This window comes from Camellia sinensis, chromosome 14 (assembly GCF_055761805.1).
Source record: "Camellia sinensis isolate YWXY chromosome 14, ASM5576180v1, whole genome shotgun sequence".
NCBI classification, from domain to species: domain Eukaryota; kingdom Viridiplantae; phylum Streptophyta; class Magnoliopsida; order Ericales; family Theaceae; genus Camellia; species Camellia sinensis.
In genome coordinates this window covers 34,143,651-34,215,739 of record NC_138974.1, presented here as the reverse complement: position 1 = coordinate 34,215,739, position 72,089 = coordinate 34,143,651, and the positions used below count along the sequence as shown (strand labels likewise).

Below are 72,089 nucleotides of genomic sequence, written 5' to 3'. Positions count from 1 at the left end.
CTCTCTCTTTCTTTTGCCATCAAATCTACGAGGAAGACCTACTTGTTCAAATAAGAACAAATTTAATATTACTGTTCACAAATGAATAGTGATAATAAGTGTAAATAGTATGCCATGTGAATAATGAGATTGTGATGGTGAAATAGTATGTGAATAGCTAGTGCAAATATTCAGATGAAGAGGTGATACCACATGACAAACCAAAATTCACATGAATAGGTGACAACAGTCACACATTACAACTATTAAACTAACACGATGTATACACGATATTAATCTTCACATCATTACACTTATATATTTGAATGTAAATGTTCACAGCCAAATATATGGTGTGAATATTCAATATGAATGTGACAAGTGAATATTAACATTATATTCACAATGTGAATATTAAAATTATATTTAGAATGTTGCAATGTGAATATTAACATTATGTTCAGAATATAAATATTAAAATTATGTTTAGAATGTTACAATGTGAATATTAACATTATGTTCATAATGCAATGTGAACAACAACATAATATGACTGATTGAGAAATTAACAGTAATGTGAACATTCACATTACTATACACTGATGTGAATACTAATGTCAATTTATCCAGTAATGAACAGTAATGTGAATGTTTACATCATTGATGTTTACAAAATCAATTCTAAAAATAACAATAGTTATAGGGCAATGTAAATATATACATTGGTGATCACATTATGTTATAAGTGGCTAAAAAATAGAAGGTGGAACCAACAATACCCAACAACACCAACAAGTCTGACATTGATGTCACAATGTGAATATTTATATCATATTCTATCACATTTTTGGGTGAAGATTGGGAGTTCTATGGATATCAACAATATCAACAATGACAGTAATGTGAACATTCACATTATTATACACTGATGTGAATGTTCACACCAGTGTCTACTAATGTGACTTTATCCATTAATGAACAGTATTGTGAATGTTCACATCATCGATGTTTACAAAATCAATTCTAAAAACAACAACAGTAATACGGCAATGTAAATATATACATTGGTGATCACATTATGTTATAATTGGCTGACAAACAGAGGGTGAAACCAACAACACTAACAAGTCTAACATTGATGTCACAATGTGAATATTTACATCATATTCCATCATATTTTTCGGTAAAGATTAGGGGTTCTATGGACATCAACAATCAACAATATCAACAATGACAGTAATGTGAACATTCATATTATTATACACTGATGTAAATGTTCACACTAGTGTCTACTACTGTGAGTTTATCCATTAATGAACATTAATGTGAATGTTCACATCACTAATATTTGCAAAATCAAATCCCAAAACAATAGCAGTAACATAGCAATGTAAATATATACATCGGTGATCACATTATGATTGAAAAACAGAAGGTGAAATGATATTGCTTACTTTTATTCCTCATGGTGGGTGGGTACGAAAATCTATGGACCACACTCAGTCGACCGACGGGAATTTTGGAACAATGAGCCACCCTCCTTCTGATGTAAACCTTCGCAGCGGTGAGATATAGTGGAATAGCAGTGGCCAACGACAGTGGACGGTGGATGACGACGATGGTGAGGCAATGTGAATCTAGGATTACGGTGAGGCGATGTGAATCTGGGGTCGACGATGAGATTTTGTTTGGGAAATTAGTGTTTTGTGGATTGAATAGATGAAATTGAAATGGGTTTGTTTTCAGAATCGATTAAACACAGGAGAAGTGGATGGAGGGTTATTTCGTCCTTTTACAATTAATGGACCTAATGAAATATTCAAAAATAGTTTGGGTTTTATGGAATAAAACAGTTACAAATAGGATTTATGAAAAAAGAGCCCTTTTTTTTTTGGTCACATTATCACTCTAAGTTTTTCACCATTTTTTTAAAAAAAGTTAAAAAGTCAAATTGTAACCTACTTCTCAAAATAGACTGTAATCGATGTTATATAAGTTACAGTTAAAGGTGACAATGGTTTGAGTTTTTGGGTTTTGCCTGCAAAAATTCTTAATTTTAAATTCAATTATTTTTATAATACAATTTTATACTTCATTCTAATTTTTACAATTTTGACCTGACTATCCTATAATTAATTGTACCCTATCAATGCTCTCTCAAATATTTTTTTTATTAAAATCAGATTAAGACAAATACAATTGAGTCTAGTAATTTTGCCATTCTTAATCATAGTTTGTCGACCCACCGTAATTCATGTTTTTTGGTTTGGACTAAATCTTTTTAGATTTTTTCAATTGGGATTATACATGAGAATTAATTATCAATTATCAATTTATAAAGGATTTTCAATAAAAAAAAAATGATCTGAACGTAATATTTTTTAAAATACAAATAATGGGTCATTTATTTTTGGGAAGTGATTGAGACCCCCTTCAATCACCACCCCCACCACCCCCCACACACGTGGCGGGTGGTGATTGAAGGAGAAGGAAAAAAAGAAAAAGAAAAAAGAAAAATGAAAAATGAAAAATAGGCCAATCAAAAAGAGAGAGGGTCAAAGGGGGTGCTTCCTTGAGGGGGTCCAACTCATTTTCCTTTATTTTTAAATGATAAACTCATGACTTATCACATCTGTATCAATCTTGAATATATAGGTAATCCCAAAGTATTCGACTACGCCTCCGTTTGGGAAGTGGGTTGGCTTTTTAGTTTTTTGGCTATTTTAGCCTGGGCAATTTTAGCCTGATTTGGGAAGGGCTTTTTGAATTTTTGACTTTTTTGACTTTTTTTGTGAGAGAAGATTGTAATGATTATTGGTTGGATTTGATATTTTGTTTTTTGTGGCTAAAATAGCCTATTTTGTTTTTTGTAATTATTTTAGCCAAAAAAGCCTGACTTTTTTCTTCCCAAACGGAGCCGTAGTGCTATCGTGAAAAAAAATAAAAATACATTAGATGGGTCAATTTCTCGATAGAAGTGGATTAATATTATCTCACTTAATTTTATTTTTTATTTTTATTATATCCTAGAGTGAGAACACCACATAAATAATATTGTATAATAATTTGGCATTATTTAAAATTAATAGAATGAACAGAAGTTGTACGTTTTCTTGGTTCTTTTTTTCTTTTTCTTTTTTCCTTCCAATTTTTAAATGAGAACTTACATCATGGAGTCAGAGTGGACCAAAGTTTGATACAAGGAAAGTGTAAAGTTCATGCAAGGTTTGGGTTCTAAGTTCATACAAGGCTTGTGATAATAGCAGTGGTGCTGTTTTTTTTTTTTTTTAATAATTAAATACCGAATTGTCGTAAGGTGAAGTGATCTCAAATGTATTAGTTGTCTTCTTGCATTGTTCCCAAGATTAACAAATATGTTTTTTATATATTTATATATATATTAAGTCTGAATTCCTTTATTCATCTGATCGTTTGTCTCTATACATTTCATTAGTCATCGTTGGAGCCAGATTTCGCAATGCATGACCTCACTTTTCCTACATAAAATATTTAATATTAGTTGGTAATATCTGAGCGAAACATCATTGATTACTTTATTTTGTTTTGAAGAAAAAAAAAATGTAAAATGTAAATAAAATATATTAATATTTTTTAATTTTATACACTTTTTTTTTTTTTCTTTTCAAATCCCTCAACTAAACAGAGACTTAAGGTTTCATTTGTTTTTGACTAAAAAAATCATTTTATTAAATTTAATTAGCAAACATAAAAAAAATCACTTTATTAACTCTAAAAAATCATTAAAAAGTCAAAAAAAAAATTTAATGTACCAAATAAATTCATTTTTTTAGTATTAACTTATTTTAAGCTTATTTTTAGCTAATAAATTAATTTTTTTAACTAACAAAGTAAGCCCAACTCTTATTGAATAAGATAAGAAAGAAATATAATTATTTTTTCTCTCATGTTTATTTGAGAAAGTGAGAAATGAGGTCCAGAGGGAGCGAGAGCAAAGCCCACTACAGTGCCACAAACTATGAGTCCGGATCCTCAGCCGCACAATCCTGCAACCATCCCTGCGGCACCCCCAAAACAACATCGTTTTGGGGGAAATTTCAATTTAAAAAAAAAAAAAAAAACAGAAACCAGAGGGGAGAAGAAGAGAGAGAGGACGGCCGGCGAAGGGAGGGACTCCACCCCATCAGATTCACTCTCGTCATCTCATCTAAATTTCTCATCAAAGTTCGTTCCAAACACTCCCCATTCTCTCTCCCTCTCTAGCCGTTCTTCCACTTTTCTCTTTTTTAACCCTCTTTCTCTCTTCAAAAACAGACCCATCAATGGAAAACTCATCAAAATTCTAAGAAAATCCAAACCCATCTTCAAATTACCATCTCATCTAATCTCTCATCAAGGTTTGTTCCAAACACCCCCGTTCTCTCTCTCTCTCTCTTACCCTTTCTTCGTCTTTAACCCTTTTTTCTTCAGACCGTCAATGGAAAACCCATCAAAATTCCAAGAAAATCAAAACCCATTAGAGAAGAAAATCAATTCCAAGAAAATCAATTCCAAGGGTTTTTCTTTCACAGGTTGATAATATAAACTTTGGTCAGAATGATTAGAGAAGAAGAGTGAGGACAATGGCGGTGGGTGAAGGCTAGCTGCCTTCCTTCTGCTCCTCCCCCTCTGGTTTGCTCGGATCTGCCTTCCCCCTTCTCCCTTCTTCTCCCATCTTCTCCTCCCCTCCTTCCCCCCTTTAGCTTCTGTTTTTTTTTTTTTTTAAATTGAAATTTCCCCCAAAACAACGTTGTTTTGGGGGTGCCGCAAGATGGCCGCAGGATTGTGCGGCCGAGGATCCGAACGCCAAAACTATGGCCTTGTTTGGTTTGGCTTTGGAAAAAAGATTTTGGAAAAAAAATTTGAAAATTTTGTTTAGTTTGTAATTTTTCTCAAAAAATTTTTAAAATTACTTTCACTTTCATACACATCAATCAATCACTTTTTCTCTTTCCTCTCTTATTTTCAATCACTTTTTCTCTCACATACATCTACTCAATTACAATAAAATATCAAATCATCTCAAATTCTCAAACTCCAAAACTATTTTCAAAATATACAACCAAACAAATTACAAAAATTCTAAACTATCTTCCCAAAATATTTTTTGAAAACTTATCTCTCAAAATCAAACCAAACAAGGCATATTTTTAATGATATTTTTTAGTCTTGTGGTATTTTAAACAAGTGTCATTTATACCCGTGTTACGGTAAATACTAGTGGTATCTCAGTGACACTTGCAAGTGTCACTATACCATCATGGCTAAAGACTTTCAATGATGCTTTGATATCATGATAAACACTATTTGTGACACTATTAAGCGTCATTAAAAAAAGATTTAATGGCACTTTAGTGAAACTTGTAAGTGTCATTATACCATCAAGACTAAAGACTTTCAGTGACACTTTAATGTCATGGTAGACACTATTCATGACGTTATCAAGTACCATTAAAAAAGACTTACAATCTAAAAAATGTCACTATATATATGAATTTTTAATGGCGCTTGTTATGTCACAATTGATATTTTTAACAAATTTCATAAATGCCACTAAATCCAATTCAGTTGTGCCATTAAATGGATATTTTTTAAGTTGTTGAAATTTGTAAATTTATATTTGAAATTTTTCTTTATAAATGGTTGAAGTTAATATAAATTTTTCTTTATATTTAAAAGTGTATATTTATATTTAAAATTTTTATTGAAATTGTTGAAACTCATAAATTCACTAAATATAACAAATATTACAAAATGCAAAAATTTAGTACATTTTCATACTATATAATTTTTTAAAGATTTTTATATTACTTTTCAAAATTTTACATTTATGAAGATCAAGTGAATCTAATGAGTAAAATAAAAAATAAAAAAATAAAAATTTAAAATGATTATGAAAATTACATTAGCACGTTTTGAAAGATTATTTTAAAAAATTATGAAAATTACATAAGCACAGAAAATTGAAAAAAATATTTTAAAAAATCATCAAAATTACATAAGCACATAAAAAAATATTTTAAAGAGACCAATACGCAGAGTCTATTAAGAATAAAGTAGTAGATTGTACTGGTGTGTTCCATCTATTCACGTCACCTGCAGAATAAAATCCAAAAAAAGAGATTAACAATGATTCATCTCATTAAAAATATCACCATTAATAGCACTAATGCATTAAAAAAATAAAAAAAAAATACAATTTCAAGACCAAAACATCACATCATTAATGGCGGGATCCACTGCCACCTAATTAGTGGGAGCACTAATTAGTGCTCCCAAGCATTTTTCAAAAGAGATTTTAAACTTTTTTTCAGATTTTCTGAACAAAAATGCTTTAGACCACTAATTAGTGATGACTCTAATGATGTGACCCACTGCCACATGTGTTTTGTGCCTTATTTTTTTTTTCTTTTTTTTTAATTGCCACCTCACTAGTGGTGGGATTAGTGATGACAAATTAGTGGTCTATAGCATTGCTCTTTTCTGAATAACCAAACAATAATTCAACAATTTTCAAAAAATTATGTCCTGAAAGGAGCCAAACGAAGTGAATACAATCTCAAACATATAAAAATTGAGAAAATACTCAGAATTTAAATTTACTTTAGGTACAGGCTTAGAGCATCCTCATCAAACTCGATAAAATCATTTTTTAGCTAATAAATTTCAAAAAATCAAGTTCATCAAACTCGCTTACAGCTCGTCAAAATTTATGATTGTTACAGTACCCCCGCTACAACAAGCGAGGTACTGTTCATCACTAGATTAGTGTTACTGGATGTCCGCCCAGAAGTCCGACTGGTCAACCGGTCGACGACATTTTTTTTTTTTGTGTATGCATTTTTTAAGAATTGTTTAGTTTGTAACTTATCAATTTAATAATAATAAAAAAAAACTAACCAACATAATAAAAAAATAATATTTTAATAAAATTAAATTAGAATAGAGAGTTTGATACAGTAGGTAAGCAACTCCAACCACACTCTCTACTTTTCACTAGCTAAAGTACAAAAAAAGTACACTCTTTATTTTACCTAATTATTTTAGCTATTGTGTTCTCCAACCACGCTCTTTTTTTTAGCTAATCATTTAAACTAACTTAATTAATTTTTAAAATAAAAAAATACTAATTGTTGATATTTTACTAATATAAATTTGCAATAATAATAAATTTGCCCATACAAACATACAAAACATGTAGAATGACGAGAAAAAAAAATACAAAATAAGTTATTCTGTAATTCATCAAACAGAATTGAAAGAACATATAAAATTGCTACATACACACACACACACACATATATATATATATAATATAAAATCTCAAATCCAAGACATAAATATACAAAAATCTAAAATATATACATACATAATTGTTTGGAGAGCATATAGGGCTCTTCAATTGTAGCCACAAAAAAAATAGGATGGAAAAGTAGCTAGCTCAATAGTTAACTCATTGGAGCTCAAAATTAGACTTACATTGGTTAAAATGCCTAACAAGCCTTGTTTAATTATCCCCTTAGAATAAACTAGCTAAAATAACAAAATAATTTTAATTTAATTAAAAATTTAAAGAAATTGGTGTGGATGCTTTTGTAATACCAAATTTAAATAATCACAAAATTTGTATTCTGAATTTCTAAAAAAGAAAGTAAATGCTTGTAGGCTTATTTTGGAAACAAGGTTGAAAACCAACTTATTGAATTTTTTATTTTATTTTTTAGTCACGTTATCACTTTAAGTTTTTTCTATTTTTTTTAAAAAAAATCAAAAAATTAAATTTTAACTTACTTATCAAAATAGGCCGTAATTGGTGTTATATGAGTTACAGTTAGAGATGACAATGATTTGAGTTTTCGGGTTTTGCGTGCAAAAATTCTTAATTTTGAATTCAATTATTTTATAATACAATTTTATACTTCATTTTAATTTTTACAATTTTGACCTGGCTATCCTATAATTAATTGTACCCTATCAATGCTCTCTCAAATATTTTTTTATTAAAATCAGATTGAGACCAATACAATTGAGTCTAGTAATTTTGCCATTCTTAATCATAGTTTGTCGACCCACCGATTAATTCATGTTTTTTGGTTTGGACTAAATCTTTTTAGATTTTTTCAATTGGGATTGTACATGAGAATTAATTATCAATTATCAACTTATAAAGGATTTTCAATCAAAAAAAATGATCCGAACGTAATATTTTTTAAAATACAAATAATGGGTCATTTATTTTTAAACGGTAAACTCAGAACTTATCACAGTATCAATCTTAAATATATAGGTAATTTCAAAAGGGAATGGATCATCGGTCGCCCTTCCCCGTCGCCCTTTCCTGTCGCCCCCAAAACGACGTCGTTTTGGGGGCGAATTTTCAAAAAAGAAAAACGCAGAAGAGGGAGGAAGGAGAGGAAGAGGGAGGGAGGAGGAGGAGGAGGAGGAGGAGGGGAAGGGCCGGACTGGAGGGGGCCATAAATACAGGGGAGGAGGACGAGGAGGTGGAGACGGGTCGGAGGCGGAGGCGACGGCAGTCACAGGTGCTTCGACGAGGTGGAGCTGCTGCGACCTGCGACGGCGGCTGCGACGGCGGCGAGGGACGAGGACAGCGAGCTCGCAGCCTCCTCCTCCTCCTCCCTCCTTCCTCCCTCTCCCTCTCCTTCCTCCCTCTTCTCTGCGTTTTTTTTTTTTTGAAAATTTGCCCCCAAAACGACGTCGTTTTGGGGGCGACAGGGGAAGGCGACGGGTGATCCGGATTCAATTTCAAAGTACTCGATTACTTATGTAATGTTCTCGTGAAAAAAAATAAAAATACATTAAGTGGGTCAATTTCTTAATAGTAGTGGATTAATATTATCTCACTTAATTTTATTTTTATTATATCATAGAGTGAGAACACCACATAAATAATATTGTATAATAATTTGGCATTATTTAAAATTAATAGAAAGAATGAAGTTGTACATTTTGTCGTTTCTTTTTTTTTTTTCTTTTTTTCTTCCAATTTTTAAATGAGAACTTGTTGAAACAATCTTCTGTGTAAATAAAATAAATTGAAAATCAAACAAAAGACCAAGTCGAGTGTATGACACTCTGTCCTTAAGAAAAATTCGCCCCGCTATGGTGCTTACGGTTATGTGGTGTCTATCTTCCAAGATACAATGATCTTCACAAATTTGTAGTAGCACTCCAAACAAATTTGTCCGATGAACTAGAACCTATATTCTATACTCTCTTTATTTTTTCCTTAAAATTATATAAAGAATAATGCAACTAAGGAGCACACTTAGACAACAAAAATAAATTTTGCAGACTGTTTTCCGGATGTGGAAAATGCTGGAACAGCCCAAGTATAAATAGGACCAAACAGGTGTAATTTTGAATCCCACAGGTGCTGTGAGGAACCGAACAGGTATGAACCTGTTTGAATATGTGACAACCCTCACTACTATTTACTGATAACACCACTAATTACTGCTAAACTGAGACGGATTATGATAAGTAATTGAATTGATTGAAATTCTGAGCTAATTGATTGAGTGTGTTAGTTTAAATGCATGTCTATCTGTCTGACTGTTAAATTATTTGTTCGTGTTTTATGTTTTAAACAGCAAATTGAAGGCCTTATCGGCGTCCGAATCTGAAAATGATTAGTGTTATGTGTTGACTAGAATTTATGTGATTTTATGGTATATTTAATTGAAAATTGATTTGGTATGATTAATTTGGATTAAATAAGCTAAATTATCAAAGTTGAACTTATTTACAAGAATGCCATTGAGTGGACTATTCCATGAGCCATTTGTTTGATTTCCTTATGTTAGCTCTATCACATTTCCTCAACCATTTGAGTCCAAACCGACTAGAGAGAGAGGGACTTAAGAGAGAATTGTTTTCATCTTGTTTTTGCTTGGAGTCTTGAAGAATTGAAGAGAGAATTGGCAAATTGAACTTCTAGACTTGGAATTGGAGACCGAAGGTAGGACATTTACCTTCTTGTTTGTGAATTCAAGTTAGTTCTTGCATGGCTCATGGTAGATAGGAGCCTAAGGTCATAAATTGGTCTTAAATTGTTGATTTGAAGCTTGAATCATGCATGCATGTGCATCTCTTAAAGTATAGAGTTGTTTTCATGGAAATTATTGCATGCATGTCCATATTTGGGTTATAGTCCATGAATTCATCATGTTTGGGAGTGAATTAACTCATTTGATCGTGCTTTGGAAGCTTTGAAGTTGATTAAATTCATGCATGTTGCATGTTCATCATGTTCTTGATGTTTTATTTGAAAATGGTGTTTAATTGACTCACCCTTGGGCTTTGATTTTACAATTTGATCTTCAAAACATGTTATATTATGGATTTAAAGTGTTTTTCTACAAAATGGGCCCAAGAGGTTGAGTTTTGATGCTTTAAAGTTGAGTTTTGAGCTTGAGGTTCAAATCTGGGAATTCCAGATTTTGGACCCACGCTCGAGCGAGGGACTCCACGCTCGAGCGTACACTCTGAATACATGAAGTCCGCTCGAGCGTGAAATGCGTGTATCCAGTACTTTGCACGTGTTTACAGTCCGCTCGAGCGAAAGAGTTCACGCTCGAGCGAGGACTTGTGTCTCACGCTCGAGCGTGGATCGAGCGCCTGTCGAGCGTGATTTTTGTGCATCCAGTATTTTTACTGTAGCTTACAGTCTGCTCGAGCGACGGAAGTCACGCTCGAGCGGAGCTCCTTTGTTTGCATGTCCGCTCGAGCGTAGAAAGCCACGCTCGAGCGAGACCCCTATTTTCTGAAAATTTTGAAAAGTGTTTTAAAGTGCATCTTTGCATCCTCATTCCATCCTAGGCACTCCTGGGCCTAATTTAAGGCATCTTAATGAGGATATTGATGTAGAACTACACCGAGGCAAATTAGGGATTAAGTTATTATTTCCCAACTGTGTAACTTAGTGTGTGTTCGTTCTGTAACTGTGTAGGGTTGGCATCCGAGGACGCGTACTAGCTTATCTGTAGCCCAGAACTCTGTGAGTAACAATGTTGTAAAGATATGTGCAATTGAGATTATTTTCTGAACAAATGACTGTACTGCTTTATGAAATAACACTGTTTATTTTCTGAACTGTTACTGCTACTGTTACAGAGATCTCTGTCGGTTCCCATGTTTGGAACCACTATTGTTTATTGATTTGATGGCCATCATTGACTGCTCGGTCTGTTAAACCTACTGTACTGTTTTGCTATTGGATGTACCACATAAGACTATTATAGTTTCTGAATGACGGTTATGGCATGAATTATGAGCCACAAACTGAATGACTGATATACTGATAAATGATTGTTTTCAATACTGAAAGGACATTCATTCTTAACCTCTTTATGCATATGTTATTCACTGGGCTTTAGCTCACTACTTATATATATATGTAGGTGTTCAAGCACCGGACCGGAGTTAGGAGCGTTGGATTAGCTCTTGTTTTGTCAAGCCAACCATCGTGCCTCACCTTGAGGTTCCAAGTGCTGCCAAGCTAAGGCTGCTTTTCGGGTGTCTCAGATTCACCTTATCTGTCTCTGTTATGTATAGACTGTTACTGTACTGTACTGTTAATTAGGGATTTGGTCCCTATCCTGAATACCTGTAATTGATGTATGTACATACTGCTATGGTTTGAATGTATATATGTATGAAAAGTCTTTTTGCATACAGACTGTCACAGCTCATTGGACATCTTTTAATTACTGTTTTGGCTTCCCCCAACCCTTGTACTCTGTATTACTATTTTACTGTTAAGCAGACCTTCGGTAATCTCGGATTACTGGCTGGCTACGGTACTAAACCCATAGGGGCGGGTTTGGGTCGTGACAGAATAGGTGTACTTCAAAATTCAAACATATCTACAACCTATTTGAATAGATTTAACTACTGGACAGTTAAACCCGGAATTGTTGGGTAGTTTCTGGAAGTTAAATAACTGAAAAACAGTTTTAATCTGTTGAGAAATTTCGAACTGAAGGAGATAAATTTAGACAGAAAATTAATTCAATTTTTGGTACAAAATTTGAATTTCATTTCATTTAAAATTCAAATAAATTTTGTTCAAAAAATTAATATTAGAACCGACCCGATCTACAACCGCGCCCGGCACGGCTAGGCTCGGCCGGACAAACGGCGGCGGTGCGCGCGCGTATGGTGGTTTGAGCTAATGTTCACTTTGTCCATAACTCCTCCCTTTTACAAACTTGGGATACCCCTTGGGACCCAACCCAAGTATTGTAGTCTAGAGCTTATATACACAAAAAAACTCTCTTAAAATTTCAATGTGGGACAACCCTATTTTAAGGAAACCTACATTTAAATCTTTAAATGTCCATTCCACGAACCTGAAAATGACGTCAAGTTCTCATTCACTCATAAATGGTTTTGACAAACCGTCTTCGCCGTGTGACTTACCACGCAGCAAGGAACACGTCACCTTTTCAGACCCACCCCAAAAGACGTTTGGATCCCACTCCATTTTGGGCTCAAAGATGGCCCAAAATAAACCTATAGTACACCATTTTTCTAACAATCCCCCACATGAATGGAATTTGACGGAGAGAAAATGCAACAATATGATCTAATTACAGAGAGTATAGAAATTGGAAATATTCTGTAAAGGATAGGTAACTTTTGGCTTTGAACCTTCCCTTGTGAGATACTATCGGATTTACTAGCTAACCAGTGAACATGATGTCTTGAACTGTTCAGCCGTTTGTGTAAACCAACACAATAGAACTCACATAGTATATACCCAGACACAGTTTAGTTTTCACTATTGTATTCATTTTGGCCCTAAACAACCTGATCTTTTATGAGTGCTCTAGAGAATTGTAGCCCTTCACAAATCTCATAGAACCGGCCCAATTCACACTCACATAGGTGATTCTTATAAAGAGTATCCTGCCATACTCCACTAGGTTTACCTAGATATAAAAATCATTAAAATTTTACTTAACCTAAAACGCTGCAAACATCACTATTTCATCATAAAAATGGGTAGGAGTTAGACTCCCCAGTAATCCTTCTGAGTCTTATACAACTCGATTGTCCCTTTGAACCTAGATCTTGGGACCTCCAGTCAGCTAGGTTGGGTTGCCGTTGTAGTAACTCTTATTTAATAGGCTTTAGTCCCATTCCCGCTATGTTGTCTTTAGACTTCACATATTCAATGGAAATAATTCCATTAGAGAGTAGTTGTCTCATATGTTATGTCGATGATGTATGTATCGTGACTTACCGTTATACATATAACTCTATGCTCTACCTATTGCTGATTGACTATCGCAATGTATGCATATAGCAGGCACCGGTTTTGGCCATATTGGAATATCTTCAAGAAAGTGGCAAAGCCATTCTGCTTCTTCCCCAGCTTTATCTAAAACTATGAATTCAAATTCCATAGTAGACCTAGCTATGCAAGTCTGTTTGGAAGATTTCCAAGATACGGCCGCCCCACCCCACCAAGAGTAAAGACATACCCACTAGTGGACTTTGAGTCTCTAGTATCCGATATCCAGTTTGTATCACAGTAACCTTCAAGTACTGCTGGATATCTAGTATAATTCAGCCCAATGTTACGAGTAAATCGGAGATATCTTAGAACCTTTATAATAGTTTTCCAGTGTTCTATTCCTGGATTACTCGTATATATACTTAATTTACTTACTGTATAAACTATATTTGGGAGTGTGCAGTTTATCAAGTACATTAAGATTCCAATAATTTGGGTATACTCTAATTGAGAAATACTTTCATGTACATTCTTAGATAAAAACAAATTAACATCTACAGGTATTCTAGCAAGATGATCATCATCTTTGTTGAATTTGTCAAATATTTTCTCAATGTAATGAGATTGTGACAAAGCATAACCTTCTAATGTTTTGGTAATTTTCATACCAAGAATTACATCAGCAATGCCCATGTCCTTCATGTCAAAATGTTTATTCAACATTTTCTTGGTAATTTTAATCATGTCATTATTACTACCTATGATGAGCATATCATCCACATAAAGACATATAATGACATAACCTTTGTCTGTGTTTTTAACATAAACACATTTGTCACACTCATTAATTTTAAATTCATTTGACATCATTGCCTTGTCAAATTTCTCATGCCATTGCTTTGGCGCCTGTTTTAAATCATATAATGAGTTAACCAATTTACGCACTTTCTTTTCTTTTCCTGAAACAAAAAAACCTTCTGGTTATTCCATGTAAATTTCTTCATCTAACTCATCATTTAAGAAAGTGGTTTCCATATCTATTTGATGAATTTCTAGATTGTATAAAGATGCAATGACAATTAGCATTCTAATGGATGTTATTCTAGTAACCGGTGAGTATGTGTCAAAGTAATCAAGACTTTCTTTTTGTCTAAAACCTTTGACCACAAGTCTAGCCTTGAATTTGTCAATTGATCCATTCGCTTCCATTTTTCTTTTGAAAATCCACTTGTACCCAAGAGGTTTACAACCTGGTGGCAAATCCACCAATTCCTAAGTGTGATTTTGCAAGATGGATTCAATTTCACCATTGATAGCTTTTTTTCATAAAGAAGCCTCAGGACTGGACATAGCCTCTTTGAAAGTTAAAGGCTCATTTTCTAACAAAAATGTTAGAAAATCTGGACCAAAAGATTTTGAGGTTCTAGTACGTTTATTGCGCCTAGGTTCCTCTTCCTCATTTTGATCTAACTCTTGCTCTTGTTCTTGATGATGTTCTTGATCCTGACTAGTAATAGTATCATGAGATCTTTTATTGTTACTAGTCTCTTGTCCAGTCTTATTTGGAAATACATGTTTAAAGAAAGATGCATTCCGGAATTCAATAATAGTATTTACATGCATTTCAGAATATTCTGATTTATGAATCAAAAACCGATATACACTACTATTCTTGGCATAACCAATGAAAATGCAATTAATGGTTTTAGGACCTATCTTAGTTTTTTTAGGACTAGGAATAGCCACTTTAGCCAAACACCTCCATACTTTTAAGTATTTATAGATGGTACTCTTTCATGCCACAATTCACAAGGTGTTTGATACAATTTCTTTCGGAATATTTTATTAAGTATATAATTAGCAGATAGTGTTGCTTTCCCCCACAAGTTCTGATGTAATCCATAACTTATTAACGTGGCATTCATCATTTCTTTTAAAGTCCTATTTTTCCTTTCAGCAATTCCATTTTGCTGAGGTGAGTAAGGAGCGGTGGTTTGATGAATTATTCCATGTTCTTTACAAAACTCACCAAAAGGTAATTCATATTCACCACCTCTATCACTTCTTAGCTTTTTGATTTTCTTACCAAGTTGATTTTCAACTTCATTCTTATATTGAATGAAAGTTTCCAAAGCTTCATCCTTGGTTCGAATAAAATAAACATAACTATATCTAGTATAGTCATCTATAAAAATGATAAAATATTTTTTCTCACCTCTAGTTTGAATTGATTTAAAATCACAAATGTCACTATGAATTAATTCAAGTGGTTTCGTACTTCTTTCAATTGAATGAAAATGAGTTTTGGATAATTTTACTTCAACGCAAATTTCACATTTATGATTTAAATCAATGTCAAATTTAGGTAAACATTCCATATTAATTAATCTACGCAAAGATCCATAATTAACATGTCCTAGTCTACCATGTCATAAATTTGAAGACTCAAGCAAGTAATAAGAAGATGTACTTTTATTAATAACTAAGGGTACAACGGTCAGTACATTCATCTTGAAAAGGCCATCAGATATGTAACATTTTCCTACATACATCTCATTTTCAGTAAGTACAAATTTATACTTTCAAACACTAGCCTAAACCTATTCTTACTCAACAAAGATCTGGAAACAAGATTCTTGCGAATGTCCAGTACATGCAGCACATTATTGAGAGTAAGTTCCTTTTCAGATGTCATCTTGAGTACAATCTTTCCTTGTCCTTCAACTTTGGAAGTTGAGGAGTTGCCCATAAAAAGTTGTTCACCATTATCCACTGTAGAATAAGATGTGAACATCTTTTTGTCGGCACAGATGTGGCGAGTAGTACCAGTGTTCAACCACCATTCTTTAGAATTTTCGACAAGATTTGCTTCGGAAACAACTGCAGAAAAATTAATGTCATCTACACCATTGGAAATTTTGTCCACTTCAGTTATGTGGGCTTGAGCAGGCTTCTTGCTTGTTCTTCCTTTACTTTTGCCTTTGCTACGACAATCTTTGGGCCGATGTCCCTCTTTGTCACAGATGTAGCATTTGCCATTAAACTTGTACTTTTTATTTTCCCCCCTTTAGAGCCTTGTGATGAACTTTCTACAAAAGACTTCCGTTTCTTGGTTTTTAAAGCATGTTCCACCACATTTGCCTTAGACTTCATAAGATGCCTACCAGCCCGCTTTTCAGAATTGCGGTTGTCCTCCTTAATCCTCAAACGCACAATTAATTCTTCCAAAGACATTTCTTTGCGCTTGTGTTTGAGGTAGTTCTTGAATTCCTTCCAGCCTTGTGGTAATTTCTCAATTAAGGCTACAACTTGGAAGGATTCACTGAGAGACATGCCCTCTGCGTGAATGTCATGCAGAATGAGTCGGAGATCTTGAACTTGGCTGAGCACAGTCTTAGAATCAACCATCACAAAATTCAGGAATTTTCCAACGACAAATTTCTTTGAGCCGGCATCTTCCATTTTGTATTTTTTCTCCAAAGACTCCCAAAGTTCCTTTGTTGTCTTGATAGGACTGTAGATATTGTATAATGTGTTGTCAAGTCTGTTCAAGATGTAGTTCCGGCAAAGGAAATCAGCATGTTTCCACACATCGACTGCAGCAACCACTTGGCGGTCGATTTTATCCTCTTTCAAAATAGGAGCATCCCCACGAAGAAAACGAGCCAGGTTCAGAGTTGTAAGATAGAACAACATCTTCTATTGACATCTTTTAAAATCAGTTCCAGAGAACTTTTCTAGCTTCTCACTGTGATTTACCGGTACTGTCATCACAGGAGAGGGGGTTGGCGCAATTGCAGCCACTACACTAGTACTTGTTTGGGCAATAGTTTCAGTGGCCATGAATTCTAAATTATAAAACAAAATTATAATTAGAATTTATACTACACAGAAAATTAAACCAAATTCACAGAATTAAATTCTGCAAAAATAAAAGAAACAAGAAATGTAACTTTTATTTTTCAATTAATTTAGAAATAAAATAAAATTGTATTTAACTAAATTAATTCCACACAAAAAATTAAATTTCTGTAATACTTCAATAATTAAAACACTAAAACAGAATTTTAATTAATGAACACTCAGAAATAATTTCTGAAAACCAAAATTAATTTCTGAAAAAATTTCACAAATAAATATTCTGAATTGTTAATGACACCAGTATATTACTACTTGTTGTCAAAGAAAATAGACAGTATATTACTATTATCTGTCAAATAATATATAATCACTATTTGTTTTTCCAACCAGAATATTATTTTGTAAATCCACAGAAAATAATTTTTGAAAAAGAAAAAAGAGAAAGGGAAACAAACGAAAAATTCTGTGAACAAAATAATTCGAATCTGCCTTAAGATTGTTGGAACAATCTTCTGTGTAAATAAAATAAATTGAAACTAAATCAAACAAAATAAAATAAATAACTTACAGAATTTATTTTATAGAACCGAATGAAAAATAAAAGACCAAGTCGAGTGTATGACACTCTGTCCTTAAGACAAATTTGTCCCGTTACGGTGCTTACGGTTATGTGGCATCTATCTCTCAAGATACAATGATCTTCACAAATTTGTAGTAGCACTCTAAACAAATTTATCCGGCGAACTAAAACCTATGTTCTATACTCTCTTTATTTTTTTCTCTAAAATTATATGAAGAATAATGCAACTAAAAAGCAAACTTAGACAGAAAAAATAAGTTTTCCAGACTATTTTCCGGATGTGGAAAATGCTAGAACAGCCCAGGTATAAATAGGACCAAACAGGTGTAATTTTGAATCTAACAGGTGCTGTGAGGAACCAAACAGGTATGAACTTGTTTGAACATGTATACTTCAAAATTCAAACAGATTTAACTGCTAGGCAGTTTCTGGAAGTTAAATAACTGAAAAACAGTTTTAATCTGTTGAGGAATTTCGGACTGAAGGAGATAAATTTAGATAGAAAATTAATTTAATTTTGGTAAAAAATTTAAATTTAATTTCAAATAAATTAATATTAGAGCCGACCTGATCCACAACCGCGTCCGGCACGGCCCAGCCGGACGGACAACGGCGGCACGTGTGGGGTGGTTTGGGCTAAGATTCATTTTGAACATAACTCCTCCCTTCTACAAACTTGTGTTCTAGTCTAGAGCTTATATACACAAAAAAAACTCTCTTAAAGTTTCAATGTGGGACAACCCTATTGTAAGGAAACTCACATTTAAATCTTTAAATGTCCATTTCACGAACCCGAAACGACGTCAAGTTCCCATTCACTCATAAATGGTTTTCACGAACCATCTTCACCGTGTGACTTGCCACGCAACAAGGAACACGTTACCTTTTCGGACCCACCCCAAAAGACATTTGGGGCCCACTCTATTTTAGGCTCAAAGATGATCCAAAATAAACCTATATTACACCATTTTTCCAACAGAACTTACATCATAGAGTCAGACTGGACCAAAGTTTGACACAAGGAAAGTGTAAAGTTCATGCAAGGTTTGGGTTCTAAGTTACTCAGCCGACAACATAACTAGTTCATACAAGGTTTGCGATAACACCAGTGTTGTTGTTTTTTTTTGTTTTTTTTTATTTTTTAATAATTAAATACCGAATTGTTGTAAGGTGAAGTGATGTCAAATGTATTAGTTATCCTCTTGCATTGTTCAGAAGATTAACAAATATGTTTTTTTTATTTTTTTTTATTTTATATTTTATATTAAGTCTGTTCATTCATCAGATCATTTGTCTCTATACATTTCATTAGTCATTGTTCGAGCCAGATTTCGCAATACATGACTTCACTTTTCCTACATAAAATATTTGGGTCATGCTACATCCCCCTAAAAAACATCCCCCTAATCCCCCTAATTTCCATATTAAGTAAAGAAAAAAAAAAAAAAGGAAACAGTTGCCAGAAATGGAAATTAGGGGGATTAGGGGTGAGGATTTTAGGGCTACAAATCATTTCCCAAAATATTTAATATTAGTATGTGATATTGATTACTTTATTTTGTTTTTAAGGAGAGAGAAAAAAAAAAGGAGGTAAAATGTGAATAAAGTATATTTATATTTTTTAATTTCACACACTTTTTTTTTCTTTTCTTTCTAAATCCCTCAACCAAACATAAACTTAAGGTTTCCTTTGTTTCTGACTAAAAAAATCGTTTTATTAAATTTAATTAGCAAACATAAAAAAATCACTTTATTAACTCTAAAAAATCATTAAAAAGTCAAAAAAAAATTAATGTACCAAATAAATTCATTTTTTTAATATAAACTAATTTTAAGCTTATTTTTAGCTAATAAATTAATTTTTTAACTAAAAAAAGTAAGCCCAACTCTTGTTGGATAAGATAAGAAAGAAAGAAATATAATTATTTTTTCTCTCATGTTTATTTAAGAAAGTAAGAAATGAGGTCCAAAGGGAGAGAGAGCAAAGCCCCTCTTTTTGGTGATTTCTGGCGATACTCCGGCGGTACTCTGGTGACATTTTGGTGACTTATTTTATATTTTTAAAGTGTAGATCTAGACTTTTTATGTTCGAAATAGGAGTTTTGAGAATTTTTGTCACGACCCAAACCCGATACCCAAAGACTCGGCGTCGTAACAAGATAAAAATTAAATAATTAAAATAATTTTTGTAGTCGTAGAGCAAGCGGATAAATTAAATAAATTAAAATAAAATAATTGGGTACCAAATGCTTATTTAAAAGGAAACAAACATAGTTATTTGAGCTTCAATGTGTTACAAGAGTCTGATAATAAAAAGATAGAAATCTTAAAAAGAAATATAAAAAAAAAAAAAACAACACAGCGATTCATTTTCCATCTTGATCCCGTCAAACCTCGTCACCTGAAAGGGGTAACAGCTATAAGCACATAGCAGAGTGAGAAATATTATACTGTGAGTGTAGGGGCACAAAATAGCCATGGATTGTTATTTAAGCTAAAACATTAACATAATTTGAGTTGAATATACAAATTAATTAAGTGGCAGAAACTGAAATAAGTACTATAACCACGATGCAGAACAGAACAGAACAAGAGTCACTAGAGTAACAATTAGAACAGGGGTCAATGGATCCATGACAAATAGGGGACCACAAAGTGGTCAAACAGGGGCCTATGGTTATTTAAGACCCCTAAGGCATGAGACTCCCTTAATGGTACTTACAAAAAAGGGATTTTTATTGATAAATTCATCTTAGAGTTGTTATAACCCATCAAGTCCACAAAGGAATATTATAACCTGATTAGTCTCATATACTTTTCTTTTTATTCCATAAAGTCCATTTTTCTAATTTTATATTTTTACATAGACTATTATGCCCTTATATATATATATATATATATATATATATATATATATACACTGTGTTAATACATAGCACGTTCTTGTGATTTCATGATTCAGTTTTGGCAGTTTTTATCATTCTAATTCAAATGGATACATTTTTATCTTGCATTCTATCGTTCTATCATTCTGAGGCTTTGATGTGCTAGGGTTTCATTGTTGCTCTGGTTTGGTGATTTTCAAGTGAAGACGACGAATTTCATATTGTTCAGTTCTCACATTTTCTGGAGTATAACTACTTCAAAGCGGTTACTTTCGAGTTTCTAGACAATTGTAGGATTGCATGATTAAGGTTAGTATCATTTTGGTTATGAATACATGTTCACTTTATGTTTTGATTTGTAGGATGGATCAGATGCTCTGTTTTTTCAATTACATGCATCATACGTGGTCCTGTAGAGGGGAGGTCATTCAGATTATGTGAAGAATGTTATAATATTCGTTTTACTTTGATGTATCCATAATGAGGCTCTGTGCGAGTGATATAATTCAGAGTATATGGATCAATGTAAATGTTTACATTGTGGTCCTGTGGAGGGGAGGTCATCAGATTAGTGATGAATGTGGATCTGCTATAATTCAGAGTTTGTGGAACAATGTGAATGTTTACATCATGTTAGTATTACGTGAAGAATGTGGATGTTTGCATTTTACTTTGATGTTTGCTTAATGAGGCTCTATGTGGGTGCTATAATTCAGAGTATATGTGTCAATGTAAATTTTTACATCGTGTTAATATTATGTGAATAATGTAGATGTTCTCACTTTACTTTGATGTTTGCTTAATGAGGTTTTGTGTGGGTGATATAATTCAGAGTATATGTATCAATGTGAATATTCACATCTTGTTAATGTGAATTATGGATTTAACACTTGAACTGTACACGTATTCATCTAATTGTTGCACAATGTGAATTTTCATATCGGTTTGGCTTATTGTTGATTGTTGTGTTGTATTTTTACAGGAGATGGATACCTTTATGATGTTGGTGTGTACATATGGTTACAGTACCACTGTAATAAATGATGCCCGCATTGTGTTATTCATGTTTGGTGGACTGTTTGTGTAAAAAATGGGGGGAGTTGTCTGCTGGTTCTATTTCATTGTTATGTCGGTTACCTGGGATTAATAGGTGTGATTTGGATAATGAGGAAGAATTTCAGAACATGTTACTGCTTGCTAAATCAATGGCGGTACAACATGTAGAAGTTGTGGTTGAGTTGAAAAGTGATATTGGTCAGTCAAGTAGCTCAGGATCTCTGCGTGTGGGGGTTGAGGAAGATATTGATGCACTACGAAGATTTTGCCACCATAAGGAGAAAGTGTTGTTGTCAGCCCCTTGGGCAAATGGTATTACGCATGTGGAACAACGGCTTGTTGGAGGTGCACAAGAATTTCGTGATGTTTTATGTAAGTATGCCATCCAATGTGGCTTTCAGTTTACATATGTCAAGAACGAGACAACACGAGTTACTGCTATGTGTGCGATGCGTGAGAAGAGAGGTTGCTTGTGGGATATACATTGTAGAGCACAATGAGCAAATGGTTTTTTCTACATTAAGAGGTTTAGTGACGTGCATAGTTGTGGTACGGATGTCCGAACATCGAAGAATCTGCGAGTTAGTTCGGATTTGGTATCGAGTACCATATCTGAAATTGTGAGGGACAAGCTGTTGACTCGGCCGTGTGAGGTGGTGACTATTTTGAAAAGGGATTATGGGCTAGATGTGAGTTACCATGTCGTACGGTTGGGTGTGGAGAAAGCAAAGGCTAGTATTCATGGTGATCACTCATTATCGTTTGACTAGCTGCGGTGGTATTCGGATGCTGTGATGCGGTACAATGCGGGGAGTTATGTCAATATTGACTATGATGCGAGTAGTCAACAATTTTGTCGTTTTTTTGTGTCATTCGTTACGTGTATTTCTGGGTTCAATTCTTGTCGGCCTTTATTATTCATGGATAGAGCATTCCTCAAAGGAAAGTACAAAGGTCAGCTACTTGCGGCAACGGCGAAAGATGGAAATAATGGTTAGTATTTTTTTTAGCTGTCTACTCATGCCAATATTCATTCTCTGCAGCATAGTCTGGACAAATGAGTGATTGAGAAATTATAAGTAATGTGAACATTGACATTAGTATGCACTGATGTATATGTTCACATCTATGTCTGCTAATGACAGTAATGTGAACATTCACATTAGTATATGCTGATGTGAATGTTCACATCAGTATATACTAATGTCAGTTGATCCATTAATGAATATTATTGTGAATGTTCACATTATCAATGACTCAACAATCAACAATGAATTATTAATGGTCGTTAATGTGCATGTTCACATCGTTGATGTTTACGAACCCGAATCCAAAAATAACAATAGTAATAGTGCAATGTAGATATAAACATTCACATGACCTGTTTCGTTTATACTGTCTTCTATTCACTTTGAAATATTGTGAACAGTTGTGTATTGGTGTTGTGTTGTAGGTCTGTTTCCTGTTACATTTGCGATTGTTGATTCAGAGACCACAGCCAATTGGTCGTGGTTCTTACATGAACTTGAGAAGGTTGTTGATGGTAAGCGCCAGATTACTTTTATTTCAGATCGTAATCTCGGTCTGTTAGAAGCTATGCCAAAGGTGTTCCCATCGGCTCATCACGGTTATTGCTTACAACACTTGAAGAGCAATTTAAGAGACCGGATGAAAGGAATTGATAATGGATTCAGGGATCACCTAATAAGTAGTTTGGGTGACTGTGTTTACGAACCAACTGTGGTAGGGTTTCATGAAAAGCTTGCAAAATTAAAAGAGGAGGGTAAACAACGAGCTCATAATTTTTTCAAGAACTTGGCACCTGAGCACTGGGCAAATTCATACTTCAGGTAATAATAGTTTCGTAAGGTGTTCCATTTGTGAACTTTAGAATGGTAGCGATGTGAATTTTCAGTTTAGAATGGTAACAATCTTCTTATTGTGTTTTATGTTCAATGTAAATGATGTGAATGTTCACATCTGCTAAAGATGACTGATGTGAATGATGTGAATGTTCACATCTGTTAATTTGTCAAACAGTCATGCAATGTATTACAGATTTGAATGTTGACACCTATCATATTTTGTTGTTGTTAACATTGACATCTGTCTATCATTTACGTTGACAACATAATAAGCATATAATGTTCACTGGGAATGATGTTAATGTTCACATCTGTCAACATGAATGTTCAGACCTGTTAAATTTCGTATTGTACAATGTTTGTGATGTTGTGCAGGGGCATGCGTTATGGGAAGATGACATCCAATGCGATGAAATCATTTAATAACTGGATTAAAGAAGCACGTAATCTTCCTATCACTCAAATGGTGGACACAATTAGTACTCAGTTGATGCGGCCAATGTCTGCACAGCGTGACCAAGCAAACAAATGGAATGAGCTTATTTGTCCTACATTCGAAACAAGGCTTATGGATTCGTTCAATGACAGCAGGTCTTGGCAAGTTAGCAAAGCCAATGAGGATGTATTTGAAATTCATTCGATACCATCTGTTACAGTTGATGTCGCGAGGCGTACATGTTCTTACTTCAAATGGCAAATCAACGAATTCCCATGTGACCATGTTGTTTTTGCCATTCAGAAGTGCCGCTACAATCTCAATGATTGTGTGGAACATTACTTTCATGTAGAGACATGTCGTGCAGCCTATTCGGGTGCCATATTCCCTATACCATTGGTGGAGAAGCCGCCTTTTGATCCCACGGACTTCACTATATACCCGCCAACTGTGAAAAGACCACCCGGAAGGCTGAAAAAGAATAGGATCCCATCAAGGGGTGAGAAAATGAAGCAAATAAGGTGCGGGAGATGTGATAAGTTGGGGAGCCATAATCGAAAATCATGCACGAAATCGATATAGGATGTACATTTTTCATTTCAATATTGTGTTTTACATTGGATTCTTATATTCATGAAATAAGATTGTGTCGGTTGGCAAAGATTGTGTTGCAATAAGATTATATTGCGTTGGCAAACATAATAATGCATTAGTATTTGATTTGTGTTTTGTTTTTAATTTTTTAAGGTACCAATCTGACATTTATATTGTTGTGTTTTGGATGAATGCATGATGTTAACTTTCACATTTGTGTAATATAATCACATTATGTGAATAATTGCACATGGGTTGAACTTTTAAACATTTATGTAGTGTGAATGTTCACTTTCTTGTTACTGTTAACAGTATCAAAGTAGATGACATGAACGTTTACATCAATGTAACCATTCACATCATCAACTCATCAGATGTGAATATTCATGACATCGTTGCTGCCATTCAAACAATCAGAAGCTATGATATGAATATTCACATCATCAAATTAATAGATGTGAATATTGACTTGTATTAAGAAATATCATATTCACACCTGTCATGTTGTGTTACACGAACACTTTAAGCAATATTCATATCCATGTAGTATGGTTTAAAACATAAGAAATGTACGATCATTCTGTGATGTGAACATTCACATCATGTCATGTGTCAAAAAAAAAAAATACAATCTCAATGTGCATGACCAACGCAAAATAGGCCTGAAAATGCATATACATATATTGACTGAAAAATATCTGTACAAGCAGTGATATAAACTTGATTTACAATCAAGCTAGTCTGCTCCAATATGTAAAATCTATTGACACTAAATTGTCTTAAATGTGGATAACAGATTTGGGTAACAGTGATAGGTGGACACCCCCCACCTATAGGTTTTCACATTGCACTGTCTTTCTGTGGTTCAGAAAAAGGTGTGCTAATGAGTCTCTTATTTGACACCATTCAAAGCGATCCAGGCTGGCAACAATGTCTTCACGGTATACATGCGCCCTCATGATGTAACAAAATGCAGGTCCACAATCCACCTTGAAAATGCAAAATTCTTATTAGATTTTAAAATTTAGGTGGGTAATGGTTGTGGAACATGTGTACAAATTGATTTTAGGCTTACGAATTTGATACTTGCTGAGGACAGATTGTCTACTGATATGATTGTTTGCGAAGTATTTTGGCTTGATAATTTGGTCCATAATGGTGATGATGGTCCAATGTTGCACACCAAAGCCTCGATGTAGTCCCTCTGCCAACAATGAAATTTCATATTAGGCACCAACCAACACAGTGCATACGTCTAAGTTCCAATATTACACATCATACAAGTATTATATGTGTCAGTCACTTACCACTATTTGTGCTTTGTCAATATGTGGGTCATGTATGCCTTCTCTTGGGCGCAGCGAATTATAATGCCTCCATACATTCTCTGTCACGTCGTACACAACAATTGTCCAGTGGAAGTTGTCGTGTATTGGGAAGATTAAGAATCTCTGGCCTTGATACTCCTTGATGTGTACATCAATCAGTTTGTTTCTTTTGTTGGGGGGTACTCTTGCATGATTTTCTGCACACAAAGGGCATACAACGATGTACAAAGTATTTATATCAATGTTCGATGTGAATGATGTGAATGTTCACATCTGCTAATGGTGAGTGATATTACTGATGTGAATGTTCACATCTGTTAATGTGAATGATGTGAATGTTCACATGTGCTAATGGTGAGTGATGTGAATGATGTGAATGTTCACATCTGTTAATGTAAGTGATGTGAATGTTCACATATACTACTGGTGAGTGATGTGAATGATGTGAATGTTCACATCTGTTAATGTGAGGGATGTTACTGATGTGAATGTTCACATCTGTTAATGATTAGTGATGTGAATGTTCACATCTGTTACTGATTAGTGATGCGAATGATGTGAATGTTTACATCTATTAATTTGTGAAACAGCCATGCAATGTATTACAGATGTGAATGTTCACAACTGTTATATTATGTTGTTGTTAGCATTCACATTTGTGTATCATTTAAGTTAATAACATAATAAGCATATAATTTTCACTGCGAATGATGTTAATGTTCACATCTGTCAATGTGCATCTTCTCATCTGTCATTTTTATGTTGTTGTTAACATTCACATCTGCCTATCATTTAATATAAGCATATAATGCTGAGATGAACATTCAAATCTATTGAAACATAAACAAAGCAAAAGTCTAGTGGTTACCAAACATGTGCTTGTAAAGATGAATGCTGAATCCTCCAAACTTGGATTGACTAGCCCTTGTAGTTCAAGTAAAATTTCACCATATGCATCTATCACCTGCAGAAACAAAGGGGTGGGAGTACATTATTTACAGTGTCTTCATAGTGTGTGTGTATGTGTGTGTGTGTGTGTGTGTGTGTGTGTGTGTGTGTGTTTTGTACACATTTACAGTTGCCATACGTTGTTGGTTATTGATTCTTCCTTGATGATGTGTATGATATCATCAAAATAAACATCTTCAGTCTTTGAGTCCCTTCGCCACACTAGCAACCTGTGCATTGTGATTACAGAAAATGTTAATGTCAACATTGCACATTTATGAAATGATCTAATTTATTAAGTATGTATGTGAACTAAACATGAGAAAAAAAAAATTCAGTTGGGGATATGTAAGATTACTTACTCATCATCGTCGTTCTTGTGCAAATTTAGGACCTTCTGCTTGTTGAGTTTGCTTATGCTGGCCCAAACCTTCAGTTTGTTGTTCAAGGTTAACTTCTTTTTTTTTTGTTGGCTTCTTTTTCTGTGGATGCTTGTCTAAATCTTGTGCAATTTAGACTGCATGGGATTGCTCTTCGGCTCCCTCTTTCCATTTCTTTTGACCAGGCAAGTTAGGGTATTCAAACTCATCCAACCGATGCTCTTTCCTTACTTTCTGCTTGATGCGCTTTACCCTCAATGGTGGGCTGATAATGTGTTCCAATGCTGCAGTGGGATGCTTCTTAAGGCTGTCATGAGCCTTTTGTGCTTCAACTTGAGTGATAATGTGGACGGACTGATCGTCAAAAAGGCCTTGAAGAATTGTTTTTTCACATTCCAAGTTCACGACCAACTTTGTCAGCCGCTGAATTTCTTTATCTTTCCACTCCATGCAATTCTTCATGTCCATGTCTATATTAGATGGGCCCGATTAGTCAAATAGTTTGGCTTCAAGGGCAGCAATCACCCTTGCCCTCAACTCCCATGATTCTTTCAACTGTTTGTATTTCGCTTCCCATTGTCGTACAAGACCCCAAGCTTTTTGGTTTTCTTTTATAAGTACATCCACAATGTCCGACTCAGTTGGTTGTGCTATGATGATACCTCTCTCAGCATTGGGGGTGTTACAGCTGGAGTTGATATCATGTCCAACTTCATTCAGGTCTATTGCATCGACAGAAAATCCATCATTGTCGTCACTGCGTTGACTGTCTTTGCTTTCATCATCATTGCTTTCATCTTTCTTTCCTGGTGCACTTGACAAAATCTCAGGTTTGGGCTTCACATTCAATTTTGTATGATGGTACATGTTCGCTTCAGTTGGGGATGCCATTAGCTCGCTGCCATATACCTGCAGTTGGAGACATTATGTTAGTTAGATAGTTCCTTGTCTTACTATGTGAATGGGCACAATATTTTTGGTTGTACTTCTACCTCATTTAAACCAAGCTTAGCCAAAGATATGGACTTCATGTTGCTATGTAAGGCTGTGAGGTCCCACTTTACACATCGCGGAATGACATTAGGGTTGCGGGATTGTAAGATTGTTGTATGCTCACACAACCAGTACTGAAACAAATAATAAATGTCAGTAATGTGAATGTTAACATCAATTAACACTGATGTGAATATTTACACCAGTGGCCAGTAATGTGAATGTTTACATCAATTAACACTGATGTGAATGTTTACACCAGTGGCTAATAATGTGTGTTTATACATTACTGAACAGTAATGTGAATGTTCACATTATTGATGTCAACCTCCACACCATTGCCTAGTAATGTAAATGTTCACTTCTGTTATGTGAATGTTCCAAATTTGTTTTGGTGCTACCATCACATCAATCTACACTAATGTGCATGTTTACAGCAGTGTCTACTAATGTGCGTTTGTACATTACTGAACAGTAATGTGAATATTTACATCATTGATGTCAACTTCCACACCATTGCCCAGTAATGTGAACATTCACATCAGTAATGTTCATATTGAATATAGAATAAATTTTATGAGATTTACCATTAAAAACATCACGCATCCGGTGACTCGTCTTGGTTTTCCACAGTTTTGGCCCAATGAACCCATCAGGGTTGCCCGGATGCTCTCAGCCCAATCATACTCGATCATGTTGTCTAATGGGTCCATGTATGAGTAGAAAGCCCATCCAATTGTTTCTTCGGACGTAGAGAAGAATAGCTTGACGCATGCATACATGCAAACTAATCTTGCGGCCTCTTCATTGTCTTGTTTCTTGGTGCCCTTTAATGCTTCGCTCAGAATTTCTCGTATTTTGGCAGCACTTAACCGACTAACATCCTTGTATATCCGGTGTATGATGCCGGTTGTTGGTTTTGCACCATAAGAGAGGTCCATCGACTTGGTGCCGCAGTCCACCCCAAAAATCAGTGATACATCGCTTCTAAAAATCTGGATGTTCTTATCCCCAATGTAAAACCGCCCACTAGATGGCCTGAATGTCTGCACTATACGTACAATGACATCATCATATTTCATTCAATGGTTGAGGTCGACTTCATTACTGATCAAGCAGTCAAATAATGGCCAAAACGGTGTTTTTCTAAGGCACTTCAATTGGCCACTTGTAAATTTTGTATCCTTTAACAGTTTGACCAATCCAATTAAATTTGACCGGTAGTTAACTTTTTTCATGTTGACTTCTTCAGGAACAGCTGTTTGATCAGGTTTGGCTTTGACACGGGATTCCCCTCTCTTTCGCTTGCCATCAAATCTATGAGGAAGACCTGGGTGTTCAAATAAGAACATTTAATTGGTTGAAAAACAGAGGATGGAACCAAAAGCACCAAACAACATTCAACAATCAACAGTGACAGTAATCTCAACATTCACATCATTGTACACTGATGTGAATGTTCACATCAGTATATACTAATGTTAGTTTACCCAGTATAGTAATATGAATGTTCACATCATCTATGTCTGCAAAATTAATTCCGAAAACAACAAAAGTTATAAGGCAATGTAAATGTTTACATGGGTGATCACATTATATTATAATTGGCTAAAAATCAAAAGGTGGAACTAACAGCACCAAACAACACCCAACAACATAAACAAGTATGACATTGATGTGACACTGTAAATATTTACATCATATTCCATCACATTGTTGAGTGAAGATTGGAGGTTCTATGGACATCAACAATCGACAATATCAACAGTGACAGTAATGTAAACATTCACATTGTTATACACTGATGTGAATGTTCACATCAGTGTCTACTAGTGTAAGTTTACCTAGTAATCAACACTAATGTGAATGTTCACATCATTTACATTTACAAAATCAATTCCGAAAACAATAACAGTTACAGGGCAATGTAAATGTTTACATAGGTGGTCACATTATGTTATAATTTGCTAAAAATCAAAGGGTGGAACCAACAGCACCAAACAACACCCAACAACACAAACAAGTCTGACATTGATGTAACAATGTGAATATTTACATCATATACCATTACATTGTTGAGTGAAATTTGAAGGTTCTGTGGACATCAACAATCAACAATATCAATAGTGACGGTAATGTGAACATTCACATCATTATACCCTGATGTGCATTATCACATCAGTGTCTACTAATGTAAGTTTACCCAATAATCAACACTAATGGGAATGTTCACATCATCTGCGTTTACAAAATCAATTCCGAAAACATCTATGTTTACAAATTCAAATCCGAAAACCAGAAGGTAGATGTAGACATTGGTGATCACATTATGATTGTAAAGCAGAAGGGAGAATAGTATTGCTTACTTTTGTTCCTCATGGTGGGTGGGTATGGTCACTCTCAGTGGATGAAATAAACTCAATCCAACGACGAAGAAGCACCCTCCTTTCGATGTGAACCTTCGCAGCGGTGAGATGAAGAGGAATCTGGGGTCGACGGTCGACGGTGGACGACGACGACGTTGGTGAGGCGATGTGAATCTAGGGTTACTAGATACGATATGAATCTAGTTTCGTGGATTCAGTTTTTGTTTTGGAAATTTTGTGGATTGAATAGTTAGAATGGGAATGGGTTTTTGCAGAATCGGTTACACGCAGGAGATGCGGAGGAGGGGTATTTCGTCTTTTTACAATTAATGGACCTAATGAAATATTCAGAAATAGTTTGGGTTTTATGGAATAAAACAGTTACAAATAGGATTTATCAAAAAAGAGCCCTACAGAAAATAATTGTTTACAAGGTCATAATCAATAATCTCTAAAATTGAAACAAACATATTCATGGGTTTTAATTTAAGTAAATAAAGTTCAGAAAATAATCCACATAATTGAAACATTAACCTAACCATAAAACATAAATTATATAAAATAAATTGTGGTAACTCAAAACACTCGTAAAATATATTATGGTAACTTAAAACATGTAGAAAACATATTATAGTAACTCAAGGTATAATAAAACTCACCTTAAGATTGACCTTTAGCTTTTAATTTTGTTACTATAACTCCAGCTATACCCCTCACTCTTCGAAGCTACACTGGAACACTATGAATAAGCCTCAGATTTCTCTTTGAAGTTTATTGAGCCTCTGTTTAGGAAAAGGCTTTTTGGGTTTTTTTTGACTAAAATAGTCACAAAAGACAAAATAGGCTATTTTAGTCACAACAAACAAAATATCACATCCAACTCATAATCATTACACTTTTCTCTCACAAAAAAAATCAAAAAAATCAAAAAATCAAAAAATTCTTCCCAAACTAAACTTTTTAGCCTAGACTAAAATAACTAAAAAAGTCAAAAAGCAAACCTACTTTCCAAACGAAGCCGAGTCCCTCTATTTATGGTTGAATTGCATGGAGTGTGTGCATGCATGGAATGACGCGTGGCATGTGCTACGTGTCTCTAGGCCCACCGAATTACCCCCTGTTTTACCAAGAGTTTGGCCCTTGGGTAATATATATATATATATATATATATATATATTTATTATTATTATTATTAAGTCCAAAGGTTATGATATCTATGGTAACAATCCCAAAACTTTCGTATAATTATATGTTAGGTTCATATTTAAAAATTTTACGATCAAATTATAAAATATCACTTACTGCTTATCGAAATATTTAAATATGAGATGTTTCCCAATCTATTCCTTTAATAATTTAATCGATAAATTCCCAATTTCTTAAATTATGTATTTATTTATTTATTTATTTTTGAGTTCTATTTATTGTAATTTTAAATTTAAAAAAAGAAAAATCCGGTGTCACAATATTTTCTTCCGATTTTGCATAAATTTTTAGATTTTCGACAACCACAATGGTTTACTCCTCTCTCAAACCTTCTCCCATATTATTGTGGGCGTACTTTCTTCTCCGACGACAATGGCAGCGGAGTTGGGTAGCAGTGATGTAGACAATGTAGATGGGGACAACAGATTTCAAACAGATCTAACTTTTTATACCACATCTTTGAGCAGATTGGTGATTTTTCCTGAATCGTAGCTATTTTTTTTGGTGAATTTGTTTTTTGTTGTTTGTTTTTTTATTTTGTTGTTTGGTTGGAATGACCCTTTAAGCTCTTATTTATGTACTGGTATTGTTTTATTAATATAATAATTTTCATGTTGTCAAAAAAAAAAAAAGAGAGAGAGAGAGAAATAAAACATGATTCTTTTATAATTTTTTTTTTGTCCCAACTTAATTAATTTTTTTTCTCCTCTAAATTTCCAAACAGACTTGGGTATAACATCAAATGAATAAGATTAAGATCCTTTCAATTACATGATTGTAATATAGAATTTTTTTCCTTACATCATTCAATAATTTAAATAATAATAAAAAAAAACACATACATATAGTCGTTACTTTTTTAAAAATTTAAAATAATAATAATAAAATCACTTTAACTATTTTACAATATTTAAAGGATGTAACCTTGGTTACAATAACTATGTAATAATGAAGACAAGGTATGAATCAGAATAAATACTCCGATAAAACCTCCCAAACAGTGTTTCTTTGGATAAAATGGGGCGGTTCAGGAAAACGGAGTGAACCGAAAGCGACTTGAGAGGGTACAAACACGTGAAGCTATTGCTCAGCTAAGCTGGCACGCGTCGGCTTCATTTGGGAAGCTAAAAGCCAATTTTTTTTTTGGTTACTTTAATTACAAAAAATAAAATAAATTTTTTAGCTTAATAAAACAAAACATAACATCCAATCTATGATTATTACATTCTTTCTCTCATAAAAAAGTTAAAAAAATCAAAAGTCCTTTCCAAACCAGGCTTTTTAGCCATAGACTAAAATAGTCAAAAAAGTCAAAAAACCAACTCACTTCCCAAACAAACCCACAACGTTTGTGGTCTTCCGATTGGAGAGGCTGAGACGTCGGAACATATTATTTTAATAATTTTTTAATTTTTTATAAATAATAAATAAATAAAAAAGAGAGAATAGCATGATAATTTATAGTGATTTTTTAATTTTTTAACTAAAATATATAATTGACAAATGAAATCTGAGATAATGAAATAGGTGATTCACTTTGCGCTAAACACACTTTATAAATCAACATGTCCTATCATACCATCAAAACTAACTTCATATTTAATAATGGCAGAAAGTTCTAATTTTGGAACTCTAATGATGTGTCAAGAGAAAAAAAAAAATGTAGATATACACATTATTGTAGATATACACATTATTGCGCTAAACACACTTTATAAAAAATGTAGATATACACATTATTGCGCTAAACACACTTTATAAATGCAACATGTCCTATCATACCATCAAAACTAACTTCATATTTAATAATGGCAGAAAGTTCTAATTTTGGAACTCTAATGATGTGTCAAGAGAAAAAAAAAAATGTAGATATACACATCATATCACATGTAGATCTCACTCATTGTCGTATCAGTAGAATTCTTTTTAGAACTCCAATATTAAAGCTCTCAATCTTTAGCAGTTAAAAAAGCAACAAATCACTTCGATTATATATATGGTTAAAAGTTATCTTTTAACTTTTAACTCATTTTGAATCATATTATTTTTTATATATATATTTTTAAAAAAATCTTTAAAAAATTTATAAAAAAAAATCAATTTTTAATTATTTTTCCAAAACAACCCACAAAAGTGCCCGTTAGCGTTTCAAATTTGACTCAAAAGGACGTTACAAGAAAAAAAATTTTGACACTAGCACACACGAGTCCCCACCTCTCTCTCTCTCTCTCTCTCTCTCTCTCTCGTGACTACAATGATCATATGAATCCTCTACGAAGCTTGTGTCATATTATTACATGCCTCAATTCAATTTGAAGAATTATTATTTGTGGATTTATTTTAACTGTATTTAAATAATAAATTTAACTAAAGATTTGGAAAAATAAAAAATATAATTGAGTAAAATATAATTATATTTTATTCACATTTTATTTATAATTTTTTTCTTTTTAAATCTATAATTCAAATACAAGTTTAATATCTTTTAATTTTTTTTTTTTTTTGAAATTACATAGTTCGTTTTAGGCCTATTTTGAGAAGTGAATTAAAAGTCACTTTCCAGCTTTTAACACACCCCCTCTCCTACAAAAAAAATAAAAAAGTCAAAAAAATTAACTTTTAACTATAAAAAAAAAGAAGAGAGAAATTAATCATTCTTTATATTTGACAAAAATTGACCCCCTGATCCCCTCACTTCATTGATTAAGAAGTTCTCAGAATAACAAATTAATTAAATTTTTTTCAAGAATAAGAACGACGGAACAAGTCAGTACCAGAATTAGGAATCAAAATCAAAGTGAAACATGCAAAAGTGTGAAAAGTTGCTTAAATTATGTACTCTCAGCTTCACTGGCTGAAGTAGGGGTTGGCATATGTTAGGTTTTGGGCCTAAAAACTTTCTAAATATCTACTTTCAATTTGGAAAATTATTGAATAATTTTGAAATATCACGTAGTCATATTTCAAATCAATCATTAATTACTTAATCTCATTTTTTTTTTATTTTTAAAATAAATTATAGACTTTTATCTCTCTCTAACAATCAAAACCTTATAAAATATCAAGCATCCATATTTCAGGAAAGCTGCATACTCATCCTTCATTTCGTGCACATGACATAGTCCTATTACACGGGCATTGGGCAGCATGATTCATCAAGATAACAACCAATAGATTGTCAACGTGTGTCAATGTGGCAATTACTCGGTTACAACCTAAAAAACCTAATAGGAAGGAATCTACCACGTCCTTAGGCCATGACACGGCTGACTTTTGGACTCAATTATCCTATAAAAAAAATTGCTAAATAAATATAATTTATATACATATTTTATACATACAAATCTTCATTCATTTGGAATTTAAAAAAAAAAATTGATCTAGTTAATAATTACAAAATTTTTACTACTGCATCATTTTAGATATAAATTTTTATATAATTATCATTTTTCATATGAATAATACTATATGAATAAAAGTTTTATATATATAAAATAAAATAAAAATTAATTTTTATATCACATAGTATATCATGTAAATTGTATTAAAATTAAACTAAGCGGCACAACTTATTAAACTGATGCAAAATAACAACTTATTACTTCGTTAGTTAAATGTCATATAAAATTATAATTATTGCAGGATTTGAGTATAAAATATCGTGAGCTACCAGCACTTTGCTTGTTTATGTTAGGGACACTAAAAAGGCCCCCAGTCAGCAGTGAAATTTTGAACCCCCAAGTATCAAAATATTATTATTATAATAAAATCTAATTTTATAGAGAACAAAACATATAACGGGACATATGCTTTACAAAGAATAAATCCTTCTATACTTATAAAATATTTATGTTTCATTTTGTATTTAGTACTTGTATTTTTGACATATTATTATTATGTATAAAAAAACAACGTGGATGAAGAGGAAAAAAAATTGCAAACCAGCCACGTAGCACTCTGCTATTAATCAAATTATGGGACCGGGTGAGCACTCAAAACATCCTCTAAACCTCCACCACTATATATAAATTCCCAAGGAGAAGTACCACCACCCTCAGTCATCTACAAACCTTCAATCCCCACCACCACCACATATATCACAACTTTCTCCAAACTCAGCACCATCACCCAAATTTCACCTCACTTCCCTCCACTGCACCACTTCTCTCTCTCTCTCTCTCTCTCTCTCTCTCTCTGTGATTGTTTAGAGATGGGTAACGCCGACTATACATACCCATCGACGAATGTGGAGCATGCACACGAGGTTGCAATCCCGCCTCCGCAACCCTTTTTCAAGTCACTGAAGGCCTCCATGAAAGAGACCTTCTTCCCCGACGATCCACTCCAGCAATTCAAGAACCAGCCACCAGTTGCCAAGTTCAAATTAGGCTTACAGTACTTCCTCCCCATCCTCGAATGGGGTCCCCGTTACACTTTCCAGTTTCTAAAAGCCGACCTCATCTCCGGTATCACCATCGCCAGCCTCGCCATCCCTCAGGGCATTAGCTACGCCAAGCTCGCCAACTTGCCTCCGATCCTCGGCCTCTGTGAGTGTCACCAATTTTTTATAACAAAACAATGCTAGCCTGTTTTAAGTCTTTGAGTACCTTATTTTTAACCAAAAAAATATTATAAATTGTCACATTATTTTCTTTATTTTTTTATATAAAAATTATAAAATAAATTTAAATAATTAATTCCGAAACGAGGCATTAATAAGTGATCATTAATGGGTTGGGTTTTGTGTTGGATGTGTAGATTCGAGCTTTGTTCCACCATTGGTGTATGCAATGATGGGGAGTTCGAGAGATTTGGCTGTGGGGACTGTCGCTGTTGCTTCGCTACTCACAGCTTCTATGTTGGGGAATGAAGTGAATGCTAATGAGAACCCAACACTTTATCTTCATCTTGCTTTCACCGCAACTTTCTTCGCCGGAGTTTTTCAAGCTTCTTTGGGTATCTTAAGGTCTGTATGTCAAATAGATAGAATAGTTAAAAACTTAAAACAGAGCTATGGTTTAATCAAATGAAGTATGTCTGCATGTTTTCCTTTTCCAAGGTTTACTTGGTTTGGAGGGTTCTCTCTCCAATCAGGTAAGTTTTTGAATTAGTAATTAATAATTTAGTAGGTGCTTAGTATGCACTAAAAAGTATATTTTTTTATATACATATATTTATTTAAGTCATATCATTGATCTATTAACGTGTCATTTTTAGTTTTCTATTCACTTTTTCTTCTTTTTTACATATTTTTTTATTATAAAAAATAAAAAAATACATCATTTAGAACATCTCAAACCACTCCTTAATTTAATATAATATATATCTTGTATTTAAAATTTATTGTCTATTCAATAATTAAAAATAATTACATGTGTTTGATCTGATTATAAGATAAAGTATGTCTCTGTCTCATACTTGGGAGGATGTATTGAGAATATAATATAAATAATAAAATTATCCATCTCTTTAATAATCTAAATTCTTAAATAAATTAGTAGTCAATAATTCAACAAACAATGAGTCTTTGAAAAAAAAAAAATTTTGTTTTAACAATTTGTATTTGTCTATTCTCCTTTGAACTTTTGGCTTTTGTTGTTAATTTAGTTTGTCTTGTTAGTTGACTCACCCGAACTCACTCTAAATTTCTAACATGGTATATGAAGTCTTAAATGGTCTTTAGGTCAAGTCCTCGTTTATTCCGCATATTTTTCCATTCGTTATCAGTTTTACACATAATTGGACCACACACGTATTTACATCGTCTTTGGAACTCTTTCTCAAACTTTAACAGTCATTATGGTGTCGTTTGATAACACTTATCTAATTAGTTATACATGTACAAAGACTGAAACATTGTTTTTTCTTCGAATTGATTATATTTTGTCTGATGTGAATTCTATATATTGTTCCAAAAATGAATTATTGGGGTTTGCTGTGCTGTGATGCAGGCTAGGGTTTATAGTGGATTTTCTATCACATGCAACGATAGTGGGATTCATGGCAGGAGCAGCAACAGTGGTGTGCCTGCAACAGCTGAAAGGGATTCTGGGACTGGACCATTTTACCCATGGCACCGACCTTGTCTCTGTCATGCGTTCTGTCTTCTCCCAAACCCATAGGGTCTCTTTCTCTCTCCAATAAATTGATGCCACCAAAACTCACGGGAGTTTTTTTTTTTAAAATAAAATTTCTATCCTCAGTTATCTTTCGTTTAAATTCAAATTTTTTCTTGCAGTTATTTATCTTTCATTTAAATCATAATTTGTAATTATATAATTTTATCACATTAGTCTTCAAAAAAATATATATATTTTTTTTAAAAATTACTTTTGTTATTTATTTTTTAAGACAAATATAATAAAATTATGTATTTACATGTATCGGATCGACCTGATTTTTTATATAAATGATGTATATAAAGTGACTTAAAAAATGAACAAACAAGTTGAATGATTGAAACGAGACTTGTAGTGACCTCACTAGCTCAAACATCACAATTCATTCCCTTTGTTTTTATTCATCTTTTTTTCTTTTTCTTTTTTTATTTATTTATAAACACTATCAATTATATCTATGTTTAAATATAATATATTGTACACATACATATAGTTTTTATTATATGAATACACAAATAGCCTTTGTTTTTCCTTTATTTTATTTTTTGTTTTTAGCTTTGATATCTGATTTTGATGGGTTTATTGCAGTGGAGATGGGAAAGTGCTGTACTGGGATTTTGTTTCCTTTTCTACCTCCTCCTCGCTAGATTCTTTGTAAGTAGCTCTTACTACCAGCTCATAGTTTTGTTTTTGTTTTTGTTTTTCTTAATTTTAAATTTGAGACGTCGATTAAGATTCTTAAATCCATGTCTTACGCCTACCTCAACAAAAAAGTCAAATGGGTTTATTTATCAATAAAATTGTTATTAATAAAACTTTTTCTTAGTACTAGAAAAATTCACAAAAATGTTCGTTCCCCTCAAATAATTGCTTCAATTGTTACACCTTTTTTTCAAATTTTCTACTTAAAAAAAGTCAAGTTTTCAACCCTACCCTACTTCTCCCACCCCAAATTTAGTAAAAGGAAGCAGTTTGTTGCAGTTGATTAAGGAAGTAGTGTAATTGAAAATAATTTATAAATAAATATAATGAGTGCATGCTTTGTGGTTTCATTGACTTGCTTATCTTATATATTGAGCCAAACAAAAACTAAACTACTCATTGTAGTCGGTAATGGTCCGATAGGATAGGGTTGATGGCACGTGCATAGCATGCGGTTTGACAAATGGCCATGCATCTTCAATGCTCAAATTCTTTGGATTTTAAGTGTCAGATTATATGAAATTTTCAAATTTTGATATATAATTTAGTGAATGTTTTGAAATAATAAGATAGAGATAGAATATCGTGAAAATATATGAAGATTATTATTATTCATGAGTATTACGTGCGTGTTTTGATGTTGATAATTTTTTGTGAGTTAGTATGTTGTAGCATAGAATTGATTTTTGGAGGTATGTTTGGACAACATATGTAGAGTAAAAGAAGACCAAAGTTGTTTTGGATATCAGCAATGGCTCCTTTGACGTCTGTTATCTTGGGAAGCGTTCTTGTTTATCTCACTCACGCTGAAAAACACGGTGTTCAAGTGGTTAGGAATCTCTCTCTATATACATACATGATCATTGAAGCCAAAAATCTTACAAAATATATTTAAATTTTGTATAATATTGTGTGAATCATTTTCAAAATGAACTTGATCCACACATTACATATTTAAATGCATCTCAAATTTTATCCAAACATTTTATTCTCATAATGATGATGATAAAGAGTTCTGATATATATGCTGAATATTTTTCTTATGAATATGTTGCAGATAGGCGAATTGAAGAAGGGATTGAATCCTCTGTCAATAATGGACCTGTCATTTGGAACTCCATATCTCTCTACAATCATCAAAACTGGTATAATCACGGGTGTCATCGCTCTCGCCGTAAGCCAAAACCTCCCACTTTTTACTAGCTTTCTCTCCTATGTTACACACCATACCATACCTCCCTTGTCTTAATTGTTAGGGAAAAAATATATTATTTATTTATTTATTTTTGATTTATTATAAAACACGCTCTCTGTGAGGTTTCTCTACTTGGTTACAGTTTAGACAGCTACGAGACATGAATTATTGTTTACAGCTATTTATTAGTATTCTTCAATTACATTTCTTTTGTCATTGTTTATTTATTTATTTGAGTCTGACTTATTCTAACCCAATAATGGGAAAAAGTTTGGTACGCCAATAATACACCATTCAGTGCCTATTGATTGTGAGAAATCTGTGATCCCACAACACCAACGGGATTAATTGTGGATCGCATAGGCAAGCTTCACAATCAGTGTATTGAAAAAAATTCAACCTTTTTTTTTTTTTTTCTGTTTTTAGGGAAATATAAATTGACCCGAATTTGACATATGTGGATTTTTTTTAAAAAAAATATATAAAGAATAATATTACAGATCATGAAATACATCATAGAAATTTACCATCCTTTGATTAGAGTGTGATGTTTTATTGTATGTGTAATCGAAAGGTAAAAAATCTTTTATAATTATTTTCATGACATTTTTTTCATGATTCCTAACATTACTCAAAGGAAAATGTTAGAGATCCCAAATTTTCTACCAAATAAATGACCAAATGTCTCATTTGTTTGGTAGAAAATTTGGTATCCTTAGCATTACCCTATATGGAAAATGATAGAATTAAAGAACTTCTAGAAACATACATATATATATATATATATATGATGTGTATGGTTGATTGATACAGGAAGGGATTGCGGTGGGAAGAAGCTTTGCGATGTACAAGAATTACCAGATAGATGGGAACAAAGAGATGATAGCTTTTGGGATGATGAATATTGCTGGTTCTTTCACTTCTTGTTACCTTACCACTGGTATTCACTTCTTTTTTTAAATTACTCTCTCCCTCTCTCATATATATATATATATATATATATATATTTCTAGTGAAAATTATTATAAAAATTTAAAAAAAAATGAATTTGAAGGGTTGATTTGGAATGATACCAATTAAAAAATTTAGAATTTAATTGGAATAAATTTTAAAATTAAAAAAAAAAAAAAGCATAATTTTTTACTGGAGTAAGATCCTAAAATATTTTTTTTAATTACTTATTTGTAAATCTTATAACTCATTGTAATTTTTTTATATAATAGTCATTTTCAGTATTCATATTTTTTTCCCCGATAATATTTAAAAGAAAAACGACACTAAAGATTGTCTCCCTCCCGGCCCGGCCCCTGGTTGAGTCCAGGTCTATATTAGTTCTAAACAAACCAGAGCGGCCCGTGAGTTTAGGCTTATCCAAAATAGCTCATAATGGGCTTAATGAATAAGCTTAAAAACAAAATAATATACATCATTTTTGTTCAATAATCAATACACTCAGAGGCCCATGGCCCAATAATAGCACCATTATAGGATTCAAAACTTTCAAACTTGTGATTTTGTTTTGATTTGAAGAATAATTTTTAGATAGAAAAAAAGTAAATAAAAATTTAGCTTTTATTACATTCCCTTTTTCTTTCCCCCCTTTTTTTTGTCCTTCACAAATCCTTCATTAAATTTAAGATCAAAACACAATCTCAATTACATATCATAGTCCTATGACCCAATAAATATCATAGGCTGAAGAAAAAAAACTATAAAAAAAAAAAAGGTACCTTGAAAATTATACCAAAAGAAAACTTTGCTCTATTTTCACTTTTCCTCATTTTTACTTCATTTCAAATAGTAAACATTACTGATATGCTGATATTCGTTTATGGGCACACAATGAATTGCAGGGCCATTTTCAAGATCAGCAGTGAACTTCAACGCAGGATGCAAAACAGCGGTTTCTAACATTGTGATGGCATTGGCAGTGATGATTACATTACTGTTTTTAACGCCTTTGTTTCATTACACTCCCCTTGTAGTTCTGTCTTCTATCATAATCGCTGCCATGCTTGGCCTTATAGACTACGAAGCAGCAATCCATCAATGGCAAGTTGACAAGTTCGACTTCGTAGTCTGCATGAGTGCTTACATGGGTGTCGTTTTTGGCAGCGTTGAAATTGGTCTGGTCATAGCGGTACAAACCCACCTTAACTCTTTTGTTTCTTGACACAAAAAATATATGTATATTGTATATATATAATACACATCATTTTGATAATAATTTACAAGTATTATGTTTGAAACCTTTAATAATTTAATATTTTCCATTGCAAATTAAAACCTAAAGCTAACTGGCCTCGTTTGGGAAGTGACTATTTTAGTAGGCTATTTTAGTTTTTGGCTATTTTAAAAAGGCTAAAATTTTTGTGTTTGGGAAGATGATTGAATTTTTTTGTGGTTGGATGTGATGTTTGTGAGAGAAAAAGTGAAATGATTATGGGCATGATGTGATATTTTGTCTTATTAGCTATTTTAGCTTATTTTGTCTTTTTGTGATTTTTAGCCTAAATTTGGCTATTTTTTTTCTTCCCAAACACCCCAATATATTGGTGCCATTAATGCAGGTTGCATTATCTTTGCTTAGAATACTACTGTTTGTGGCAAGACCAAGGACCTTAGTTCTTGGAAACATCCCAGATTCTATGATCTACAGAAGTGTCGATCAATACCCTAATGCAAATAATGTTCCAGGGATTCTCATACTTGAGATTGATGCTCCCATGTACTTTGCCAATTCAAGCTACTTAAGAGAAAGGTAACCAGAAAATACTCAAATGATCTAAATACATGAAATGTGAAATTCTAACATTCATGGAGGCTAATCTTGTTTTTAGGATTTCGAGGTGGATAGATGAGGAGGAAGACAAGCTTAAATCCTCCGGAGAAATCAGCTTACAATATGTCATATTTGACATGGGTGGTAAGTAATGGATCTGAGAATTAATGATCTCAACAAAAATATATACTAATTACCTTAATCACTTCTTATATAAATTATATTTAAGCTCACCTGAAATAAATCTCTGTTTTCCAGCGGTTGGTAACATCGATACAAGTGGAATTAGCATGCTTGAAGAGGTCAAGAAGAGTACTGACAGAAGGGGGCTCACGGTATACTCTTTTTCTCTTGTTTTTTTATATAGCAAGCCAGATTGCAAAAGGTACATAAAGAACTCAAGTAAAGAACTCAAGTGAAGTACATAAAGGTTAGGTGATTCAATTTTCTTCCTTGCTTGCTATGTAGATGGTATTGGCAAATCCAGGAGGAGAGGTAATGAAGAAGCTAAACAAGTCGAGGTTGATAGAATTGATAGGCCAAGAGTGGATCTATCTAACAGTTGGGGAGGCTGTTGGAGCATGCAATTACATGCTTCACACTTGCAAACCAAAACCAAAGCCTGTGACTACTTCTGAATCAGAGACATGGGGTGACAATGTTTGAGCTACACACAAAAAAAAAAGAAAAAAAAAAAGCAATTTTCATCTCGCTCTCAACGCTTAATGTGCGGCCAAATGCATCAGAATCAATTCGGATGCAACACATATATGTGGTTCGTTGGAACAAAAAGGAAATTGTCTCGGGCTTGTGCTAAAGTTGGAAGTATTTTCCTTTTTTTAATCTTCCAACATTATGTAATTTGAAGAATATGTAGTATTGGATACATGAAACTATATAGTCTTTCAGATTTGTAATAAAAATGCAAGTAAAGTCCTTCTGTGCTTCCCTTTGTTTATATTGCATTTATGTACAAAAACAAAAAATTGGATCAAAATCGGCATACTTCACTTCTGACTGTAGAGTTCTAAATTTAGCTGGAAGCGCAGATTATAACTAATTGAATGATTTGGCTTAACCAATAATTAAAATAAAATAAAATAAAACGAGTTGAAAACCTGAAAAGTGGAACAAATCACTCTCAATTGTTAAATCATAAGCTTTTAAATTTTAAGTTAAATAAATTGCTAATAAGTAAGAAACAAACAGGTCACACACCCAGAGTTCATGTAGTTGATACTGCTGGCACCCAACAATAACAATTATGTAGTATGGAAACTTCATATTAAATCAATCAAATTTTTCATAACAAATAAATTAAATTAAATTAATTTGATTTAACATGAAGAAAATATTTGCCAACAAGAAACAAATTAATAAGGTGAAGGCTAAAGGAAACAAGATTACCCAAGAGCCGCTGGCTTCTTATGACTAGAAGGGGCCTGACATGTACAGCGATTTCCTAAACTAAAGAAACACAAAACACTCCAATGTAAACCAAGAAAAACACATTTTAAGTCTGAAAAATAGCTCTAGAGGGAAAATTTATAGACAATGAAGAATAATGTAACAGAAATATGAACTCTGCTGATATGCCGGTGTACATGTCAAAATACCTCAGTCTCCCCTTGTTGAAGTTTGGACACAACCACAAAACCTCACTTTCTTTCTCCTGCGGCTAGTTCTCACAGCACCGTAGAGATAGTCACGCAACAGAACTCTCCTTTTTGTGTCTGCAATTCTAGTTCTTCCGTTACTTCCTTTTTCATTTTCATCATCAAGTTTTAGCAAAACAAACTGTATTTTCTGCACTTCCAAATGCAACCGTCCAATTTTTTCAGAGATTTTTAGCGCCTGTTCTGAAATCCTTCTCCTTCTGACACTCCCACTTTCTTCCAACTTCATTTCAGAGTTGTCAGCAGAAAATGATCTGCCATCAATACTTTTCATCAATTTACCGTTGAGATCAAACAACTTCTGGATCGCCGCCTCAGCTTCTTCAAGCTGCCCCTTCAGAGTATCACATTCGACAAGGTCTTTAATCTTGTTGCTCTTACCATTAATGTCCACTTTCCTCTTCAAATCTTGAATGGTAATTTGAAGGTTTGTCAATTTTTGGATATCAGAATTAAGCCTTTCCAAGATCTTTCCCTTGTTGACTTCTCGACGGGTCTGTGAAAATGTCCTGGAAATCTCTAATTTGTCCACACCCAACTCCTTTTCAACCAGAATATCTGAATTGAGATGTTTACTCCTCCGTTTCCTTACCGCCTCAACCTGATGCCACTCAGTACCTTTCTCTGTAGGTGCAGTGATTATTTTCTTTCCCTTCCAAACAAGAAGATCAATGCTGTCATCCAGATCAGCAGCATCCCATGACTCAAGCATCTGACTCTCAACTTTGACATTTTCTCTCCTGCTAATCCCATTGGATGAACATTCGGATATCTGATCAAGCACAATGTCCTTCATCAGAAGTCCATTCTCCAATTCAGAGATTTCAGAAGCCGACTTAACATCTTCTTGGTTTGATCCACCTTTGAATGTTAACTCTTCAATCTGTCTCATAGCAGCCTCTAGTATGGTATTAGCGTTTAAGTTTTCCTGTGTCGCAATCATCTCCATTTCAATCACTGCCTTCTCAACAGCTTTAACCCTGTTTTTCAAATCCTGCAACTCTGAAAATGCATCTGGCATCTTTTGATCCGCACTCACTTCTTCACAGCTTTCAACATAATGATCACTCACCAATTCAGGATCCTGGAAACAAGAACTTCGAAAAATTATTTGCAGTACATGTTTGTGGCACAGCTGATATATCGTGGACTAGGATATGCATGTTTTAAAGTGGGGGTCTGTCTAGGTACCCAACTCCACCTAAACTCTTGGGCTATTCCTTGGTTCAAAATGAATTGACTGCATAATTAGCACGTTCAACTTCACTAACCAAACCAAACTGTGTGTCCCAATCAAGTGGGGTCAGCCACATGAATCGATTTTCTCCATTCAGCTCTATCAGTTGGTCCAACTTCACTAATCTAGAAATATTAAAGCAATGCAACAAACGCACTAATAGCATTTTAGGGAATTGATAAAGATTCTTATTTCAGAACAACTCTCAAAATAGACATTTTAAATATTCATATAAATTAACATTACCTTAACTTCCTCATTGTGGTGTTTTTGAAGCTTTTTACGCAAACAGGTATGGTTCTCCAGGGAAGATATACAATCCTTCAAAGAAATGACGGCTGGGACATGTACAGCCAACTGAGCTTTGAGTCCTCCATTTTCGGCTTCCAAAGTGCTGATTCTTTCTTTTAGCAGCTCAATATCCATATCCTTTTCTTGGTCATCCCTAACCATCTTAACATCATCAATTTCCCTCTTCAGATCCTCCACTGTCCTTCGCAACACTGATTTCTCGTTCTCTGTGGCAGTGATCTTGCATACTGCTTCAGAAAGTTCAAGTTCCTTTCGAATGAGCAGATCCTTGCCATTTGCAATTTCATAATTCATCTGATCACTGAAAGATGTTTTTCTACTTAACTCATCCTCTGAATTCTTCAATGACTCCCTCAGATGCAAATTTTCAAGCTGTACCTCTACCAAGTTTCCCTCCATTGTTCTTAATTTGTCCTCAAGGGCACCATTGACGCGATGAAGTTTGTCTACATCTTCACCAAGCTCATTTAGTTCCACAGAATTCTCATTGATAATGCTATTGAAAATCAGACAGAGATTACTCAGAGATAATGTTTCACCTAAGATAGAAAAGTTTTCCCCCTCTAGGGTACCCTTTTTTTCCTCCAAGTCCAGGCATTCCATTGTCAAGGATCTTTTTTCTTCAAGCATCCTTAAGTTCACTTTCTGTAAATTCTGGCAAGCGCATTGCATATCCAACAACTTTCCATGTAGATTCTCTATCTTTGTTGTTAGTACTTCCTCTTTTTGGTGCCTTTCCTTCAATTTCAATTGCAATTCTTCATTCATCTCAAGAAGCCTGTTTCCTTCAATCTGCAACACAGAGAACTGTTCATTCTTGATCTTGAACTCCTGGTCAAGAATGTTTCTTTCCATCTCAACAGTTTTTGCTTCTAATCTTAGTTGCCCAAGCACTGTGACAAGAACTGACATCTCAAGTTTGAGCTGCTGATTTTCATCCTGGACTTGATGAAGAGAATTTTTTATATCTTCAAGTTTGCCAAGCACGCGACTCAAATATTTTTGGTCTTGCCCAATCTCATCTACACACCCATGGTCTATATCAATATTAAAAGCCTTCAACAACTCATACCTCCCCATCCTAAAACTCTTGGTTTGATCAGACAAGGATTTCACTTCCACCTGTTGCTCAAGATTCTCTTGCTCTAGTTCAGAAATCAGCTGTTCTGACAGTTTCGATGCTTCCAGGAGTTTCCGACATTCAATCAAAAGAGAGTGGTTCTTTTCTTCCAGATCTTGTATGCATCTCTGCAAGATGAAGACCTCAAATTGATAATCCATAGATTTATCTATCTCTACTTCAAATTCACTCTTCCTGCGGAAACCTTCTTCTTGTAGGAGACAAATCTGATTTTCCATTCCAGCCAACTTTGTCTCACTCATTTGGGTATTTCTAGCATGTTCTTCCCTTTCTACATCCAAGGAAACACGTAGTACTTCCACTTTATGAAGTGTGGACTCTCTCTCTTCCTCCAGAGCTGAGTATTTTTCTTCTAAATCTCTATATCTTTTCTCAAGGACTTCTAAACTTTGCCGAGTGATTTCCTCCTGAGAAACTAGGGTATGTTTCTCTTTGATAAGATCAGATTTTTCATTTTCAAGCAACTGGCATGAATCTTCTATGATTTTCGATCTTGCCTTCAACCCTTCAAGTTTGTCTTGAGCGTCAGAAAGGAAATTCTCCAGAAAGGTGTTTTTCTCTGAGAATTTCACCAAATTCTCAGTCATTACCTGTAACTGAGTTATTAGAGTGGCCTTCTCAGCAACAAATGTAGATTTCTCTTCCAATAGAGATTGTAAGGACTCTTCCAGTGCACGTATCTTCCCTCTAGCCCCTTCTAACTCAGCACTCAAATCGGAAAGGGACTTGTCCAAAAGGGCATTCTTCTCAAGAAGCTGTTTCATGATTTCCAACTTCTCCAAAAGCGCTGCTTTCTCACTTCTTTCTCTCTCACTGATTTCTTTTAGATTTGAGTTCTCATCCTTCAATTCCTTTACTGACGATTCAAAACACTCTGGGTTAAAGCCTGCTGCATCAACCTGGTCCAGCATAGCCTGGTGTTTCTTGTTCAGCTCATTCAGTTCCTCTTTCAGACAGTAAATCTCTTGTTGAAGAGCATTCCTTTGGTCCACTCGGAGTTCAACCTCCTCTTCAAGTTTCCCTTTAGTCTCCCTTAAGCTAAAGATCTCACTTTGCATATCTTTAATTGACATGGTTGACGACAAGTTAAGCTCATTGAGGCTCTTGTTCTCCTCTTTAATATTCAGGACTTCATTCTGCAAACTCTGATTCCGAGTTTCAATATCCCTTAAGAGTTCAGCCCTGCTCTGTAGCTCCAAAGCAAGAGATCTCAGTTCTTCTTGAGTTTGAGAGTGCAAATGCTGCAAAGTTTGGAAAGCAGTTTCAGCCTCCATAAACCGTAATCGCTCTTCTTGCATGCACATCCACAATTTGCCCAACTCGTCCTGCTTCTCTGTCAGTTCTTCACTTTGAGAACCCATCTTCAGTACCAAAGATTCCAACTCAGAGTGAAGAGATTGATTTGATCTTTCCAACAGAAGACAGTGCTCTTCAGCACCCTTCAACTTTGAGACCCCACTATCAATTTCCCCACTAAGCCTTTGAGCCTCCTCTTTAGCGCAAGAGATTTTATGCTCTAGCCTTGAAATATTCTCCAAGCATTGCTGATACTGTAGAGCAGCAGCTTCCTTCTCTTCAGTCAATTTGGCAAGAGCTTGCTTCAGAGTTTCAACTTGCCTTTCAGCTTTGTCAGCTCGCTCACTAAACTTTCTAGCATCCTCTTCACCAAGCAGTACTTTGTTCTCTAGAGTTGATATTATCTCCAAGGATTGTTTGTATTGACCTAGAGCAGCATCTTTTTCAGATTCCATCAAAGCATGGTCTTGCTTTAGGGCTTGAGCTTCAGTTTCAGCTTTATGGGCTCGCTCATTGAGTTCCCCAGCATCCTCTTTGGCTTGAGAGATAACATTCTCTAGACTGGCTATCCTTTCCATACACTGCTGGTACTGAAGAAGACTAGCTTCCTTTTCAGCTTCCAATTTACTGAGAGCTTCCTTCAAAGTTTGAACTTCACATTCAGCTTTTGCTTGCTCATTAAGTGCTCTGGAATCCTCTTGCACACAAGAGACTTCTGACTCTAGCTTAGACAAGCTCTCCAAACTCTGTTGGTACTGAGCTAGGCCAGCCTCCTTTTCAGCTTCTAATTTGGCTAGGGTGTCCCTCAATATTTGAATTTCCTTCTCAAACTTACCCACTTCAAATTCTGACAAGGCTCGATCCTGGGTACTATGGTTCTCCTTGCGCTGCATGCTTCGTTCCTTTTCCTCTGCCTCATGAAAATTGAGGCCCTTTCTCACCCTTCCTTCTCCGAGCCCAAACAAATTATTGAACTGTTTCAAACCCTTTCTATTTGTTACAAAATCAGACTCTTCAGTATGGGCCCCATTCCTCTTGGCAGCATGGAAATGTGATGAAGAGAGCCCTGAAGTATCCTTTTGCAAATCATCAGGGTCAAATAATGCACGTATAGGGGTTGACATCTCGGGTGTATGGGGATCTGTCTCAGAAGCACAAGAATCATCAGGCAGTACCAAGGGGACTTGATTTGGGAACACTTCTGCCATAGTCCGGTGGGCATGCCGAATCACCCCAGTTGCATGATCGTATCTTTCAGCCAATGCACGATATGCTCGATAGAATTCTTCAACCAATTTCATAAGCTCTGGACGTTTCTTGTAATACATCTCTGCCCTCCTTGCAAAGGAATCAGCATCTTCTTCAATAAGCTTGATCATCGATTTGACTTTTGCATCCATATCTGTTGAAGTTGATTGAAAAAAAGAAAGTTTATAGGGATCACACACGCATAAATACAGACACACAAACATAATAATCCCACAATAACCATTTCAAAACTTTAATCTGGAAAACTGGTGTCAAGGAATGGTGTATGCATGAAATCTAAAACAATGTACTTCAACAAGAAGCAAAATTGAACATGTAGGGAAGAAAACTATACCTGTAAGATTCTCCTGAAGCCATTTTGAATTTTTGGGGCTTATGTGGCTGTCCCACCACCAAGAGTACATGCGTCTAGATTCCGCTTGTGAAAGGGTTGCCATAACTCCAATGAATGCTGTAAACTATCACAAAAGCTCAATTTTTGGATCAAACCAGAACCAGATGGCTATATTTTAAACAACCCAATTCAATATTAATAGATAGAATTGAGTTTTCAAGCTGTCACTCCTTGTACCTAGTCAAAAAACTAAATAAATAAATAAAAATTCAGTTTTGGGTCATGGATACTGAAAAAAAAAAAAAAAAAGAGCAGGAAATTGAGACCATGATGGAAAGACCAGAACTGGCAAGTGAATTACCTAATTAACAGAAACCAAGTCCAGAAATCATGTAAGAAAAATTGTTGCTGTCGCAGAAACTTTAGAAATTAACCTAATCAAACGCACCGAAAAATCAGAACAAATGGGTTAGATCATCAAACTTTTTTTATTTTTCTTGGTAGGGAAAAAAAAACAAAAACTTTATTGAGGACAATCCCGGGACCAAAATTACTTATAATGAAGAATTTGAGATGCTTCAGAGTATCAAATCAATTTCAATGGTTTCACTCTAACATACAAAAAAACAAAAAAACAAAAAAAAAACAAGTAAACATCTAAACCTCAAAAATCACAGTATTAATTACTGATCAACAACAAACCCATGAGCAAAAAGTGACGAAAAACTCCCCAAAACAAATGAGGCTTAAACAAATCTATATAACTATATCCATGTTTTGTTTTTGTATCAGAAAGAAAGACTAAAACTGAACATGAAAAGCATTTAAAAAGATGGTTCAAAACCACGAACTCACCAGAAGAAATCAAAACTAAGTTGGGATTTGATCACAGCTGCAAGAAAATAGCTCCAGCTGCTCTGCATTTCTCTCACCCCATTGCTGTTAGATCTCTCTCTCTCTCTGAAATCTTTTTTGGGCTTTATGCCGTGCTGTGTTTGCAGGGAACTGTTAAAGTAGAAAGAATATTTTAAAAAGTAGGGGCAAAACATAAAAAAGACAAAACAAGGAAAGCAAAACATAACTGTTAATTAAGAGTGGATTTTCCTTTTTAAATGTGTTTTACAAATCTTTTTTTTATAATAACTTCACGCTCTATTTTTGGAATCTTGGGTATCCGCTGTAAATGTGAAAAGGTGGTTATGCTTACACTATTATTTTATCTCTTTATATCTTTTATATGAGTTTTTTTTTTTTTATTTTATTCATGTATGAAATTATTTTTAAGGATAAAATATTAAATTAAATATATTTTGTTATCTTTTTATATTCTTTGGTCTTCAATTCCTTGTCCTCTTTTTCTTTTCTTAATTTTTCTTTTCTCTTACTCATCACTTTCCAAAAAGTAAGAATCAATGGTGTTTTAATCAGTAAAGAAAGTAATTGATGAAGAAACAATAGTGAAGAACCATAAAAAAAAGTGAAATTGTGAGTTTTTTTTATTTATTTGGTGGGTTTTTATTTCGTTTTTCTGGATTGATGTTCGACTTTCATTCGTTGATTCGAAATCGAATAAAATAAAATTGTCCGGCATCACATTGTAGAACAAAAAATATAAGTTTGGTAACCAATTACCGAATAAAAGATACATTTCAGGTAACCCCAAACCAAATTTTTTTAAATTTGTTCGGCTTCTCATTACCATGTATTTTTAGTTTCATTTTTTTATTTTTTTACTTGCAAGGATTATACTTATACTCATTGCAATAACACAAATACTGCAATATTAGTGGATTCTAGTTATGAATTCATTATAAACGAGGTTTGTTAAAAAAAATTATGAATACAATTTTTTCTTATTTTTAATTTGTATTGAGATTTATTAATAATTTGATGTATAAATGTATTTATTATCTTTAGTTTTATAGCAGTTGTGAAGTATTAATTAAATGGGCTTCTGATATTGGGAAGAATATTAGATTTGACATTGTCATAAAGGCATCAGATGCGAGAGATAATAGCAGAAAATCAAGACGTACACTTGTTTGTAAAAGAAGTGGTTACCATAGAGACAATAGGAAGATCAAGGGAGAACGATTGAGATTGACAAGTTTTAAAAATAGTGGATGTCTATTTCTATTATGGGAGAAAAAATTATCAAGACGAATTGTGAGAATATGTTTGATTGATGGATGCAAACAATGACATATTTTATGAATACTTTATGAATATTCTTACATTTTATATTTTTATGAATAATTTTATGGATACTTTTTATGTATGATTTTATGGATGTGTGTTTGATTTATAAATTTTTTTATGAATGCTTCAAGGAGAAAGTAAATCTTTAAATGTATAGCAACGGGAGCATAGACAATTCTATTGTAAATTAGCAACATGACACTAGAATAATCTCATTTGTATAACAATGTATCAGTGAACATGTACTTCACAAGTAGCCCAAATTAATTTCTTACTATCATCTAATTGGACGGCAACATAATGCTGAGAAAAAAATATTGTCCGGTAACATGGCACTAGAGTAATTCAAATTAATTAGCGTTGTATTACCGAATAGGCCCAGCACAAATTAAAAAATTATTGTTTGGAAGAAAGTGTCTCTGTAAATGTATAACAACAAAATACTAGAAAGATCTATTTTTTCCGGCAACATAACACCGGAATAATGTAAATTATTTAGTACCGTATTACCAAAATTAGTGATGTAAAGAGATGAAATAGTTAATTTAAGATTAGTTTTGGTAATGTATTGAGGGTGTAATGAGAATTATATTTTTTTTCATAGTGTAACAAGATGGAGGGTGTAAAAAGGTTAAATAGTGATGTAAGTAGAATCACTCATGCGAAATGATGCTCAGAAAAAGGCACAAAATGACAAGTTTGCCCTTGGTTAGAATATCTTCGAGTTTTTAATTTTTTTCTTTTAAACTAGAAATAAGTTTGACAGTAGAATATATCATTAAATATATTTTTAAAATTTAAAAAAAAATCAAAATAGAAAGTTATATTAAAAAATGATTTTTTTTTGTTTATCAAACGGAATTTGAAAAAATTTCAAAAAACAAATTCTAAAATTTCAATCAAATAGAGCTTGCCAAATTAATAGACCACCAACGCCTATTTTATTCAAGATTCCAAATGATTTTTAAATAAAAATTAAAATATTTATTTAACTAAATTTTGTGTATTAATAAGTATTTGGGTTTAAAATAAAAAGAACAAATTTATTACATCATTTTATATAGAAATTTTGTGTAATTTTCTTCATTATTCTTATCATAGTGTTTCCCTATAGAAAAATGAAAGAAATTTTCAATAATTTTTTAATATTTTTGATTTTATAAATGAAATTCATTTTTAATTTAGCTCATATCATAATTTACATCATAGATCATTTTTTTTGTTTTGGAATACTTTATTAACACTACTTATATGTTTCTAACTTTTTTCCACAATCGGAATATGTTGGAACAATCTTCTGTGTAAATAAAATAATTTGAAATTAATCAAACAAAATAAATAAATAACGTACCGAATTTATTTATCGAACCGAATTAAAAAAAATTAAAGACCAAGTCGAGTGTGTGACACTCTGTCTTTAAGACAGATTCACCCCGCTACGGTGCTTACGGTTTAGTGGCGTCTATCTCCCAGGATACAATGATCTTAACCAATTTGTAGTAGCAGTCCAAAACAAATTGTTCGGCGAACCAAACATGTGTTCTATACTCTCTTAAATTTAATCTAAAACTAATATATGAAGAATAAATGCACTAGAACAAAATGGACAGCAAAGAGACAAAAATCATATTGATTTCTTTTTTTTAATCATCCCTTAGACTGCTGGAATATGGCTCTATTTATAGGCAAAATTTACACAGCCTGAACAGGTGCTATTAGACAAAACAGGTACAAAAGAATTTGAACTTAAAAAGAGGTTTTGACCGTTAGCACATTTGAATACCAAAATTCAAACAAATTTGAAAAGTTGTCCGTTGGTGGACAAATTTTCAACCAGTTGGGAATAAAAGTGAACCGTTGGAGAACAGTGTTGAACCTTTATTATTAAACTAATTGAAAAAAAATATATATATATATATATTAAACTATTTGAATATATATATATATATTAAATTATTTGAATATAAAATAAATAAAGGAACAGGTACAAATTTTAGGAAACTACTTAGGAACCTAAAATTTAAATTTAGAATTAAATTAAATTCCCACAATTACAAACTTTAGAAAACCACTAAGGAACCCAATATTTGAATTTAGAATTAAATTAAATTCCCACAATAATTTTTATTGAAAAAATTCAAATGAATTTTATCTAAAAAATTAATGTTAGACTCGAAAACGATGTCAACTTCCCATTCACTCATAAATGGTTTTGACGTTTCGTCTTCACCGTGTGACTTGCCACGCGGCAGGGAACACTTCACCTCTTCGGACCCGCCCCAAAATATGTTCGGGGCCCACTCAATTTTGGGCTCAAAAATATGCCTATATTAAACCATTTTTTCCAACAATCCCCCACATGAATGGAATTTGACAGAGAGAAAATGCAACAACATGATCTAAATACAAAAAGTACAGAAATTGGAAATATTCTGCAAAGGATAGGTAGTTTTTGGCTTTGAACCTTCCCTTGTGAGACACTATCGGATTTACTAGCTAACCAGTGAACATGATGTCTTGAACTCTTCAGCCGTTTGTGTAAATCAAGACAATAGAACTCACACAGTATATTCTCAGACATAGTTTAGTTCTCACTATTGTGTTCATTTTTGCCCTGAACAACCTGGTCTTTCATGAGTGCTCTAAAGACTTGTAGTCCTTCACAAATCTTATAGAACCGGCCCAGTTCATACTCACATAGGTGATTCTTATGAAGAGTATCCTGACATACTCCACTAAGTATACCTAGATATAAGAATCATTAAAATTTTAATTAACCTCAAACGCTGCAGACATCACTATTTCATCAAAGAAATGGGTAGGAGTTAGACTCCCAAGTGATCATTCTGAGTCATTCACAACTCGGTTATCCCTTTGAACCTAGATCTTAGGATCTCCAGTCAACTAGGTTGGATTGCCGTTGTTGTAACTCTTATTTAATAGGCTTAAGTCCCATTCCACTCGATGAATTCTCAACTAACTCTCTTGCTAACCCTTTGGTTAGTGGATCCGCTATGTTGTCTTTAGACTTAGCATATTCTATGGAAATAATTTCATTAGAGAGTAGTTGTCTCACGGTGTTATGTCGACGACGAATATGTCGTGACTTACCGTTATACATATGACTCTGTGCTCTACCTATAACTGATTGACTATCACAATGTATGCATATAGCAGGCACCAGTTTTGGCCATATTGGAATGTCTTTGAGAAAGTGGTGAAGTCATTCTGCCTCTTCCCCTGCTTTGTCTAAAGCTATGAATTCTGATTCCATAGTAGACCTAGCAATACAAGTCTGTTTGGAAGATTTCCAAGATACAGCCGCCCCACCAAGAGTAAAGACATACCTACTGGTGGACTTCGAGTCTCTAGTATCTGATATCCAATTTGCATCACAGTAACCTTCAAGTACTGCTGGATATCTAGTATAATTCAGCCCAATGTTACGAGTAAATCGGATATATCTAAGAACCCTTATAATTATTTTCCAGTGTTCTACTCCCGGATTACTGGTATATCTACTTAATTTACTTACTGCATAAGTTATATCCGGGTGAGTGCAGTTCATCAAGTACATTAAGCTTCCAATAATTTGGGCATACTCTAATTGAAAAATACTTTCCTGTACATTTTTAGAAAGATACAAATTAACATCTACAGGTGTTCTAGCAAGATGATCATCATCTTTGCTGAATTTGTCAAGTATTTTTTCAATGTAATGAGATTGTGACAAAGCATATCCTTCTAATGTTTTGGTAATTTTCATACCAAGAATTACATCAGCAATTCCCATGTCCTTCATGTCAAAATGTTTATTCAACATTTTCTTGGTAATTTTAATCATATCATTATTACTACCTATGATGAGCATATCATCTACATAAAGACATACAATGACATAATCTTTGTCTGTGTTTTTAATATAAACGCATTTGTCACACTCATTAATTTTAAATCCATTTGACATCATTGTCTTGTCAAATTTCTCATGCCATTGCTTTGGCGCTTGTTTTAAACCATATAATGATTTAACCAATTTACACACTTTCTTTTCTTTTCCTGGAACAGAAAAACCTTCCGGTTGTTCCATGTAAATTTTTTCGTTTAACTCACCATTTAAGAAAGCGATTTTCACATCCATTTGATGAATTTCTAGATTGTATAGAGATGCAATGGCAATTAGTATTCTAATGGATGTTATTCTAGTAATCGGTGAGTATGTGTCAAAATAATCAAGACCTTCTTTTTGTCTAAATCCTTTGACCACAAGTCTTGCTTTGTATTTGTCAATTGATCAATCTGCTTTCAATTTTCTTTTGAAAATCCACTTGTACCCAAGAGGTTTACAACTTGGTGGCAAATCCACCAATTCCCAAGTGTGATTTTGTAATATGGATTCAACTTCACTGTTGACAACTTCTTTCCATAAAGGAGCTTCAGGACTAGACATAGCCTATTTAAAAGTTAAAGGCTCATTTTCTAACAAAAATGTTAGGAAATCTGAACCAAAAGATTTTGAGGTTCTGGCACGTTTACTACGCCTAGGCTCCTTTTCCTCATTTTGATCTAACTCTTGTTCTTGATCATTTTCTTGATCCTAACTAGTAATAGTATCATGAGATCTTTTATTGTTACTAGTTTCCTGTCCAGTCTTATTTGGAAATACATGTTCAAAGAATGATGCATTTCTTGACTCAATAATAGTATTTACATGCATTTTGGTATATTATGATTTATGAATCAAAAATCGATATGCACTACTATTCTTAGCATAATCAATGAAAATGTAATCGATGGTCTTAGGACCTATCTTAGTCTTTTTAGGACTAGGAATAGCCACTTTAGCCAAACACCCCCACACTTTTAAGTATTTGTAGGATGATATTCTTCCATGCCACAATTCATAAGGTGTTTGATTTATTTTCTTTCGGGGTACTTTATTTAAAATATAATTAGCAGAAAGTTTTGCTTCCCCCCACAAGTTCTGAGGTAATCCAGAACTTATTAACATGACATTCATCATTTCTTTTAAAGTCCTATTTTTTCTTTCAGCAATTCCATTTTGCTGAGGTGAGTAAGGAGCAATAGTTTGATGAATTATTCAATGTTCTTTACAAAACTCACCAAAAGGTGATTCATATTCACCACCTCTATCACTTCTAATTTTCTTGATTTTCTTACCAAGTTGATTTTCAATTTCATTCTTATATAGAATGAAAGTTTCTAAAGTTTCATCCTTGGTTCGAATTAAATAAACATAACTATATCTAGTATAGTCATCTATAAAAGTGATTGCATACTTTTTCCCACCTCTGGTTTGAATTGATTTAAAATCACAAATGTCACTATGAATTAATTCAAGTGGTTCCGTACTTATTTCAATTGAATGAAAAGGAGTTTTAGATAATTTTGCCTCAACACAAATTTCACATTTATGATTTGAATCAATGTCAAATTTAGGTAAACATTCCATATTAATTAATCTACGCAAAGATCCATAATTAACATGTCCTAGTCTACCATGCCATAAATTTGAAAACTCAAGCAAGTAAGAAGAAGATGTAGTATTATTAATAACTGAGGGTACAACGGTCATTACATTTAACTTGAAAAGGCCATAAGACATGTAACTTTTTCCTACATGCATCCCATTTTTAGTAAGTACAAATTTATCACTCTCAAATACTAGCATAAACCCATTCTTACTCAACAAAGATCCGGAAACAAGATTCTTGCAAATGTCCGGTACATGCAGCACATTGTTGAGAGTGAGTTCCTTTCCTGATGTCATCTTGAGTACAATCTTTCCTTGTCATTCAACTTTGAAAGTTGAGTAGTTGTCCATAAAAAGTTGTTCACCATTGTCCACTGTAGAATAAGATGTGAACATCTTTTTGTCGGCACAAATATGGCGAGTAGCACCAGTGTCCACCCACCATTCTTTAGGATTTCCGACAAGATTTGCCTCGGAAACAACTGCAAAAAGATTGATGTCTTTGACACCATTGAAAATATTGTCCACTTCGGTCATATGGGCTTGAGCAGGCTTTTTGCTTGTTCTTCTTTTGCTTTTGCCTTTGTTACGACAATCTTTGGCCCAATATCCCTATTTGTCACAGATGTAACATTTGCCATTAAACTTGTACTTTTCATTATCCCCCCTTTAGAGCCTTGTGATGAACTTTCTCCAGAAGACTTTCGTTTCTTTATTTTTGAAGCATGTTCCACCACATTTGCCTTAGACTTCATAGGATGCTTACCAACCTGCTTTTCAGAATTGCGGTTGTCCTCCTCAATCTTCAAACGCATAATTAACTTGTCCATAGAAATTTTTTTGTATTTGTGTTTGAGGTAGTTATTGAATTCCTTCCAGCCTTTTGGTAATTTTTCAATTAAGGCTGCAACTTGGAAGGATTCACTGAGAGACATGCCTTCTGCGTGAATGTCATGCAGAATGAGTTGGAAATCTTGAGATTGGCTGATCACAGTTTTTGAATCAACCATTACAAAATCTAGGAATTTGTCAACCACAAATTTCTTTGAGCCGGCATCTTCTGTTTTGTACTTTTTCTCCAAAGACTCCCAAAGTTCCTTTGCTGTCTTGATAGGACTGTAAACGTTGTATAATGAGTTGTCAAGTCCGTTCAAGATGTAGTTCCGGCAAAGGAAATCTGCATGTTTCCAAGCATCAACTGCAGCAACCACTTGCCGGTCGGTTTCATCCTCTTTCAGGATAGGAGTATCTTCACGGAGGAAACGAGCCAGGTTCAGAGTTGTAAAATAGAACAACATTTTCTGTTTTAAAGTCAATTCTTGAGAACTTCTCTGGCTTTTCACCGTGATTTACCGGTACTGTTATAACAGGAGAAGGGGTTGGTGTCATTGCAGCCACCACAGTAGTACTTGTTTGGGCATTAATTTCAGTAGCCATCAATTCTAATTTATAAAACAAAATTATAATTAGAATTTACACTACACAGAAAATTAAACCAAATTCACAGAATTAAATTCTGTAAAAATAAAAGAAACAAGAATGTAACTTTTATTTTCTAATTAATTTGGAAATAAAATAAAATTTTATTCAACCAAATTAATTCCACACAGGAAATTAAATTCTGTAAAATAAAAGAAATAAGAAAATAACTTTTATTTTTTCAATTAATTTGGAAATAAAATAAAATTTTATTCAACCAAATTAATTCCACACAGGAAATTAAATGATGTAAAAATAAAAGAAATAAGAAAATAACTTTTATTTTTTCAATTAATTTGGAAATAAAATAAAATTATATTTAACCAAATTAACTCCACACAGAAAATTAATTTCTGCAACACTTCAATAGTTAAAATATTAAAACAGAATTTTAAGCAATGAAAACTCAGAAAATAATTTCTAAAACCCAAAATTAATTTCTGAAAAAATTCCAGAAAAATATATTCTGAATTGTTAATGACACCAGTATCGTACTACTAGTTGTCAAAGAAAATAGACAGTATATTACTACTATCTGTCAAATAGCATATAATCACTATTTGTTTTTCCAACCAGAATATTATTTTGTAAATTTACAGAAAATAATTTTCTTAAAATAAAAAAGAGAAAAGGAAACAAACGAAAAAATTCTGTAAATAGAATAAATTTGAATCTGTCTTAGGATTGTTGGAACAATCTTCTGTGTAAATAAAATAATTTGAAATTAATCAAACAAAATAAATAAATAACGTACCGAATTTATTTATCGAACCGAATTAAAAAAAAAATTAAAGACCAAGTCGAGTGTGTGACACTCTGTCCTTAAAACAGATTCACCCCGTTACGGTGCTTACGGTTGCGTGGCGTCTATCTCTCAGGATACAATAATCTTAACCAATTTGTAGTAGTAGTCAAAAACAAATTATTTGGCGAACCAAATCTGTGTTCTATACTCTCTTAAATTTAATCTAAAACTAATATATGAAGAATAAATGCACTAGAACAAAATGGACAGCAAAGAGACAAAAATCAGACTGATTTCTTTTTTTTAATCATCCCTTAGATTGCTAGAATATGGCTCTATTTATAGGCAAAATTTACACAGCTCGAACAGGTGCTATTAGACAGAACAGGTACAAAAGAATTTGAACTCAAAAAGAGGTTCTGACTGTTAGCACATTTGAATACCAAAATTCAAACAAATTTGAAAAAGTTGTCCGCTGGTGGACAAATTTTCAACCAATTGGAAATAAAAGTGAACCGTTGGAGAACAGTGTTGAGCCTTTATTATTAAACCAATTGAAAATATATATATATTAAACTATTTGAATATATATATATATATATATATTAAATTATTTGAATATAAAATAAATAAAGGAAGAGGTACAAATTTTAGGAAATCACTTAAGAACCTAAAATTTAAATTTAGAATTAAATTAAATTCCCACAATTACAAACTTTAGGAAACCACTAAGGAACCAATATTTGAATTTAGAATTAAATTAAATTCCCACAATAATTTTTATTGAAAAAATTCAAATGAATTTTATCTAAAAAATTAATGTTAGACTCGAAAACGATGTCAACTTCCCATTCACTCATAAATGGTTTTGACGTTCCGTCTTCACCGTGTGACTTGCCACGCGGCAAGGAACACTTCATCTCTTCGGACCCGCCCCAAAATACGTTCGGGGCCCACTCAATTTTGGACTAAAAAATATGCCTATATTAAATAATTTTTTCCAACAATATATTCTCTACAAACAAATTTGGAGGGCACCAAGCAGGGAGGCAATGTCTCATTTTATATCATTATATTTCATTTTTTTCTTTCATACTTCATTTTATGAATCATTTTCTAGGTCAACAATAATAATCCGAATTTTTCATTTCATAAATTTTATAATAAAGATCATTTGTACAAAAAAAAATTAGCTTCATCATATTACATTAAACACATAGATAAATTACATTTTATGTTTTTAAATGAACGGCAATTATGCATTTAAACTTAAATCGTCCATTTTATAAAATAAATATGATTTTTATTTACTTATTGATATTTGATGAAATTGATTTTTAACATAACGCATCATTATTGGTTGGCCGACAAAACAAACTGTTCAAATAATCGTTACTGGTTTGAAATAGAACCTATAAAATATAATGTAGAAGGTAAAATGGTATGAACAAGAGCTATTCTCAAAACCATCATAAAATATGGGAAGAAAATTTATTATGCCTTGCAATTTTCTCATTTTAGCCTTTTAAATTTTAATTTTTTTCATTTTTGCTTTAATGATTCAATTTATTTATTCATAAAGTTAACTTATATTCAAAATTAGACAATAAAAATGTAATGTTAGTTGCCGAATTATATAAAAATATATTATTATATTATAACTTTTAATTTACGTAAGAAGTATGAGTTATATATAAAAAAATATTTATATGTCATATGACTGTTAATAAATCAATTTCCATATAATTTTAAAGATAAATTAATTTTTAGAGTAAATTAAAGACAAATTTAAAACTTGAATAATTAAATTAGAGAAAATAAAACTTTAAAAACTAAAAAAAAAAAAAGAAACGAAGGTAAAGTATAACTTTCTCTAAATTTATTAGTGGCAATGACGAGAGCGTCGGCTTTGGGCGGTACCAGCTGAGTGAGGATCATCTCCTTGCATCTTCGGTGTTTGCGCTCGTCCTTGCAGGCCTTCGGGTTTATTTTTAGGCTCAATTTTGATAATCCGAATCGTTCATATTTTATAATTTATTCAGTATATCATACCTGTAAAAAATCAAGTTGATCGGATATCAGAAAGCATATGTTCGGAAAACTGTTTATTAAATTCTTTAAAAAATAGTGTTTAGTTCAATTTTTCAAACACATACTTTCTGATATCCGATCAACTTAATTTTTTACAGGTATGATATACTGAATAAATCATAAAATATAAACGGTTCGGATTATCAAAATTGAGCCTAAAAATAGACCCGAAGGCCTGCAAGGACGGACGCAAACACAAACTTGCAGGGAGAGGCTCCTAACTCGTACCAGCTGGCAATTCGTCACACGACCACTAACAAAAATTCTCCCCTACGATTGCAAACCACGTGTATCCGGAATCAAGTACTATTTAGTCTGACCTTTGGACAGTTAAGATAGTCTAGGACTCTGAAAAGGTGTCCTGCAAAATAATAAGAGAGGTAAATTACAAAATACTCCATACCTCTGAATTTTATTTAGAATATAAATTATTTTTTATAATTTGTAAAATGATAAATACTCTTATAAGTATTTTTTATTTAATAGAATTAATTAAAAAAATATATTTTTTTAACTATTCTCTTATATAATAATAAAATTAACTAAATTATTAATTAAAATATATTTTTGATATTATTAAAAATTATTAATTGATTTAATGACTTATCGATAAAATGATCATTTGTTATGAAATTATAAATTTCAAAAGATGAGATATAATTTTTTAAAAAATAAAAGCAATTGATATTTTAAATAAGTCTCAATAAATATATTTATAATTTCTTCATAATAATAAACCATTATGATCGATTCATGTGGCTCAAGTATGGTTTATCAACCCCCACTTTCTCAGTTCATTATTCTAGCAATTAATTTCAAACTTTCTTATCCTTCATCCAAAATTTTAATTTTATGCATATTATTATATAAATTGTTAAACTCGTATATTTTCAATAATACTGTAGCCAAGATGCTTAAGCATTTTCATTTTATTAATTCCCCAAAGATTATTATCATGGTCAATAAAGACGATTAGTTATATTATTTGTAGTGTCAATAAAGCTATTCATAAGGTTGCCAAACAAATCAAATGGTGTTTATTCTTTTTTATTTTTTTAATTTCAGATTATTCTAGACTTGGTTCTAATTATAGTTTTTAAATATATGAAATCATTTTATTCCACCTATACCAGGGAATTATCGGCCTTAAGATAATCTCATTACGGTTCAAGTATTTGATGAGATTTATGCTTGTATCTTACAGGTTTTTATTGCTTATTTTTGTTCTTGATTGTTAATACTTATTTTTCTTTTAATAATAATTTCACAATTTTTTCTTGTGGTGAGAAAAAAAAAAGAAAAAACATAGGTGAAGCCAAATTTCCTTGATTAAATAAACTCCATCATGCATCCTGTCCGTCAATAGTTGTTTAAATCATTAAAATGTAATTTTATATCCCAAATTTCATAACAGTGCCACCCAAAAGCAGCCAAAATAACAGTTGGTTTATGATTACATCGATTCGATTATTTGACTACAAAACCTCCAAATCATTCATGGAGGGAAAAAATTATAAATTTGAAACTCTTCTTGTTACTTGATGATATGATTGGATGATAGAGAACATGAGAAAATGAGGTTATAATTTCTTACAAAAATGCGTCGGACCCCCCAGTAAATGCCACCCCCACCGACCCCCAGTGCTGCAGAATTGGAAGAAAAGAAAAAAAAAAAAAAAAAACAGAAAACTGGCCAATGGAGGCCCGCCACGTCACTGGGGGTCAACTCCCAGTGGGGGTCGACCCCCAGTGGGGTCTGTAGCAGCACTCAATTTCTTATTTGTTATAATACCTAAAGTTAGTTGGATGAGATGGATATGTGCCCTGTACTCTATTATTTTTGCTAGAATTGTTCTTTGGACTCTTTGTTTGAAAGAGCACCAAATAATTGAATAATATATCATAAGCTATCTTGAAGTTTTGGATTGTTTGGTAAAGCAATGAAAAATATTAAGGCGTGGTTTGGCTTATATTATATAAGTCAAAAAGTTAAAAAGTTATTTCAAAATCCAAAAAGATATCACTATTCATAAAAAAAAAAAATTTAAAAATGTAGCAAAAATGAAATGATTCGGTGTGATTTTCACACACACCGTTGTTCGTCCCATGGGGTCATTACGGGTCCCGTTTGATAATCTGAACCGTCAATGTGTAGAAATCGTCGAGTACTATATGTTTGCAAAAAATCCAAATTGATCGGATATCGATAACTATATGATCAAATCAGTTATATACAACAAATGGATGGTGTTATAATTAATGATTGAAAAATAAATAAATCTGATCAGATAGCTATCGATATCCAATTAACGTGATTTTTTATAGGTACTTAGTGTTCGACGAGTTACACACATTGAACGGTTCAGATTATTAAAATGGGACCCGTGATGACCCCCACGGGTCAAACAAAACCGTCCAGTGCTTTGTACAAAAATTAGCCAATAATTTCCAACTCAAATTACACAGCCGGTTGTACGGCTGGGGCCCACTCCTCTCTTATCATCTCTTACACACTTTTTTTTATACAATTTTTTAATACACATTTTTCTATAAAAAGTCAAAAATTTAACCCAAACTTCCATATTTTTTTTTTGTCTTTTTTAGGCCAAGTTTGGCATACTTCAAATAATCCATCTTTTTATCTTTTTATCTTTTTTCCATCACATCACCTCTCTACTTTTCTGTACATCTTTTCATAAAAAGACAAAAAGTACACTTATTTAGGTCATCCCAAACAACCCCTTAGTCTAAAAAGATAAAAAATGTACTTTTTTAGGACACCCCAAACCAGTCCTAAATCAATTTATAGAGTTTAGTCTTCAATGGACAATGGACAGCCTTTTAGATGAGAACACTAGTTTGGAGATTTTCAATCGATCAATAAATAAATTGTATTAATTAAAAAAAAAAAAAAAGTACAGTGATATTTCTTATCGAAATTGTCAGGATTGATTTTACTGTCTTGCTCTCATCAATTAAAAAGTACCTCCAAGGTTTATAACAAATATGAGGACACTAGCCATTTGTCAAAAATCTAAGGGGTATTAGTGTAATATATCTTATTTAAATACAATTATGCTTGTGATCAAATAAAGTAAAGAGAGATCAAATAATGTAAAGAGAGATCTAATATTTAATTAAAATAAATCTTAAAATTCAAAAAAAAAAAGGAAAAAAAAAAGGGTAATTATAGCGTTTGCTGGAGCAATCTACAACCTCTTAAAGAGTACTGGTCATTAATCTTGGTCCATCATATCTATTATTACCAATATTTTCATTTGAATTATATGATCATATGAACTAAAATGCATATTAAATGTATTCTTTTATTTTTAATATAATCTTAACAAAATTTAGGATTTGTTTGGAGTGTTTTTTGGACTAAAAAGTTGAAGAAAAAAATATGGATGTTTAGGTTAACTTTTCGTCTTTTAACGAAAAAATGTGTAATAAAAAATTGTATAAATACGTTAAAAAATGTGTAATAAAAAATTATATAAATAAAATATATAGGAGAAAAAAAGTCATTGTTGTACGGCTACCAGCAGGTCTTACAAAGAAATAATTGTCTCCTTCAGGGCAAAATGTTGAACAGTGATGGTCGGTCCGTGGAGGCCACCATGGGTCCTATTTTAATAATCTGAACCGTTTAATATGTACAATTAGTCAAGTATTATATGTCTCTAAAAAAACACATTGATCGGATATCGATAGCTATATGATCAGATTAGTTTTTTAATAGTTAACTATCATACAATCCGTCCTGTCTATACAAAACTGATTTGATCATATAGTTAACGATATCCAATTAATGTGATTTTTTACAAGCATATATTAATCGACGAGTTTTACATATTGAACAGTTCAGATTATTAAAACGGAGTCCTTAGTGGGCCCCCAAGGACCCAACATTACTATAGAATTTTGTGACTTTATATATAGAATTTTTTTTTCCAAACAAAGTGTATAATACCTATCTCTATCACAAGTACGGACAACACCAGCTCCTCAGTCCATTTGTACTATACAAAATATATAAAATATTTTTTTAATATTTTTTATTTGTGAATAGTAATATTTTTTTTACTTTTTGTATAATTTTTTGACTTTTTAAATTATTTTTAAGTTGCCAAACCAAGCCTTAAATTGTGATTAAAATGTTGCATTTTCATGATCAAGGGCAAGGACATATTATATTTTCTTTTCCGTCTAATAAGGACATTCTTATTCGAATAATGATCTTATAGGTGTAATTAGGACATTTAGTTAACCATAAAGGGATGGGGTGGCTCTTCCATCATGTCAACAAAAGTAAGGAAATGCAACATTTTAAAGTTACATAGGCTCTGTTTGGCATTTGGGTTAATTTAAGTTTCGTTTAGTATTTATTAATATAATCAATTTTTTTGTGTTAGAACTTTTTTAACTTGATTTTTTTAGCCTCGTTTGGTTTGAATTTTTTGACTTTTTTTTTATTTTGTACGAGAAAAGTGTAATAATTATAGATTAGATGTGATATTTTGTTTTATTAACCTATTTAGCCTATTTTATCATTTTGTGTTTTTTGAGTTCCAAAATGATAGTCAAACAAGGGCTTAGTCATATAGGACAAAATTAGTTATTTTAGCAAAATAAAATAAAATATCGTATCAAAATCATAATCATTTTATTTTTTCTTTTACAAAAGTTAAAAAAATTATCCCAAACGAAATTTTTTAATCCTAAATTAAAATAATCAAAAAATTAAAAAATCAACTCACATAGTAAACGAAGGCTAAATTGAGCTTATATGGTGCCACTTTATTCATTAAACATCTTAAGAGGGCAAGTATTTATAATTCACCCAAAATAGATAAAGTCTTGCTTTGATATAAAGAGATGACAAGATATGTCAGAGCTTGCATTGCGCTCACTAAAGGTCAAAGCTAGCACGTCTGTCAACGACTTACGGGCATCAAACGGTCAATCGCACTTTCTGCTAAACGATCTAAACCCTACGCGACTTGGGTGACGTCCCACTAACCCTAAACCATTAATTAACCTTACACAAGCACAAACCCAAGAATAAATATCATCATAATACATGTATAAAGGAAATAAATTACAACATATATGATCCCATGTACCTTACTGTTGTGGTGGTGGAGGCCTCCTGGCCGCCCACGCACAGATCTGCTCGTTGATCAGTGTCTGCAACTCTGCTATCCTCTGATCACACTCGGCTATCCGTTCGGCTATATACTGTTGAGTATAGAAGTCGACTGGTGTGTTAAGATAATACTGTTTTTGGCGTTGCCAAAAGTCTAAATATGTTAATAATTGTTCTAACAGGTTAACAGAGGGCATACATTAAAAGGAAACTTTTATTGAAGAAGTACCAATATTTTACACAGAGGGAGGTTCGAAGAGATTACACAAGAGGACTAAAAACAAAAACAAGACTCTAAAGTGTTCTAAATCTGCCTCAACAAGGGTGAGGAGATCCCTTTTATAGAACAACGAAGATAAGCTAAATTATTACAAACTAACAGATGGCAAACTTCGAGAGGACCGACAGATTTCCATCTTATCTTCTTATCTTCAGCTTTGTCGGTGTGGGGAGCAGGATAATTATTCTCCTTTTTCCTGTAGCACTTTTGACTGGAACGAATCTATGCTTTTTCAAAAGTTGTTGTTTGTTATGTCGACGCCTACTCAGCAGGGCCCTTGCCTTTACTGTTTTTGTCCTTGGACATCTTATTCGCAATAATGGCTGTTAAAGAGTCCCAAAAATCTCCAAGGTGGGGTTCATCTTCTGGATCCTGCGATTCGCCAGCAAGCACGTGTTCGGCTAGATCGCTCTCGGGTTCGGATGGAGTCTGACTGGTTCCTGACCTCATCGAGACGTCATCTTCATGGCCAACAGATTGCAAAAATTGATCCTTGAGATAATCCATGCTTTTGACGATCAATTCACTATCTGACAGCTGTGGATATTTCTGTTTTAATTCCTTCTGTATTTGCAGAAAAGGATTAGTAACTGGAGAAGGAGCCGGAAGGGCTGGCTGCTTGACTGAATCCCAGCAGGCTTGGGTATGCTGATGAATTTTCTGAAGAAGATCCTTAAGATCCATCTTATCCCACCATTTGACGAAAAAGATTCTTTTTAGTCGAGGGACTTTATTCTGGTAATCGCAAGCGAAGTCCCACTTCCATATCCATGGGATACTAAAACGGATACTGAAGTGAACTACAGATTTACTGATGGATAAATCTCTGTTTTTATTTAAAAATGAATATGCACGAGAATAAGCCACATGCCATTCATTGTATGCTGTTCGAACATTTTCTGGTAAAATGTCTAAAGAAAGACCGAATTTATCCCACCAAACGAGGAACCAATTGGGAACATCGTTGTTGAGGACATCGGGGAGAACACGGATAAACCAAGAATGATTCTTGATCGGATTCTGATAGTAAAACACCTGGGTAAAGGCATCAATGTAATCCCAGTAAGAATATTTAGTCTGTTTGTTTCGGAGATCAAGATCCCTGGTTGTGTGCGGGTGAATGCCCCAAGTAGATATGGGCATAATATAACGGATAACAATTTTACTATAGTGGATAGGGCTAGCAGATTTGTTGATATCATGCAGAGTATGCTTGATATAAAGAGATGACAAGATATGTCAGAGCTTGCATTGCGCAATTGATTTTTTTTTGAATTGAGTGGTTAGAGTGTTTGGGTGGTACTAAGGACTCGTTTGGGGACGGGTCGATTTAGCTAAAAAATTTTAAAAATTATTAAAAAATCAAAAAATTAAATTTTTTTTTTTACTTTTTATATATTTTTTCTTAAAAAAACAAAAAGTCATCCCAAATATATTAATTTTTTTTATCTTATATTTTAATCAAATAACTAAAAAATAACTAAATTAGCCAGTTCCAAACGAGACCTAATTCTCTCTCAAATTTTAGTTAAAGAAGGCCATCCACAGCAAATTATTAGAGAACTCAAGAGAAATTAATTTATTGCCACCGGACGGCAAGAATTGAAATATAACCAATTGTGTGAGGATACTCTTGGCTGCTGAACCCCCCAAAACAAAACAAAAAAAAAAAATCTTTATCTTCTTTATTTTTGAGAGGGAGATTAATGATATAGAGTTATGCCGGACAGATTTGGGCCGGACAGAGTTGTGCTGGACAGATTTGGGCGGGGCAAGTGTTGGGCCGAGGATATGTGGCCCAGTTTGGAAAGAAGTTGCTCGGTTAAGGGAACGCTTGGTTGGACCGAGCTACATGTTTGACGGAGGCGAAGCAAGTCAAGTTAAGTGACCGGCGCCTGGAAAGGCGTGGTCAGCCGAGGTACCTGTTTGCTCGGCTTTGTCGAGATGTTGCCTAGCCCGGTCCTTATTAAGCTTAGCTAGTGGAGTGCTTGGACATGAAGCACAGCACAATCGTTGGCGGACAAGATGGTGCAGCTCGGCTGCCGAGCTCCCAATAGAGTGAGCGGGCAGTTGAGATTAGGTGACGCTCAGCAGGATTAGTGCTGACAGATGGGATAGCAGAGCCACGTGTCGAGAGACCATTGGGAGCAGGTTTGGGACGCAGAAAGGTATATAAGCATGTCTGCACCCCCCATACTGGATGGACGAACACTTGGTAAGGAACTCCTACACTCAAACACTCTCTCTCTCCTCTCCCTAAGATGTGTGCTAATTAGATCGTCAGAGGGGTTTTCCGGCCACACACCGCCGGGTAGCTCACCCTCATTGTGCTTTCAGGTGATCGGACAGAAACGGAGCTACGAAGAAAGGAGTACGGGCTTGCTGAAATATTTGCTCCCAGCACAATTGGCGCTATCTGTGGAAAGCTTGCAGATAAAACCTTGTCTTCCACGCTCGTCTGACCACCGACCATGGCGAACAACGAAGAGTTTCTGTTGTCTGCCATAGACGGAGCAACTCCGGAGTTTACCCGACGGAGAGAAGGACCTCCCGTCATCCATCCAATGGCAGACTTGGAGACACCCACCGGAGGACAGTCAGGAGACGCGCGGGATAAGCGCGGGAGAAGTTATGGTCATTCACGAAGTCCGGACGGTCATCGGCGGCGGAAAGAATCACATACCCGACGTCTGGAACACAAGTTGAGGGACCAAGACGCTGTCATCCGGCGAATGGCGGTGGAGATGGAGGAGCTCAAGCGGCATGTTAAAGGGAAGGGTGTAGCTGGAGTGGGTGACCACAGTGAGCGCACCCCATCCCGCCGTTCAGGCGGTCAGAGTCAGCGACGCACTCCATCTATTTCTATTACCAGAAGTTATCAGGTTGGTGATTCTGACGTGCATGCAGAGAAGTCTAGCGCGCAAGATAGCACTTACCGGCCCTCACGTCCGGCGACAACGTCGAAGTACTCTCACTCCGCTCATTCAGAGGATTTGCGGGCGGTCTTGAAGGAGCGGGCTCACCGGCGCGAAGCTCAGAGGATACCGGCGTTCCAGCGGCTATCCTACGGGGTTCACGCCAACGAGGAGGTCGGAATGCCTCCACCCCACCTGGCAGTGCCACTCCTAGTGGATTCAGATTTGGCCAGGTTAAGTGCCACCCATTTTTCCCTGGAAATAGAAACAACACCGCTTTCGGCGGGCTTCCACCAGCCTAAGTTCACACTCTACGACGGAAAAACCGATCCTTACATGCATGTGAGCCACTTCCGACAGGTTATGGCCGGACATAGGCGAAATGACGGACTTATGTGCTTGATCTTCCCGTCAAGTTTAGGCGAGCTGGGCTTGAAGTGGTTCGAGAGGCTGCCGGAATGGAGCATACAACAGTGGCATCAGTTGGCCGAAGCCTTTGTGACGCGCTTCAAAACCAACACAAAAACACCAAAAGAAGTCGATCATTTACTTAGTGTCAAGATGGAACCGAGCGACACATTGAAGGCATACAACTCAAGGTATTGGGAAACCTTCAACGAGATCTTAGATTGCCCGGTCAACCTTGCAATCACGCAATACAAGTGTGGTCTTCCGGTCGGACATAGACTGCGGGACTCGCTTACCAAGCACCAGTCGACATCCATGGGCCAACTCATGCAACGCATCAATGAGCATATTCGAGTTGAGGATGACGCGTTGGCGTCTACCGCGAAGTCAGCTCCGGCAGCGATAGACAAGAAGGCTGGAAAAGTGCATACAGTCGGACATGAGTCCGGCCGATCTTCTGACCGCGCTGAGGAATCGGATCGTGGATCGAATCAGAAAAAACCGGGGTAGAGGACGTCGGAATGACCGGGATGACTACCCCCGAGATGACGTAGCAGACGCAAACAGAAGGTTGAAGGCAAGGACTGGCATAACCACGGTCTTCAAGATTCCAATCTATCGCATACTTAGTGAAATCCGAGACGAGAAGTATGTCCGGTTTCCTGCTAAGTTGGGCGATGGACAAAAGGGCTACAATCTGCGGTATCGTTGTACGTTTCATCTGGAGCGAGGCCACCGGACTGAGGATTGTTTGCCATTGAGGCAACACCTGGAAGAGCTAGTCGCGGCCGGGCACCTAGATCTTTACATTGATGGGGGCGTCAAGGCAAATCAAGTTCCGGTTGATCTGCGGGGACCAGACGACCGAGATGCACCTCCTCAAGGGGTTATGAATGTCATCCACGGCATAGTGGAACCGGCGCGCGTTTGCGAGCTCCGTGGTATGATAAAAAAGGCAGAGCACATGAGGGAAGTTTTGTCAGTTCAGCCTGCGCTCAAGAGGGGGAGGACGGAAGCGAAAGAAGTGATCAGTTTCTCCTCGAGGGACCTGGAGCGCATTCAGACACCGCATAATGACGCCTTAGTAGTTACACTCCGCGTCAAAGACTTTGAAGTGAAACGGATCTTGATCGATCAGGGAAGCTCGATCGAGATCATGTACTACGACGCTTTCCAACTGTAATGACCCCAAAACATGTGTCATATTTATCAGTAATTAATTATGTGTTTATGCGAATTAATTGAAGAATATCTGTTTGAATTAGAAGAATATCTGTTGAGATGAGAACTTTGGGACTGAAATTGATGACCGTAATGGGTTCAGAAAATAAAATTGAGCGCGTTTATGAGATACCGGGAATTATTAGAACCATTTGGGAAAATAAATTGAGGACTGAATTTCGTCTGAATCGCTAAGTCATGTTTGGCTCAAGATTATGGCACAATTCTAGTTTTTTTGTGTGATATATCTATACATAGATAAGGATGTTGACTCTTTGACTCAAAAAGA

The 72,089-nt window shown here is 33.9% G+C and overlaps 3 protein-coding genes across 7 annotated transcripts; 2 read left to right on the top strand and 1 right to left on the bottom strand.

The window, feature by feature from the left end:
* The first annotated feature begins 21,064 nt into the window (after positions 1-21,064).
* LOC145806897 (uncharacterized) lies at positions 21,065-25,013 on the top strand. The gene is made up of 8 exons (XM_082904748.1): positions 21,065-21,216; positions 21,735-21,924; positions 22,411-22,633; positions 22,851-22,985; positions 23,094-23,183; positions 23,388-23,490; positions 23,881-24,462; positions 24,815-25,013. Exons 1-8 carry the CDS (start codon positions 21,065-21,067, stop codon positions 25,011-25,013), a joined length of 1,674 nt encoding a protein of 557 aa, XP_082760874.1.
* A 10,789-nt stretch (positions 25,014-35,802) lies between these two features.
* Positions 35,803-43,512, top strand: LOC114273399 (sulfate transporter 3.1). 2 transcript variants are annotated; one of them, XM_082904268.1, is made up of 12 exons: positions 35,803-36,303; positions 36,515-36,722; positions 37,708-37,879; positions 38,464-38,529; positions 39,293-39,406; positions 39,635-39,751; positions 40,586-40,712; positions 41,626-41,912; positions 42,343-42,533; positions 42,613-42,698; positions 42,813-42,889; positions 43,023-43,512. In XM_082904268.1, the coding sequence occupies exons 1-12, from the start codon at positions 35,967-35,969 to the stop codon at positions 43,218-43,220; spliced, it is 1,980 nt and encodes a 659-aa protein (XP_082760394.1). In that variant the 5' UTR covers positions 35,803-35,966; the 3' UTR covers positions 43,221-43,512. The 2 variants fall into 2 exon arrangements, with proteins under 2 accessions (XP_082760394.1, XP_028070986.2); XM_028215185.2 differs by lacking the exon at positions 39,293-39,406 and having other exon boundaries at positions 35,813-36,303.
* Positions 43,513-43,871: 359 nt separating this feature from the next.
* Positions 43,872-50,927, bottom strand: LOC114273397 (protein NETWORKED 1D). 4 transcript variants are annotated; one of them, XM_028215180.2, is made up of 5 exons: positions 50,675-50,927; positions 50,181-50,253; positions 49,820-50,056; positions 45,714-49,618; positions 43,872-45,314 (listed from the first exon to the last, which is right to left on the bottom strand). In XM_028215180.2, the coding sequence occupies exons 3-5, from the start codon at positions 49,920-49,922 to the stop codon at positions 44,172-44,174; spliced, it is 5,151 nt and encodes a 1,716-aa protein (XP_028070981.2). In that variant the 5' UTR covers positions 49,923-50,056; positions 50,181-50,253; positions 50,675-50,927; the 3' UTR covers positions 43,872-44,171. The 4 variants fall into 4 exon arrangements, with proteins under 4 accessions (XP_028070981.2, XP_028070982.2, XP_028070983.2 ...); XM_028215181.2 differs by having other exon boundaries at positions 49,820-49,943; positions 50,675-50,811; XM_028215182.2 differs by lacking the exon at positions 50,181-50,253 and having other exon boundaries at positions 50,675-50,797.
* Between the last annotated feature and the right edge of the window lie 21,162 nt (positions 50,928-72,089).

Bases quoted from the DNA above. Each gene is read 5' to 3' on its own strand.
- LOC114273399 (XM_082904268.1), top strand. From the start codon at position 35,967: ATGGGTAACGCCGACTATACATACCCATCGACGAATGTGGAGCATGCA. The intron at 39,752-40,585 runs GTAAGCCAAAAC...TGATTGATACAG, and splicing joins CGGGTGTCATCGCTCTCGCC to GAAGGGATTGCGGTGGGAAG. The intron at 42,534-42,612 runs GTAACCAGAAAA...TCTTGTTTTTAG, and splicing joins TCAAGCTACTTAAGAGAAAG to GATTTCGAGGTGGATAGATG.
- LOC114273397 (XM_028215180.2), bottom strand. From the start codon at position 49,922: ATGGCAACCCTTTCACAAGCGGAATCTAGACGCATGTACTCTTGGTGG. The intron at 49,619-49,819 runs GTATAGTTTTCT...CAACTTCAACAG, and splicing joins GCTTCAGGAGAATCTTACAG to ATATGGATGCAAAAGTCAAA. The intron at 45,315-45,713 runs GTAATGTTAATT...TCTTGTTTCCAG, and splicing joins ACCACAATGAGGAAGTTAAG to GATCCTGAATTGGTGAGTGA.
- LOC145806897 (XM_082904748.1), top strand. From the start codon at position 21,065: ATGAGGCTCTGTGCGAGTGATATAATTCAGAGTATATGGATCAATGTA. The intron at 21,217-21,734 runs GTTAGTATTACG...TGGGATTAATAG, and splicing joins AATGTGAATGTTTACATCAT to GTGTGATTTGGATAATGAGG. The intron at 22,634-22,850 runs GTTAGTATTTTT...TACTAATGTCAG, and splicing joins GGCGAAAGATGGAAATAATG to TTGATCCATTAATGAATATT.